The sequence below is a fragment of the Ischnura elegans genome (assembly GCF_921293095.1).
Source record: "Ischnura elegans chromosome 13 unlocalized genomic scaffold, ioIscEleg1.1 SUPER_13_unloc_2, whole genome shotgun sequence".
Lineage (NCBI taxonomy): Eukaryota > Metazoa > Arthropoda > Insecta > Odonata > Coenagrionidae > Ischnura > Ischnura elegans.
Window position 1 is genome coordinate 3732002 of NW_025791658.1, and position 72089 is coordinate 3804090.

The window sequence follows — 72089 nt, forward strand, 5'->3', positions numbered from 1 at the left end:
AATCACCTATTAAAACTGGCTAAGGTCGGAAAGTTTTCTTCGTTTGATAAGGTATTAATAAACCTTTTTTAAGCCAAGCGCTACCAGCCAGCAAGGCACTCAGCTACCCTCTAGCAGCCTGCGTCCTATCAGCGCTCAGAGCCTCGATCAAGGTCACCTCACAAGACGGGAGGGGGAACCAGAAATACGTCACACGGAGAGATTTCCTTACCCGTCGCGTTTTCGCGCACTTGAAAATTTTCACTTTTCATTCAATCGCGAAAAATAGATATCGTCATTTAAAAATCTAAAAGCGTGAAATACGTACTCCAGGAGTAATAATCTTCCGATATAGGCAATAAAAAAATAATAGGAAGCCACCCTATTCCTGACTGCGCCCCTGCCCTGTATCCACCTATAGGGTGTTTGGCGGGGGGTGACAAATCACCAACATGCAGCATGAAATAGGACCGTAACAAGCACACCGCACGGCAATAGAAATATTAAGAATACTAACAAAATATGCAGATAAGTAACGGAAGGCCATTGACACGGGGCCGAATGAGATCAAAGGTTCCTTTAGTTCCCGCCAGGTTTGAGTCGCGTCACTTATGCAGAAGAAAAAATTTGAGTAACAGAGGCGGCTTAGCCCCAAAACTCGTGTCTTTAAGACGTTTCGGCGTTTCCCAGATCAACTAAAATACCTTAGTGTAAGAGACAGAAACAGCAGACTCAACTTCCGGTCCCACCCTTTTCACGCCCCCAACCCATCACCTACACACTCCATATTTTTCCCGAGTCATGCGTTTCTGTCACTGCGAAGAGTCGAGTCTCTTTACGCTCATCTTCCATCCTCGCGTGGGAAACTGCAGAGCTGGGTGAAAGAGAAAGACGATGGCTGAGGATGAGGAAGGGGGAGGAGGGGAGGTCAGCGGAGGGGGGCCGTTGGACGACGAACGTCGCGGAGTCGGACGCGTGGCGGCAAAGAATGTAAACGAGTAGAATAATAAAATCATCTCTCCGTAGTGTATGAGTTTCCTTTCAAAAATCCCTGCCAATTGATCGGCGACACCCCTTAGAGCATCGGGGGTCTTACACATCGGGTGTTTTATTTTCCGTAAGAATTCCCGGTGGAGTCGATTTCTATCTGATATTACCTTCATCAGGGGCCAGCTAGGAATTAAGGCTGGGGAAACTAATACCGGAGTGTGGGGGGGTATGGAATACCCACCAGGATAAGCGGTAGGTGCGAGATTAATAAATTGCGGAGTTTTAATGATAAATGGTTCAAAATGGTGAGTTTTCTACATCTACATAATACCACGCAAGCCGCCTAAAAGGCTTGTGGCAGGGGGTGTTAGGACACCAGCCGTTTACAGCTAAAAAAAACAAATTGAAGTGCTCTAACGAGGTTGGGACCTACGTTTATTAAAGTCCTTTATGGTTCGGGGGAAAAACGAATTCCCATAATTATCCGTTCGGCAAAACATTTCTCTTAATTTATCGCTTCTATCGGACCTGGAAATATAGTGTGGCTCTAATATTATGTTCTCCGTGTCGCTCTTAAAGATATCCATTCTCAATTGTTCAAGCAGTCTAAGCCTAGCGCGCAGCCTCTGAGTCTCCAACGGTTCCAAGCCTAATTCACTTAACATCTGGGTAACCCTGTCTGTACGCCCGTAACAGTTTTTGACGAAACGCGCAGCCTTCCTTTGTATTTTATTCATTTTGCGGAATAAGTCTTTCTGTACGGGATCCCATACGCTCGCTGCATATTCAAGGTGCGGTCGGACGAGAGCGAAATAGCACCTTTCTTTTACTTTCTCATCCGAAAGTCTTCCCACAATACGCTTGACGAATCCTAATAGGGTAGTTTCCTTCATCAAAGAAAACGAAAGGCATTGATTGCGATTCGTTACCCACCATTAGTGTATTCATAATACACAAATTATTTGGTTTTTGAAATACCGGTTTAGACGAATGGCAAGGGTCAAATTTTATCCTCATTTGAAAAAGGCCAGATTGGCGCCCATGCGATTCCACTCCGCATGACGTCACAGGGACCTAGTTTCTACACGAGAGGATAGGAGTTATGCATCGTCTGAGGTTACCAATGCAAGCATGAGGCACAGAGCTCAGGGAAACATGTCTTAATAATCACCTATTAAAACTGGCTAATGTCGGAAAGTTTTCTTCGTTTGATAAGGTATTAATAAACCTTTTTTAAGCCAAGCGCTACCGTTCAGCAAGGTACTCAGCTATCCGCTAGCATCCTGCGACGTATCAGAGCTAAGCCTCGCCTCAAGGTCACCTAACCGGGCGGGAGGGGGAACCAGAAATACGACGTACGGAGATATTTCCCGACATTCATACTTAAGCGTCGCGTTTTCGCGCGCTTGAAAATTTTCACTTTTCATTTAATCGCGAAAAATAGATGTTGTCATTTAAAAATCTAAAAGCGCGAAATACGTACTCCAGGAGTAATAATCTTTCGATTAAGGCAATAAAAAAATAATAGGAAACCACCCTATTTCTTCAGGGCTATGCCGCAAATATGGCTTTCTGAGGGATATTTTATTGATCCTTACACTATTCCATTGGTAATAGCAATCGATTTAAGTAAAATGGATCAAACTTAAAAATTTCTCTGAGCTCGGGGGGGTTATCCCCCAAAAACCCCGCTCTCTGCGCCATTGACCTTCATGATAACGGGGCTGAACTATGGGGATTTGCAATGATTTGGAGTACAAGCCCAAAGAAGAGCGACCATAATAGGGTAGTTTCCTTCATCAAAGAAAACAAAAGGCATTGATGGCGATTCGTTACCCACCATTAGTGTATTCATAATACACAAATTATTTGGTTTTTGAAATACCGGTTTAGACGAATGGCAAGGGTCAAATTTTATCCTCATTTGAAAAAGGCCAGATTGGCGCCCATGCGATTCCACTCCACGTGACGTCACAGGGACCTAGTTTCTACACGAGAGGATAGGAGTAATGCATCGTCAGAGGCTACCAATGCATGCATGAGTCACAGAGCTCAGGGAAACATGTCTTAATAATCACCTATTAAAACTGGCTAAGGTCGGAAAGTTTTCTTCGCTTGATAAGGTATTAATAAACCTTTTTTAAGCCATGCGCTACCAGACAGGAAGGTACTCAGCTACCCGTTAGCATCCTGCGTCCTATCAGCGCTCAGAGTCTCGATCAAGGTCTCTTCACAAGGAGAGAGGGGGAACCAGAAATGCGTCGCACGGACTTTCCTACTTACGCGTCGCGTTTTTGCGCGCTTGAAATTTTTCACTTTTCATTTAATCGCGAAAAATAGATATCGTCATTTAAAAATCTAAAAGCGTGAAATACGTACTCCAGGAGTAATAATCTTTCGATTTAGGCAATAAAAAAATAATAGGAAACCACCCTATTGTATTGCTTTTAATATTAGAATTTTAAAAACGTTGTTTGACATCAATATGAATTGGGTTAAACACTATATTCCAACCACAAGAGGCTGTCTTATCTTCACTGAACCAGCGATTTCGAGTATTCGACAGTGACTGCTACTTTTCAGTAACGGTGATTCAATCACAGTTAGCGATAAATTGCTCATCACGACTCACAGCTCTATCTGCTGAGTCGCTCATTTGAACTGACTCATTCGCACAGAGCCCATCTCCCTGTAGTAGAGATGGGGCGAGTCGTTCTCTTTGCTGATTCAATCATTTTGATTCAAGTCACATGAATGATTCAATCATAGAAGAATCAAGATTCTTATCTCATGAGGGATTAACCGTTCCCCTTCAAGATTCTCGTTCTCAATTATAATGGGCCGGGTATATACGCATTAGTAATTGGTTGATTAATTGACGCTAGATTTTGTTTTTTTTTAAGTCGTTTCAATATTCTACACAGTGAATTCATTTGTATGATATAAGATGCGATGGATGCGCTTTTAAAATGTATAGGTTAATTAAAAATGAAAGTATTTGCAATTATTTAATGTATAGATTATGTTACCACAACTTTGAAGCACATTCACGCTGCTGACAGTTACAATTTTTGAGTTTTTATATTAAATATTATTTACCAGTATGACTATGGCCCCTCATTTATCGAAAACATTTCGGGAAACCCTATTTCGAGATTGAAAATATTAACACACATTGAAAATCGTATTACCGTTACTTCGAAATCAGGAACTGATATTCGATATCAGTATTGTGGCATTCCATTTATCGATCAATTCCTGGCCGTTTTCAAACATTTGAAACCAGTCGAAACCTTCAAATTCCCTCATTTGTCCCGGCACTTACTGCCTGAAGTGGAACTGATTCATGATCGACTTGCTTGCGAGAAAAGAATCACGAGTCTTATGATTCACATGGTGATTCAATCGTTTTGAACGAATCGTTCGCGAACGATCCATCACTATTATGTAGATTATCGCCAGCGAGAAATAACGAGCGGGTCATTGAGATAAGAATGAAAAGTTACGGGACATGAGGTGAGTCAGTGGCGTAGCCAAGAAATTTCATTCGGGGGGGGGGGGGGGGGGGGGGGGGGGAGGCGGGGCGAAACCAGGGGGTACTTTTGAAGAACAGAGGACTTAGTAGAGGGTTTTAAACTAATTTGAAAACTTTTCATAATCGAAAAACTTCATTTGCTTAAGAAATATTACGTAAATTTATAATTTTTCAATGTTTTATTTTCTTTTATGAAGAAAAAATAATTGTGTTTTTATATTTCGGACCCCCCGGAACCCCCATGGCTACGCCTCTGAGGTGAGTCATCTGTTTTTGGAGGATTTGATCTTTAGATTTGTGAGAGTGAGACGACGTAGAGTCTGGGAGTGGATTGGTTGCCTTGTATATAGACTCCAACTTCACTTGAATGTAAATGACAATTAATTTTTCATCACTCACGCATTCAGGATTATTCCAGTGAATTTCTATTCCACAGGCGTGCTCGTACCATATGTTCCTCTCGCCCAAAATTTCTTCTCACTTAATACTCACATCTGTGACAGCAGACCCGACGAACACTAGGATTAAAAAAAACCGCTTAGTCCAGTGTTACTGCAAAGTTATACAAAAGAGAAGGAAGGACATGAGAAAGGTTTTTTGCAGATGGTATAACAGATGATTATAGTATGAATCTTACGGTTGAAAATAATTATAGTAATAAAGTGTCACCTCTAACTACATTACCGATGACGAGGTGATTGAATACAAAATAAAACGGTAACTGAGAATGTCAATTACTGACCACATTCGTTGGATATCAAACATAGGCGGATCTAGGGTGGGGGGGGGGTACGGGGGTACGTTCCCTCCCAGGCCCTTAAAAAATATTCCAGATTTTTAATAGGACCACGTTATCATTGCGTTCGTTTTGCATTATGAAGTATCCTTGTGCCCCCACCAGAACAAAATCCTGGATCCGCCCCTTGGACCTTAAGACAATATTACATGTTAAACAGTTTAAACGAACCTTAAGTAACAAGTTTCCTCGTAGGTCTCAATAACACACACACATACTCATACGAAACTTCCGCTTACGCCAGTCACCCACTGACACCGAAGAAATGGACAAAGAATATAAAACTAGGAAAATCATGCTCACACTCACGACCCTGGCGGATTTTTTTAAAGGAATAGTGGCGTAACAAGGCATATGCTTTTAGGCGGGATGTGAGGGTCTAGGGGTAACGCAGCCCCTCGAGCAACAGGGGTCCGGGAAAATTTTTGAAAAATTACATGCCTGGAAATACATTTCACATCATTTTCACGCTTAAAATTTCACTTTGAGTAAATTCAGTTATTTTACGTCAAAACTAGACAATAATTTATGAATTTTTTTAAATTCCTCTTAGGTTTTTGGGGGGGGGGATCTATCCCCCTCATCCCCCTCTTAGTTACGCCATTGTTAGGGAACAAAGTCTCCGTAGGTATCAATCACAAACACACTTGCTCAGGTTTGCGAAGCTTTCGCTTCCGACAGTGACCCACTCACACCAAAGAAATGGACAGCGAATATAAAACTAGGAAATGCACGCTCAGACTCACGCACCTTGAGGATTTGTTCTAAAGAACAAATTTCCGCGTGGGACACACGCACTCTAACACATAGATATGGGAGTCTATCCCTTACGACAGTGACCGTCAAACAGTCGGGAGTTAGGGATGGATAGTAGTATCGCAAGTGCCAAAGAATGGATCGAATTTCGGATCATTGCCCATTGAAAAACAGCAAGTAAAAATTATTCTAAAAAATGCAGGAAATAAAAGATAGATGGAATAAAATAATGGAGAGAGGTTCAAAAAATAATAATACGGTTTTTCCCGACGATGAAAATCTATCGGAGAACACTAAAATTTTCCGAGCCGAGGTAACCAGACGCCGGTGGCGCGTCTGGTTACCTCGGCTAATAGGGGCCTGAGCAACTCAAGGTGGAAGGCGCGGTTGCGGGGCTCAGGCTACTGGTCTCGGTGGAAAGTCTGGTGGCGCGTCTGGTTGCCTCGGCTAATAGGGGCCTGAGCAACTCAAGGTGGAAGGCGCGGTTGCGGGGCTCAGGCTACTGGTTTCGGTGGAAAGTCTGGTGGTGCGTCTGGTTGCCTCGGCTAATAGGACTCATTTAATTCTATACCCCACGACTGACCAGTTCCACCGGTGGCGCGTCTGGTTGCCTCGGCTAATAGGGGCCTAACCTCCACAGTCGGATACCGTATCCACTGGGCTGTCGCCCACTTGATTAACATGGGTGTTCAAAACAGGTTATATGTATAGCGTACCTTCATTGTTTACGATTTTTAATTGCTTTTTTCTCGGAATTTTACGAGAAGTGCGTCGTCTCGCTTCGGCATATTACATTTGTACCCATAAACTACCGAATCGCAGAATTTGAGCTCGATAGTCGACGCGAAGGTCGTGTATCCCCTTGTTAGACTCTTAAAACGTCACGGCGTAAGATTTGTGGGCGCGGTATTTTTTAGCTCGCGAAACTCCCGAGACTTTTGGGAGTCATTTTTTAGTGTGTAAACTGACTTTTAAGCGGAAAAAATATATTGCGGTATTAAGTGTTTACTGTAATATATCAGCATACTGTCTGTAAAAAGTATGCAATTTCCCTATTGTACATTCGTAATTTTTTTCAAATGTGATTCTTCATGCAAGTGATCATTACACATTATATCTCGTGCGGAACCGTGATTTATTTCAATTTTCGCCACCCCTTCGAGCTACTGCTACCCTTTCAATTTATACAATTCGTGAATTGAAATTATATTTCTGTAATAATAATTATCCGTGTAAGAACTACACGGCAAGGTATTTCAAAATGTGTGCGCAAAATGAGAAATGACGTAATCCTGCGTTCGCAAGATAACTAATATATTATTGATTGTAATCAAATTAGCCTTTTTATAACTGTTTTGAAAAATTTAGTTTATATGATTCATCAAAGAAATTTTGTTACCTATCAACTTAGTCACTGCATGGCCGTATACATATTCTTGAACTCGCGCGACAACTATAAATACGCTTTAATTCCGTTTCTGACCGCATAGTTAAATTTAAAGAAATGTCAAAATATAAATTTTTTCTGCTAACAATCAACGCAGAAATGATGTAGCTTCAATAAAATGTCCTTATTCTTTTTTGGAATGGTAATTTCTAACTCGTATAGTAGGCCTCTTTACGTGTGCCTCTAGCGGTGATAATCGTAACTAGCAAACTTAAATCTAGACGAATCTTTGGTTCCATACTCTCACACTAACAAAGAGAATGAAAGCCGAGGCATAACCGTTCGACAAGCTGCGATGTTATTCTCGTTTCATTTTTAGTGGTTGTTGATTGTGAGCTATTGTATTCCACTGTTAGCATTCTAAATTCATTTAATTTTCATACATTATTGAAGTTTATGTAGTTCTTTCGTAGGATTTCGAGATTTCTCTCAGTGCTGTGTTGACGATTTCGTGGACGAGTGAATTTTATTTTATGATTGAAGAAGCCATAGCAATGAAAAAATGAGTCTTACTACAGCGATTTTCTCGAATTTGTCGGAAAAGAGTACCACAGTTCCTTTGTGCAGACTTTGTATGCAGAAGAATCACAGTAATTTCAACATATTCACTTCAAATGTGGCCAGCCAAATGACCGTGGAGGATGCCCTACATGATTTAATCGGTTTAAGAGTAAGTTGCGAGTAGCATTTTGTTTATTTTCTTTTGTCGTAATTCTTATTATATTCCGTGTTATCAACAGATTTGCCTTGACGATTCCGTAAATCCTTGACGCTTAGCGTGTTGATTGCTATTAGGTTGCTATGGGAGATGGCCTGCCCGACACCGTATGTCCACAATGTTTGAAGAAGCTCATGGAATTCTGTGATTTCAAAAAGATTTGTTTCGAATCGGACTCGGAACTGAGAACACTTTCGTCGAGAAATTACTGCAGGGTGAGTGCAATTCATTTATTCTCATTTGAATCTCGATTCATGATAAGTTTAGGAGAATGTATTGTGTCATTGTTGTGATTATGTTGAGGGGCGAAACGGAGGAAGATTCATTTATCTATGAACTCAACCTGTTATAACAGAACTTTGAAACGAGTAACTCAATACTGTAATCCACCAATCAATTGACGTCACTTGAATGGGAAAAATATGTTGCATGACTGCATAACAGCTAGTAAATCCTACATTTACTAAAAAAGCCCTTAGATTAAAAAATTGGTGGCATTATAGTTTTATCGAATCGTGCTTTCGTCCACCCCAAGGATTGTTTAGAATGTGAAATACGTTATATATACCAAGTTTGGTGAATATACGGCGGAGTTTGGTGAATCGTTAAAACTATTCATATACCGATAATTAATTGAGCTTACATTTTTTTATCAGCAATGTTAGGGGGTATGAAAGGCTCTCAACCATGGTCGACCGAACAGTGAAACAAGTCCAACATTCCGCTAATTATGTCAAGAAATCCGTGAATCCTTGGCAAGGTGTTAAGTCAAATTGCAGTTGGTGTCATAATTAGAGGTGGGAATTTCGGTTCATTTTGTGGATTAGAGGTGGGAATTTCGGTTCATTTTGTGGATTCGGTTCATGGGATTTGATTCTTGGCAATGATTCGGTTCTTTAAATCGTTCATAATGAACCGTGTGATTCTCGAATCCATAATTCCTCAAATCCTTGTAGATCTGTCGAATACTCCATTTCAAATCTTATGAGTGAATACTATCATACTAAATCTGGGTGTAGCAATAAAAATAGCAAATAGTTAACTAATATTAAAACTAAAAATCCATAAATTATCATGAAATTTTAAAAAATCGCTAAGCAACTAAATTAAACGATTGGGGATGAGTTGTAACAGTGATTTCTAAAATTATAAGACAGAAAAAAAATTAGCCTTTACGTGGTCTTGAACCCAGGACTCACATATTGGGGGATAATGACGTAGCATCTTAAAAACTCGGTTATTGAGGTACTTGAAAGTTAGTGCTTCTCAACGGAACTTATACTACAAAATCTTTCGTACCATACCTATTTCGTTTCAGAAAATAACTCGTGATGTCTCATTGTGTGCCACACTGATAGGTTACATCTTAAAAATATGAATGGAAGAACTTGTAAATGAGATTTTTTCACACTATTATAGAAACTATTGTGTACAGTGGTGTAGCCAGGAATTTCGTTCGGGGGGGGGGGGGGTCCAAAACCAGTTTAAGTTTATCACCTTGTTGTTAGAGGATTTGCAAACCAGTGGGTAAAATCTTCAGGACAAGCATCGGTCTGTTGTGGAGTACGATCATGGTATCCAATGAAGATCTAATATTAAATAGGTTTCTTGTGGTGTACCTCATGGTCATATTCTTTATGTCATTTATATTACTGACCTCTCTAACAAGCTAAGTAAAGTACAAGGGGCTATAACAATCCCTAATTCAGACGATCTAATATCTGAGCAGATAGCTAGTAAAACAAATGACTAACAAATGCTACAATCGCTCCAGCCGTGATCCACTAGGGTAGCACTGGGAGCGATAGGAGCGAAAGTGGACCACGAATCTGTAGCGTCTGAAGCGGGAGCATTGGGAGCGTGTACTGGACTACGCCCTGATAGTATTGTCATTCATTAGAAGAGTCATTCATTTTTCTGTGGTGTTCATGTTTGCGCTGAACTACTCTTTTTTCTCTATTTAGTTGTAAAGATAGGTAGATAGTCTTTATTTAAGGGCACTAGACTTATTTTATGGAATAATACCTATTACAGCTTCATTTTTTAAGGAATAAAATCGCAGTGTAGCTAATTAAATGAGCACAAATAAGCAATAACAATGGTATAAAAGTTTTAATAGCACAAGCATATCATATAAATGATGGCAATATGTTTTAAAAATAATTTTCATATATTTTTTCAGTGAAAGAGAGAAATCAATTTCTTTAATGCCATTTGCCAACCTCTTTATCCTTGAAATAGGGTTATTAAATGCGTAATTAGTATTTTAATGACTTGTATAAAACGTACTTCCTGATCAACATACCTGATGAGGTACGTGAAATAGTTAGCATTAAAATTTCAGGTGAGTTCGTATTACAATTTAATAAATTATTTAGTAGATCCAGGTCAGCCATATTCGTCCTCTCAGCAAAAGTAGGCTTAGGGTAGACAAATTATATTTACGGCATTTGTAGGGAGTAAAATACTACAAACTTTATTGATGACAATTCACATCATGAATTTTTGCTGAACTCTCTCAAAATAGTTAGATGTGTTTGAATGAAACTAAAACTTAGATGGTTAAACTGTATTCAAGATGATGGCAGACACATGAATTTTGTTAGATTTTTTTGTGGAGTAAATTATTGTTTGATCTGTGACGTGTATGAATTTTTTTTAATAGCTTCGTATACCTTTAAATGTGATTCTTGAGTGTAAATTTATCATCAACCACTGCACTTAAATCACTGGCAGTATATGTTGTCAGTTATTTATGAATGGATATGGACTGAGGATTTTGAAGGTTATCTTGGGTCATGAACTTATGATTCTGCATTTGCTTAAATTTAGTAAAAGGTCATTGTTTGTCAATCAAATATCAAGGGACTTAAAATTATCCCATAGAAGCACAGCATCTGTTTTTGAGCTAATTGTATTGTGTGTTTTTGAGTCTTCAGTGTATAAAAGGATGTATATATCATTTAGTGCTGAAGAAATATCATTAAGGAATAAAATGAAGAGGGGCGGCCCTAAATGAGAGCTTTGGGGTACTCCCGATGCTCCCATTCATTCTTTAGAATGTGCTGGCAATGAGCTTTCTATTACTTCGGTTGGTGTGTACCCATGACAGGGAAGGATTTCGAGAACCAAGAGCTTCGAATTTATTTTTTAGGACGGAATGACTGACTTTATTAATTGCTTTAGTCAAATCTGTATATCCTGAGTCTATTTGAAAATCAGATTCCCTGGCATGAAATACATGATATTTAAACACTAGTAGGTGTTTCGCCGTGGATTTCGTCATGTAAACCTTAAAAATCTCTCAAACTTGATTTTAGGCCTGCGATTGAAAGAGCAAAAGAAAAATTGATGTGTCGGTCATGATTCAAAGTCAGTCATGCGTAAATGCTGTCCATGCATTTATCTGCACAGGTATATTCTGAGCACAATAATTGGTCCGTGTGCCATGACGACACATTGACCTTGAGCCTTGCATCTGTCGCGTTTGTTAAGTTTTTAGTTAACCTGTGGCCGATGATCGTTACCCGATCAATATTTTTGCCTAAAATGTTTTTTTCTATAGACCATGAATTTGACGACATGTACACCGTGAAAACCTGGAAAAAAACGTGAATATTATATTTCAGTTTGGGTGGGAAACATGTTGTTTGTTGATTTTAATGGAGGTGGGCTGTTCATCACTTTTACTCTTTCCACAGAGTATCGAGGAGGAGAAGACAGCTGATGAAACGTCTTATGCTGAGACAAAGGAATGCATTGGAGATTCAAGTGAAGGAACTTCGCAGTTCCCATGCTCAGTTCAAAGGACTGAAATATACATTCCTTTGGAAGAATGCCAATTGCCCCAAGAGATAATGATGGTAAATTTTGTTCTCAATTGCAATAGGGTGGTTTCCTATTATTTTTTTATTGCCTTAATTGAAAGATTATTACTCCTGGAGTACGTATTTCGCGCTTTTAGATTTTTAAATGACAACATCTATTTTTCGCGATTAAATGAAAAGTAAAAAATTTTCAAGCGCGCGAAAACGCGATGCTTAAGTATGAATGCCGGGAAATATCTCCGTACGTCGTATTTCTGGTTCCCCCTCCCGCCCAGTGAGGTGACCTTGAGGCGAGGCTTAGCGCTGATACGTCGCAGGATGCTAGCGGATAGCTGAGTACCTTGCTGAATGGTAGCGCTTGGCTTAAAAATGTTTATTAATACCTTATCAAACGAAGAAAACTTTCCGACCTTAGCCAGTTTTAATAGGTGATTATTAAGACATGTTTCCCTGAGCTCTGCGCCTCATGCATGCATTGGTAACCTCAGACGATGTATAACTCCTATCCTCTCGTGTAGAAACTAGGTCCCTGTGACGTCATGCGGAGTGGAATCGCATGGGTGCCAATCTGGCCTTTTTCAAATGAGGATAAAATTTGACCCTTGCCATTCGTCTAAATCGGTATTTCAAAAACCAAATAATTTGTGTATTATGAATACACTAATGGTGGGTAACGAATCGCAATCAATGCCTTTCGTTTTCTTTGATGAAGGAAACTACCCTATTGTACCATAGCATAACTGCCTCCAAATGAATAAAAATTCTGGGTTGCATGACGGAAGTGCTTTTGCTTCCTCCACAGAATATCAAAGAAGAGATGGTGGATGATGACAATGCAGGGTCTTGTGCTGAGAATATAGAATGCATACAAGAAATGATTGAAGGAACTTCTCCAATCGCATGCTCGGCTCAAACGACTGAAATATTCAATCCCGTGCAAGACTGCCAGTTACCCAGAATCAATATTATGGTAAGTATTATTCTCATCTTCAATAATACGGTAATGTAATTGCCTTCTGTTGAACAAAATTCTGGGTTGTACTGTGGAAGTGGGTTTTTCAAGAGCTTAGTTTTGAGAGTACAAGAGTAGCTTGGTTTTCAAACATTGACGTATTTTTTAGGCCAGTGCGCCCAGTCCTTGGTTATCAACTTTTATTTCATCCTATTTGTTAATTGAAATTACATTTGGGAATGGCTCTTTTAGCACATAGGTACTGTGTAAGTAAACTCCCTTTGGAGTAATGTGAATTACAAGTTTTCGAGAAATATGGCATTTTATAATCGTTTTGTGTTCTTATTAATTATGTGTGTACGCATATTGTTGCTCGCCGCGAGCCATTAATGGCATGTGCTCTCGCAAGAGTGGTTTTTATTTATAAAGTGGAAGTTGGTCAGTATAAGCAAAGAAAAAAATTAACATTTTAGCGCACACCAACCCTTGTAGTCATTGTATCTCTGCGTTTGAAATAACACTGCTGAAATACCTAAACGCCATTATGATAAACTTTAAATGAAAAAATTAATGATAAACTTGTTGCTGTATGATCACAATGAAGACAACAAAATATACTGGCATGACAAAGACTTGAACCCTGGCCCCCAGGGTGGGAGTCGTATACCCTACCACTACCCCACCTATCCCATCTTAAGATGGATGATATTTTGGATTTATATATGGCTTGTGAAAATTACCGCATGAAAATTAATTAATTACAGCCTAACTAAGGCCCATACAACAGAACCACTACTAGTTCAGAGATGTGCTCACCATTCTGAAGGCCATAAAAAAATACGGCATTAAAAAAGGCGGAGCAAGGTACGTGGTCTCCCCTTGTTAGCCTTAACACCTCGCATTTCTATGGAGCGTTGAACCTGTACTCCTTTTCCAAAAATTCAGTGACCATAAATACATCAAACTTTGGTAAACCAATTATAAATTGTTGGAATTTTCTTTCTCCCAACCAAGATCAACTTTTCTTGAGCCTATCGAGGACAGCAAACCACTGCAACAACCAGCCAGCATGGAAATAAGGCTAACATCCCATGATTCTAGTTGCGAAGGGCGAACGTTCTGGCCGGCGTAAATACAAACGCAATGAATAAGTCTTGCAGAAAACGTCTGAAATAGGTTTATTGGTTTGACTTAGTTCTTACAAAAAAAGTTTTGGCATGATAAACGGCATGGTGCCAAAATATACCCAGCGAAAAATAAATACCGTCATCTATTTATTAAAGATTCAATGTGCTATTCGCACTACTGTTTCCAAACTTGAAGTTGACACGTAATGAATATTAATATATTATGCAATGATGAAGTCATGTACTCAAAAGAGAAGCAGGAGAAGCAGCCACATGTATATTCTGAAGATATTTTATGACAGCAAAAGATGGATATCCTCAAATTCAGTAATTTTTCTATGCAATAATAGTGGTAGAACTAAACGGCGTAGAAGCTGCCTTCTGCTACTTCATCACTCTGCCTTGTGACATCACGGCCAATATTCAACATGGACACCCGTTTTAGCGGCCTTTGAATTTTTCCACATTTCAGATGGTTATCTCGAATCAAGGATCACTATTAGGATTTAAACTGTGGTCTTACGACATTATATTATTCTGAACTCTAATTTAAAGAAATGTGTTTGGTGCATTTGAAAAACTAGTGTACTTCCCTATTCCTTTATACATTTAATCCTGCAATGGGTTTATTTGGTGGTAATACAAGAAAAACGGGTAATTTGATAAAACCCGACTATAGCCCTTAGGCATAGAGGTATTTACATTTAGAAATATCTCATTGAAAATGTAGATAAAGTAAATAGTACCATTGTGTAGGTAATCAACCGCTTGCTTCTTTTATTTATGTCTTTCGGGCATAACCAGCATAGACCTTCTCTTACATGGTAAAAGAGGCCTTGAGTGACGGGGCACAATGCACTATTAATATCGCTTTCACATTTTTTTTCTTGAAGATCCATGCTGCTTTGATGAATACTAATACAGTGGATGCATTAAACAAATGCTATAAGTGTAAAGCCCGTGTGACACTTTCCAATTTATTGGCCAATATATCGGTGCGCAATATTGGTTAAAATATTGGGCTTTAGGCATCGTACGACACGTACCAATATTTACACCAATATTGGCCATTATAGTGTTCTAATACCCCACTAGAGAACGCCACATAACACAAAAGGACAAAAGAGCATCTCAAGACGCAGATTGATTGCCAATGAGCTACAGAATGGGAGGTGGCATAATAATTGTAAATTTAATAACTATTTCGAGGGGCTGCAAAGATATTCTCGAATTGCTCGAAATTTCATTTGGGTGAGTTCCTTGAATGATGAGAGATAGGAAATATTGTGATCTCATAGGTGAGCCAAGATAACGTAGCGGCTCGTTTTGGCTGGAATATGTTCATCGAATAAACAGAGATTGTGTCATCAATTGGAACTTTCACCCGAAACTTTAGCGCTCAAATCATGAAAAATAGTTAAATAATTGTAATTTAAACAAAATATAGATGCAATCGAGGAGAATCACGACGTTTTTATTCATTAAATATCCGAAATGTTATTTCCGAATTACCCACTTTAGACAGTTGATGTTTGTGAATTTATGTTCTGTCAAAGTACATATTAATTATTTGAGCTATTCCATGGATTGCTATGCTTCTAAAGTTTTAATATATGATATTAAAATCCCGAGGTGAAATGTTTTGCAAAGAGCTTCTAGTTTTGGCCACTAGGAGTCGACAAGACTGAGTTCTGATTGGAGATTGGCCTCGAGAAAATAGAACCCGTTCTAAAATCTAGATTGCCCAAGAAATTGTCCCAATATTGTGAAACGGAGATTGGGCTAGAAATTGGTGTGTGTCAGTGGGTCCACAATCCAATATCCAATGCATTGGCCAATAAATTGGGCAGTGTCATACGGGCTTAAGTCGTAGATCACAAAAATTCTTCTTTGAAACCAATTTATATTTGTTAGTCAATGAAATCGACTTATTTTTATAAAAATCGTTCCAAATCTCCCTAGACAATCTCCTTCTTTGCTTCAGCTATGCCTTAACAGCTCAACATATTCACAATCTGCTGTCTGGTAATAAAATAGCAATTATTTTTCCAATCAAAATCTTTTCCATAATTTCCTAATTTTAAAAATTATATCATCTATTTATATTGATCCCTGAATTAATGTAAAATTCAAGTGAACAAAGCGAAGTATACAAAGCTTAACTGTAGCTTTGAGGACCATTATTTCTCACCTCCCTTAAACAACCTTATTAACCTTAGGTTTGTGATTTCAAGAAGGCTACATCTCAAGGACTAAATGCAGCATAGGAATAAACAAACATTAACTTTGGATGCAAGTAGTGCTGAAATAGGCTAAAAGATGGCACCACTTATGACTTCAAATGCATGGAGAAACTGGCATTGTCCAATGAAACCTAAAAGTTATACAGTGCAACCTCGATATAACGACACCCCACGGTGCACTAATAAACACTCGCTATAGCGAATTGTCGCTTTAGCGGAGGTGGAGCAAATAATAGCCAATATACCTGTTACGAACAGATATACAGGAACAGGAGTGGTGCGGCGACAGATAAACATCTACCCGATAAACGTAAGCATAAATCCAGACGAAAGGCGATGTTTTTTTGCATCACTAAATTTCCTTACACAAATAACGACTAACTATTCAAACAATTTATAAAAATCATGCAAAGCATTGTTTTGTCAATCATTATATTTATCGAACGACAGTTTACCACATATATTTGAGACTGAGCACTCCATTAACTTCATTTCTAACAGATCGCTAGCAATTACAGAGGTTAAGGAGTCTTGATGAAAGTCTTCCGGCGGTGAAACCCTCGCTATGGCGAGAGCCAACGCCGAAAGGGTCTCGTAAAAACGAATTTTTTAAAACGCTTATTATAGGGTCAATTGACGGTGCATCGGCTATCTCTCGTAATAGCGGGGGTGTCGCTATAGCCCGTACTCGCTTTAACAAGGTTCCACTGTACATTTCTTTCATTGAAGTCTAAGTAATTTTTATGTATTCTGTTGGTGCTGGAGTAAAGAAAGTAGTGCAGGGAGTGAAAGCATTGCATAAGGAAGTATGAGCGATGATTTATGGCGTCATTAATCTGAAACTATGTGCTCTGGTACCAGAGATGGGCAGTACCGAAAATACTTGTACATATTTGAAATACAGATTTTATCAGTCTTTTGTATTTTGTATCTAAAATACATTTGACATGTATTTTGCCCATCTCTGTCTGGTACCTTGGTTTTGATAATTCTTCCAGTTTCACCTATGTAGATGACTCCACTCTTCTGAGTCATGTGGTAGCTGCCGGAGGCTTTAAAATTCACCTTATGGCTCTGTAGTTCCTGCGGAGCCATGTGGATGTAGCAATTTTTTGGGATTGCGTGACAATTTCCCGGAAATAGTGGAAAAAATGAGAGAGCAAAAAGAGAATTGGAGTCAAGACCACTGGCATCTATCACATGCCTTGTGAATGGGAAGAAGTCTACATTGGTGAAGCTGGAGGAACAAAGTCTGCAACCCGTGCATTTGCCAGGCAAGGATGCAGCTGAGTCTAGCAAATATGGAGTCATTCCACTGCAAGTTGGACGGAAAACACCTGTAAAATCAATAAGTGTATCAACCCTTAACCGGTGACCGCTGCGTCTGAGAGACTGCTGCATTTCTAAAAATGTGAATATTTTAAAAATTAATGTTTCAAAATATCTCTTATTCTCGTTGGCTTCATATTTTTGCATACCAAGGGCATCCCACTCTGTAAATTTAACGTTCCTTTTATTACTTTCTGTAAATTTCCAATTGAATTTGATTAGTGGTCTGTGAGACTGCACGTCACCAAATTAAAAAATCAATAAAGGTAATGCTGGTGGAAATGACTAAAAAAGTTGTTAAAAACAATTCGTCGTGATTTGTCAAGCATAATAATTACAGTGAAACCTCTTTACATCGTAATGGAAGGGACCAAAATTTGGGCAATTTGATGTATGGAGGTTCACTGTAGAGAGGTTTTAGTGATAGGCACCATTTTTTCATATCCTTTGGAAATGAAAGGCACTACTGCCTTTTAACTATTCATTATATTTATGTGTTTAAACAAACATTCATGCATCAGTGAACATATATTTATTATTTAATAAATACAGGAAGCAAGCGCTATCGCATGATTTTTACCATGATTCGAGTGAAAATGATGTGACTCTCTTAATTCAACAGTCACTTAAAATGATTAGGATAGTTGGATACCTTTTTTCTTATCTACTGTTAGGTATGCTCTCATATGGAAACAAAATGGCCTTAACTTAAATGGTTAACGTGAAAATTACAGTATATTAAAGGTGTATAAGAAAAAAAAATAACCGTGAAACATTTATCGTTTAAAATGTCATAACATGTATGTAATTGCAGCTGCATTAATGGTCTCTTGTTGCCTTGGTACGGTTTGTGGAGGTAGTTTTGCCATCTCGGGGGTGTCTCCTTGGTATGATAAGTGGAGGTTTTACGATATAAAGAGGTTCACTACTAAGAGGTTTGCCTATAAATTTACATGTAAATCTGATGGGACCGTAGGGGTGGTATGAAGTATGGAGGTTTATGATGTAAAGAGGTTCACTACATAGAGGTTTTACTGTATTAATGTTTTGTTGGAAAGCGTCTTTAGTTGTACAAAGTGGATATTTGAGCACTTTATTATTATAAAATTCATTGCGTTATAATAAATGACTATTCAAGTAGTTTCTGAAGGCAAACGCAAAACAAATAAAATCCAGTTGTTATTGGAAATATCACTCATTTCATTCTCTAAATGCTAACATTTTTATTGATGTTATCAATAATTACAATAAAATAGTGGTTAATTTCTTGTACCCCAAGCAGGCAGTACACATATAACGTAATTTGTAAATTGCAACCAATTGAACCCTGAAATTTCGTGCGCCCACGGCTGGAGCGCAACATTTATTTACGGGTATCTTTCAGCAGTCAGTCTCCCCTAACTATTTGGGGGAACATCTTAGCACAGATTGTTATCGCAAGAAGAAGTGAAACAGACTAGGAAACACCAAGATTAAAACGTCGAAATGAGAGTGACGTTACGTCTACATTTGTCCGAAGCGTTTTTTTTTTGCCCCTTTTTTTTCAAGCAACCAGAAAATCCTTGGGTGCGTAGTTTCTGAATTAGTATGAAAATCTGTTGTCAAATGCCGACAAATGAAACTGATAGTGAAGGATGGAGCACAAATGATGACAGAAGTGATGTAGTCAAAGATCTCCCAGGCAAGAACAATTATTTACTGGAGAAATCGCTATATGTGGTCATAAAATGAGCCAAAGAGGAAAACTCGTATACTCTTCCATAACACTGTTACTCAGAAACCTGATTTGAAGGATTACATTACATCACTAAGTGGGGATATTCAGCCTCTAGACTATAAGTCTCAGATTTTTTATTACCAAATTTTACAATTGAATACATACGTTGGAACGGCCGAAAAAATAAAAAGTCCTAATGATTTTGAATCATCCAAAGGACACACAATGGGATCTTCATTTTGCGGATTCTCGGCAAACAAGACTGTAATATCCAATTTCCCCAAAATATATAAGGCTGTTTGCTTATTTTCATTTATGCAGTACAGGGTGAGTGTTGATATGGAGTCAGGGAAACTAGAAGTAATTGCCTTTTATTACGCAACTAGAGATAGCATAGATACTTTAGACAAAATGTACTGTAGGTACGATCCGGGAGGTCGCCCGCCAATGGCAGCATTTTTCAGAATATTAAATATTTCCTTTGTCAACTATTTTGTGCTTCAGCAGTCTGAGAAAGATAAGGAAGATATGACACGATTTGAATGCATTAAATCAAAGGCGGAGATATCGTCAGACTCCGTATGGGAAAGAGAATGTCAAATGTAAGACTCCCGAGACAGGCAGAATAAATTATTGCACAAATCTCAGTCTACCGAAGGGAGAGGCTGAAGAAGTTGAAAGGTTTGAGATGCGGGCAGTGTGTAGACTGTTCCCTCCGTACAAAAACACCTCTTTCTTATTTTTCTAATGTAAAAAGCATGAGTGCGCTTTTGTGAAAAATTGTTATTTTGATCGCCTGCAGAATGCATAGAGAAAAGGATTAAGCGGGATACATTTTTTGGCTACTTTCTACTTAGTCTTCCAACTTGAACATTTAAGGCCTTATTTTTAAATCTGGCAAAATATTTACACATGAATGTAATAATTTTAAGTCAAGTGTTTGTGGCGTCAGTTTTTGATCCTGTTTGAAATAAAAAATTTACTGACAAACTGGTTCGTGTCAGGAATGTAAAAATTTTAATGCAAGTTTGACAATATTTAAGCATTTCAAAAAAAAATTAAGCAAAGCAATAAAATTGGCGTTGCAACATTTTGTGAATTTTTCATTTATTGCGGTCTCCCAGACCGCACGTCACTGCCCACATAGCAACGAACCTCTCAGAGACGTCTCACTATGATCTCGAATGTCTCGAATATTGCAAATGTCTCAGAGATGTTATTGTGAGCCGTTCAGGAAATTAACAAAAAACTTATTTAAACGCCATCAATGCCTTCCATATATATTTTTCGGTGCAATTGCGCAGTTTTGATTATTAAAATCACGACATTTAATATGGGTTTCTTATTTTCAAAAGGTCATCCATCAAAAATTCGTCGCTAAAAATGATCGAGATAAGTAGGTCACAACTGTATAATTTGCATTTAATTATTTTTTGCCTACATTTTTAAGCATACCAGAGTACAAACTCTTATGAGACATCTCAGAGACTTATCTGAGACGTCTCATGAGACCATTTTTTTGGACATAGTGACATCTCAGAGAAGTCTCAGAGATGCCTCTGAAACTCTCAGAATGTCTCTGAGACGTAACATGTGATATTCGAGACGTCTCAGAGACGTATATGAGACGTATTTCTGCTGTGTGGGTGGTAGTGTAACAAGAATGGCAGGTCACTGTTTAAGGGTTACGGTTGGTCATAAGAATCTCAGGCGTACAAAGCTTCGACCAGCTTGAGTGGTCTCTGGAATAGGACAAGGTTCTATTATTATGGATGAGAGATGTTACATTTATTATATAGCTTATATTGAGTGACACTCAACATTCCCTTTTAGTTTAATGTGAAAGAGGAGAACGAAGAGCTCCTCAATGAGGAGAATTATCCTGCATTTAACTCACCGAACACAGCTGGGATCTCAAGTGATGCTGTAGACCCCCTGCTAGTTGATGGTGAGGTAAGTGCACTTCTACCATGCTAAGTTCATTTTTCTGTCACGAAAATTCATTCCTCTATGTAACTTTAGTGGCATCATTCAGTAGAAGGACTCATTTTTTGTCCCACAAGGTAATGTAATCTGTCCCTTTTGTTCATTACCTACATGTTTGACTTTTGCTCCTGATAAAAGAGCAAAATACATTTACTTGTTGATGAGGATGTCATAAATATCAAACTAGTGTTTGCTCTGACTTTTAAATTCTGTGTTTGGATTTGAATAACGTTCATCTGGGGAGAAAAGAGTGGGGCATAGGAGTTAATGTGAGTAAATCCCTCTTAACTGATGGGGCTGGGTCTGTGAGAACTTTACATTATTGGCACTTGAAGCAACATGCATCCTTTGCATTCACTGTACCAAGAGCTGACCAGGACAGATGTGAACAGAATAGAGTTTTGAAGCAGTGGCACTCCAGTGGCCACCAATCCCATGAGGAAATTGCATAACTTTCGCCATAACTTAACTTTTCTTCTTCCAAAATCTCCTCCTTTCAGCTGAAGCTTCTTTGGTGTGCATTATCACACTTATTGTTCCAAAATGATAATTTCATTTTCCTCTTCGTACCTCCATCTAATAATGGCCTCACCAACATTGCTTACCATAATCTGGTGGTAGCATTAAAAAAACTGTTATGCATAGGGTATTTTCCATCATCATAGAGAATGAGAAGCATTGGTTGCGATTCGTTACCCACCATTAGTGTATTCATAAATTTTTTCGTTTTAGAAATCCCAGTTTTGACGTATGGCAATGGTCAATTTGAGTTTTACATCATCTGAGATTAACAGTGCATGCATGAGGCACAGAGCTCGGGAAAACATCTCCTAATAATCACCTATTAAAACTGCCAATGGTCGGAAAGTTTCCTTTGTTTGATAAGATATTAATAGTCCTTATTTAAGCCAAGCACTATCTGCTAGCAGGGTACTCTGCTACCTGCTAGCACCCTGCATCACAGTGGCTCGCATGTCATCACCACAAGGTCACCTCACAAGATGGCAGCAGGAACCAGAATGATGCCACATGGGCTTTTCCCATCATTCATACTTAGCCACCGCATTTTCACAAGCTTGAAAATTTTCACTTTTCATTCAATCACTAAAAATAGATATTCTCATTTAAAAATCCGAAAGTGTTAAATCGCTGCCTTGGTTTGACAAGGTTCTAAGTGACCATCAGCTGGTTTTGAGAAAAACCTTGTCAAAGTTTTAAACTGCTCTATTTCTATTATTAATAGGAATTTATTTTTGATTTTTGGCACATACACTAGTGATCCACTAGATACACTAGTAATTATTACTTGAAGAAAATGTATTATTTATTTTATTTTTTACATGTTTATATGAGTAATAAAATAAGTTAAATGCAGTTAGAACCTTGTCACACCAAATATTAGTTTTTCTCCTTGCAGTTGGAACTTTGTCACTGTTCTAAATCTGTTATTATTTTACATAGAGGAATAAAAACCGGTGCAACACATAGAGAAACATAAACTTAGTTATCTTGAGTGAAAACACCAAATTTTGCAAAAATGTCAGTTAGAACCTTATCAAACCAAGGTAGCAAAATGCATTCTCCAGGAGTAATATGCTTTCAATTTAGGCAATTAAAAAATATAAAGAAACCACCCTATTTGTGTTCAGGTGATGGTGTAGGACTAAGGTGGTACTGATCATGGTTAACCCCTATCCAGGCATCTCAAATTTCTAACGTAACTGGGCAAGCAGGGCCCAATTAATCCTCCTTGTTAATTTTTTTCTTTTTGCTCAAGTGGGCCAACCTGCTAGCATAAATATTATTGTTTTTTGTCAAATAGTGCAAATTTGTACAAAGTCAATGATATCAAAATATTTTATACTGTTCATAAATGAAAGCTTTGCATGTTAATTAGTAACAAAAATTTGAAATTTAAAAAAATTGTGATTCATCCTTCATAAAATTGATATACGGAGGAAATAATTAAAATTTATAATCAATTAACGTAAGGGATTATTGAATATTATTTACTTATGAAATGAGACACTGTATAAAATCAAAATTTATTGCTTGGGGGGGAAAACAAAATTTTATCAACGAGTCCAGGATAGGATACCCCTCAAAGCTTTTTTCACTTTTGATTTGCACGTTTTACGTCACTATGTTCATTGCACACCTTTTGCTCACAGTTGTTACGTATTTGTTTTTCTTCATAATGTTTTTATTATGGGCATATATATTGTCTCATTTTTTGTCATACTATAATTTGATGAATGTATCGGTTCAGAAATTCCTTCATCAAAAAGTCCTTAGTCTGTGTTCCGAGACAAACCCAAGTTGGTTCGTCTTTCAATGTGGACCTCAACCAGAATATTGGATACACTTTGAATTAATAGTCTTCTTGAATACTGCTTACCAACATTACAATTTGGATCAGTATTCATCCACACCACATATGCTGCTACTCTACTCACATCCAAGTCACTAGTGAGAAACGCAAAAGGCGTACTATTTTTGCCTCTTTTACTCATGTGCATATTTATCAACTGGTCCAGGAAATCGACTTCGCCTTTGGTGCAGTTGTAGTGACTGATAATTTCAGGTTTAGCATTGATGTCTTCCATAATTTTATTATGATGCATGAATCATAGAACTACTGGCCAACTTTTCATCTTGGGCAATGACACAAACATACCATTTTTGGTGAAATCAAGCAATGAAGAAACGACTTTACCACTTTTTTTGGCTTGAAAATTTCCTGGAATAAACCGTTATTACTTTCCTATACTTCCAACATAACTCAGAAGGCTCTATGCAAACTTTATACCAGAGAAATTTTTGTCACTCGTTTCATTTCTGTTCGTATTTTGGAATGGTTCAGTGAGTTGCTGTACAACTCTTCGATCCAAACCAGGCAATGCTCTTTATGCCAATATCATCATCATTGGAACTCTCCTCTTCGATTGGCTGGTAATCCAAATCATCATCACTAGTTTCCTCAATGTTCAGCAGTTTTTGTGTGCCATCTTGAGGCAAAAGCTTTCGTCTAGCCATGACCTAATAATTATAAAAAAATATGTTATTTCATAGAATTTCTCAAAAACTACGAATTACTTCGTTAGTACTCATCTATTAGAACTTACCTGGATATGCGATGTCTTCGTGAAGGAAACTTGTAAATATTTGCCATCACTACGATGGCTGTGTTACTTTTACCCAAAGAGAATTGCATACTGAGGCGGTAGTTCCGTATAAAAGCCCATATTTTCGGAATCAGTTATCTGCTACATCTTGTATGCCTTCATCTACGTTGCTCAGTAGCACTTTTCAAGCACTCTAGTCTTTAGTCATACATGCCGTAGTTCATATGGGAAAGAAGGATGGAGGATGTAGAGGTGAAAGATGGTGGAAAGATGGGCGGGGAGTGCAGGAGAAGGAGAAAACAGGGAAGCATGGACTGTCATCAGTGCGTTAGGGTTTGGGAATACCGGTGGAGGATTTTTAGGAGAATGATAATGAACAGTAACGTTCAAATTCAAAGCGACATCATCTGCATGGCAGGATATATGCTTTCCTTTATCCCTAACGTCGTTGGATGGACGCTGCAAATAAAATCCGATGATCAGTGTTAGGAAACAATTGGATCGTTTCGATGATCATTCTCTAGGGGCTTCCCGGTGACTCAACCCAACTGAAGGAAAATTTCTCTTAGCCTATGCCCTTCGGCGACCCCCACCGTACAATAGCAATAAGCGAAAGAATGAAAAAACCGTCCCCATCCTTCATTTATGGATACAGACAATGATGTTTGTTCCATATTGTTCATTTCTCTCCCATCTCACTCTCCTTCACCAGGATTTTCCAACCGTAATGCATCGGTGATTCTCCAGTGGACACCCTACTCTATATTCCCTTTTCAACTTCCCCGGTATCTGCCCCCATCTTACCACCTGTGCTACCTAGAATAACATTCTGCATACATAATCTAGTCATTTAATTTACACTAATTACATTTTCCAGCCTTGATAGCTAAAATAAACTTCATGATTGAAGGTAACACAAAATGGATATATTTACTCATAAGCATCCAAGTGCAGCGTGTTGTATAACTGGTGAACACTCACCTTCTGCCATACCCCACTGAGTTAGGGGGTATTTAGATTTATATGTGAACAATCCCATATAATACTTGAAAAATGACAACATAATACCTTTTATATTAACCATATAATGATGTGCAACTGATCGCGTATGTGAAGGGTCCATCAGACCCAGCTTGTCCGGTTACGTTAGGAAAAGTTCAAATTTACCATAAACAAAAAAGAAATATTTTCTAAAATTTAAAAATATATTTTTCTTATTCCATTTGTCCGTACGAACAAAGTCACCAAAGTTCGCAGTGCTGGGACATTTTGTTCTCATGTTATAACCTGAAATAAAGGCTGTAGGGCCCATTGGACCCTCCTTGCCCGGACAAGGGTTGAGACCACGGTGAACAATTTATTGGACGATTTTCTTAAATACATATGGCTTCTCCTAGTTGTGTAATGGACCAAAACAGATGTTTACTTTGTTGACTTTGATGTGTAACTTTACAAAAAGATTTTCCTGTACCAAAATATAGCCTTTATTCTTTGAAGCACAGGAATTATTACTGTTGAATAAAAACTTTTGGGCTATGTCAATTGCTGGGATGGCCCCAACATAACCGACCGATGCTGGTTGCTTAGTCAAAGGATTCTGTCGAGTACCCACAAAAGTAATGAAGAATTATGAATTATGACCTTAAGATGATATAAAATTATGATGTAGGTTTGATAATATTATTAATGTATATCGCTTCCTTGGACAGTGGCTAGTTTTCCGTGGGGTAATGGAATTACTATCTGCTATGATAGTAATTCTACATTTGGTATGAACCATTAGAAAATTAAGTCAACGATAAAAAATGTATGTATGATTACATAAATGGCACAGTATTGCTCAATTTAGAATGAACGTTATTCGAAGGCTGTCTCATTGTTGAAAGAAATTACAAAGTGTTCATTGCTGTGTACGTGTGGAAGAAAGTTCTATGTCATAAAAAAATCGTTTATTAAAAGAATGCTGATTCTAATGTGCATTCATGATTTATTAGTTGATTCCTACTTTCAGCCTATGTTTACGGAGGATGGAAAGCCGGTTGATAATTCTAAAAAGACTGATGACTCTAGGACTGAGGCTACAGGTGAGTAAACTCTAGGTCTTGCAATTATACACGTGGAGAGGTTGTTACGACTTTTGTGAAGGATGAAGCACCTAAGTTAGTCATCCATGTGTAATTTTTTGCTTTCTTGAGTTTACATGTCGTTTGAATAGGAGAAAATCTTTTTCTTTCCTTTTGTGTAGTTATTGATTTCTTATAATACAAAATTTAATATGTTCCATTTAATTTTTATAATTTCTTTTTACATTTATATAAAGTAGAAGTTCATTCCATGTAAAATAATTTGTTCTGTTGGAGTCTATTGGTGTTTAACTAATTTGGCCATCAATATCTATCATAAATATAGCTTAAAATTGCTGAAGAAAAACCAAATTGAGGACACTTTAAAAATTTGCTAATTTGAGAGGCAAAAATTAGTGATAGGTGATTTTGTGTGGTACTTATTGTTATTTTTCTTGAAGTTTATATTTAAAAATGGCAAATAAATTTCCTTTTACATAGTACTTAAGGATACACCAATGTTTTCAATGGAAAATTTATTTTTATGAAGGGTCTAGCCAGTTAAGACGGTGAAAAGTGCCCCCCCCGATGTTTTGAAAAAAAAATACACTTGAAGTGCATCCAAAATTATGTGTTCCCAAAAGTTTCAGGCCTTAACAATGATTAATTGCTACAAAAAAATTGAAACACTATTTATATTCTTTTGACTATATCTCCAGTTTTCATTTTTGTAAAATCGTTATCTTGATTTTAAAATGTAAATACAGTTACGTTCTAGCACCCTGATTTTTTTCAAAATTTTTTGACCGAAAACTAAACTTAAACATAAGTTTGTAATATTCAGAATTAAATTAAAAAATTTAGGAAACAATAGACATACCAAAAAAAATGTATGTTGTTTTCCCTACATCAAAGTATATTCCTAATTTTTTTCGGATTTCCAAAATTAGTGGAACTGTGAAAAACACGAATAACTGCTTTCTGCCAGTTGCATCTATGTATTCCGGGAGGATATTTGAATTGATTGTTAAGAGCAATGATTGTTGATCAGTTTGTAATATTATTGGTAAAGGCTACGGATCAGTATAAACAATTCCAATCATATTTAGATTAGTCGTAATTATTGATAATAACCATACTGCTAAGCCTTAACCCTTTCGCGCCGGACCTTCGTTGAGGGAAATTCTTCCTCAATACGAGTCTCTTGAAAGTTTTCTTTACTCCACTGTACGAAGCTTTTTCGCGTCGACTGAAGGCAGTGGTTCCCTCCCTAACCCTTTTTGGACCCAACTCAGTGGGGCGCCGATCCCTTTCCTCGGCGTCCGTCCAGGACCCTAGAGGGATTAAAAGCCCTTTCCTAGGACGAGTCCGCGGTCAACTGGCTAAAATATTAGTGCAAAATATATGTAAATATTTGTTGTTCGCATCGATTTTTTACATTCAAAATGAATTTTGTGTTTCTTTTCTGAGCGTGCAGAAATTTTAAATGAAGTTCTAACGTTGATATAGACGAATTTAGTATATTTACTAGTTGGTCTATAACTCCGTTGATATTAACGCTAGAATTTTGTTTGAAACTTCCATGTGTTCAGCAAAAAAAGATGAATTCATTTATAGCAATAGATATGAAAAGTAAGCAACAAATATAGTTTTGGAAAACATACAGCAAATAACAGTAGTTGACCGCATGGAGAGGATAAGAAAGGGTCGACCTTAGCGGCCGAAGATGGGACTGGGCTCGCGCTAAGGCAGATCACGAGGGGGGACCGCGTCCGTGGGTCTATTGTGTCCGCCACGGTCACTTTTTTCGACCTGTGCCGCACAGGCGTGGCATTCGTTGCTTAGGTTAGGAAAATTAATGCCATTCGTTGTTCATGGAAAAAAATCGTCACCGCACTGGTGTGGCATTCGGCGCGAAAGGGTTAAGTTCGTCTTGTAGCTTCGAGAAATAAAATGACTGCTGTAGTTTAGTTTTCAGTCTAAAAACTTTGAAAAAAATCAGGGTGGTAGAACATAATTATTTACATTTTAAAATCAAGATAATGATTTTACAAAAATAAAATCTGGAGCTATAGTAAAAAAACTGTAATTTTTTGCTTTCTTGAGTTTACATATCGTTTGAATAGGAGAGAATCTTTTTTTTCCTTTTGTGTAGTTAATGATTTCTTATAATACAAAATTTAATACATTCCATTCAATTTTTATAATTTTTTTTACATTTATATAAAGTAGAAGTTCATTTCATGTAAAATAATTTGTTCCGTTGAAGTCTATTGGTGTTTAACTAATTCAGCCATCAATATATATCATAAATATAGCTTAAAATTGCTGAAGAAAAACAAAATGAGGTAACATTAAAAATTTGCTAATTTAAATTGCATTTTATTTTGCATTGCATTTTAAAACATGATCTTATTGGCACTTAGATTTTTCACTCATAGCATAACATCATCAGATGATGTCGGTCCTACATAGGATGCCAATATCGGGCCAACATTGGCAGAATGATGGCAATGAGGGGCCGATATGCCAATCTGAAGCCTACATTGGACCAATATTTAGCCAATATTCATGGCTACTTGGGTTGAGAGGCAAAAATTAGTGATATAGTCAAAAAACTATAAATTGTGTTTCAATTTTTTTGGAGCAATTAATCATTGTTAAGGCCTGAAACTTTTGGAAACACATAATTTTGGATGCACTTCCATTGTATATTTTTTATTTTTCAAAACATCGGGGGGGGGGGGGGCACTTTTCACCGTCTTAACTGGCTAGACCCTTCATAAAATTAAATTTTCCATTGAAAAAATTGGTGTATCCTTAAGTACTATGTAAAAGGAAATTTATTTGCCATTTTTAAATATAAACTTCAAGAAAAATAACAATATGTATAACACAAAATCACCTGTCACTAATTTTTGCCTCTCAAATTAGCGAATTTTTAAAGTGTCCTCATTTCGTTTTTCTTCAGCAATTTTAAGCTATATTTATGATAGATATTGATGCCTTTCTTTCATTTTCAGACAAAATTGTATCAATATTTAAATCATCGAAAAAGACTGACACCTTTTTTACTTGTGTAGCAACCAGCAAGAAGATAAACTGAAAGGGCTTGGTTTCTATCTATCAAATGTCTTTTAAAAATTAGATCAGTGAGTCCTAGATTTCCTGTGTGACACTGAAGGTTTTGATGGGATTTTCTTTTCTAGGGCTGTCAACTTCTGGCAAAACGCTGTTGGAAAAGGCATTAACTTCATGTATGCTGAAGGAAAGAAATGCAAGGATTGATCTTAGCAATGACTGTGTTGCTCCATCAGTCTCAGTGACACACACTCAATCCGCGACTGTAGAGTCCCGTGCGGGGGAAGGAGGGAGTGTGACGGACGAAGAATTGGAAGAAGACAGTGCTCTTCATGCTGATAAGACAAGGTCTAACTCGATTCCTGATGATGGACAAAGTAATGTAGAACACAATCCACGTTACTTTTGCAGTGCCTGCGATCAATCTTTTGCTCATAAATGCAGTCTTAAATGTCACATGCAGCGTAAACACGGAGTAATTGATTTTTATTCATGTAGAATATGCAGCGAGACTTTCACTAAGATTGCTCACCTCACTGATCATATGCATTCACACAAAGGTGTGAAAGCTTTTGCGTGCAACGAATGCACAATGTCTTTCTCGAAAAAGTACATTCTCAATCTACACACGCGCAAGCACTCCGCAGAAAAACCTTATTCGTGTAAATTATGTTCCAGAAACTATGCTCATAGGAGTAGCCTCAGGGCACACATGCTCGTACACTCGGATGTGAGACCTTTTTCGTGCAATGAATGCGCAAAGGCTTACTACACTAAGCGCGACCTTGTGGTACATTTACGGAGCCACACCGGGGAGAAACCCTATACATGCGGCAAATGCAACAAGCGTTTCTCGGGTAACAACGTCCTGAAAAAACACATGCGTACGCACGCAAAGGAGTTTGTGTGTAATCACTGTGGTGAGTGTTTCTCTAGAAAGGACAGATACTTCGTACACATGTGCTCACACGCGGAAGAGACCATTTGAATGCCAGATTCGCTGTTAATCTTTCACTACAAGTTCTCATCTCACCAACCGCCGAGTAATTCCTAAACTTTCCACCAAAGCTGTCCTTGGTTCCCTCTGCTCGCCCTGGAACACCCAGAGTGGCAATCAGCTTCATCAAATGGTGAAAGTTGGCGACTGATAAGAGTGGGATGCTGAATAAAACGCTTTCATGTTTTAATGGGTATCGAGACAACCATCTTAATGCAATTTATATGAATTATCCTGGGAATAGATGATTTTGGATGAAGGGGAAATTTTTTACGGCTGTTATTGTGAGATAGAACCACATATATTATTTAAATTTTTGATCTATCGCCAATTTCTGAACTCAGTTACGGAATAAAAAGCCTCTCGCAGCTCAGTTAATGAGGCTGGGGTCTTTTTTTTAATCATACAGGCGATATAATTGGCCCTCCTCACCATGAAAATGTTGGAGAGTGCAATTTCTCATATGTTTAATGTTTCTCATATGTGTATATGTTACCATGTTATGGTAAAGTATTGTTGGTTGTTGTTGATTAAGTTCTTGTAATGGTTGTATCTGTATGGCTTCTTAAAATCAAATAATAAGAATGTTAACGAAAAACAACAGAAAACCGTGGCATATATACCTTTTCCTACAAAAATGACATAGTTTGCTCTGAATATTGAAGTTAGTGACTTAAAAAATTTCACTTGCTATGTTTTTAGCATCTCTTAAAGTGGTTTCCTAAGTTTTTTTTCACAAATTGACTAGCGCCACTTTCGCCGTAGTTTGGAAATTTAATTTTGGTTTTTTTCTCCTGCAATATTGGTATTAAACTATCTTCAAATGGTAATGTATGCAGGAAATGTGCAATGTTTAATGCCACATGAGTTGTGCAGCTCAAACTATAAAATAAATGCATGTCCAGTACTTCAATTTATTTTCTCTCGTTAATTGACCGATCCATCTAAATATATTGTCATACAATTTATGCGGTAGCATTCTAATGGTAGTTAAGGAACATTAAATGTATAAAAGAGCTGCTGCTATGCAACTTAATACATTGCCACGCAAATCTAGTGCCACTGAATCAAAGTTCAGTTTGATCTGGTGTAACTATGAGACTGCTTTGTTCCCACGCACGAGTTGAGAAAACATGAAACAAGACACCATAACAATCAGTGAGCGAGTTGGCATAGTGGTAAAGCAGTGGATATTCACTGCATTTATGAGTGAATGAATGTGGTCGTTCCAATCTGTCCGAGGGAATATTTTTAATGATGCAAGGTGGCAGTAAGATATTTTTCTTATTCACTGTAACACGTAAACTCCACCGCTGTCTTTATAAAATTTGTATATTGGAAATTCGTTTTATTTTCGGGGGAAGTTGTTATTTATTTGTCTCGAAATCTCATTTGTGGCGGCAACCATTTTAGTTGGAAATATAATTGGATCAACTTGATTTTTTTACCATTTTTATATCTTTTCTGCCATAAGGGTTTATTTTCTAATGCGTAGGGATGACGTAATGATTGATTATCAGTCATAGTGGGAGGAAATGGGAGCATTTGGGAGGAAACTGTGCAAGCCCTCCTTGCCAGCATTGGAGATGAATCATCCTTGTCTTGTTGCTACGTAGCGGAAAGGTATAATGTATGATCAGTGCTGAGTAGTATTTCTAATTCATATTTGAAACAAGTATGTGATTTGTTTTTTGTATTTCAAATACACAACCTCAGTGTATACTTTATTTTGTGTTTCTAATAGAAAGTTTTGGTATTTTCCCACTCATAAAAGAAAAATGTATTTGTAAAATACTTTTGAAGAAGCTCTGATAACACAATATCATGATTTATTGTATATCCTTATACCTATGCTCTTGCAGCTGTTGAAAGATTTGGATAACCTGTAGTATGGTAAATTTAATTTGTTGCTACCTCTTGTGTTATGACAGTGAATATTTTGTCCCTGAAGGAGATGAGGTAAATTATTCTTTGTATGTAATAAAACAGAATAAATATGTGGATTAACGGCTGTCGATTGGGCGCTTAAATTCATCAAGCGGGTAATTAGGGGGTTGGGAACATAGTTGTGTCACGTGTTTCCGAGTCATGTGCCCATAAGTGGTTCAAAAAGCGAAAGAAACACCCCAAATATCGTTTAAATGAGTGAAATATGCGGGCAATACGCTCATTCACTGTCAACAATACTTGAGACCTTCTTGGTAACCACGGTGATCAATGCTTCGGGAAACTGTTTTGATATGAATGATTTACGCAATGTAGAAAAATATATAGTGTACGATAGATGAACTTATGAAATGTAGCCGATTTTTCTTATTTTAGCCCTTACCCTAGGATTGTATCACCTCCATTTTTGATTTTTAACGTTTGAATACAGCAGACTTAATGAAATTAAATACATCATTATTAGAAAATAAACGAACAGAGACTAATGAAATGATTATCCGAATAAATATGTCTCGAATAATGAAGTAATGTTCGGATTTCTCTGACGATGTATGTCTCTCAATGCTTAATTTTTTTTATATCTAAGGAAGGTTTATAACAACAAAACGCATTGATTACAATAAATATATTAATACGGTTATGAAACTTGAATTGGAGAAAGAACCGAAGAATGTTCAACTGTCCCCGTTGATGTTATATTCGGTAAGTAAAGCAGTTAGATATATTTCACAAAAACGTAGATTCGATATGTGTCGAATGGGAGCATAAAAAGCGAATATATTTCATTGGTGCCGCATGAACAATGCTTTAATAAACATATTCATAAAATTTTTCGGTCTAACATCAATAGTAAATAGTAATAGTTATTTTACGTTAGATGAACGAAGGCTTAGAGTGAGCTAATTTATCATCATTCATCATAATAGGAATAATTACTTCCTTCTGCAATAGAGGGACTCCACGTTACCAAAGTTTTTAGTGATAGTTGGTGCCTAAAGAGGTAAGCACCATTGCTCCTCGAGCCCGTGGTTGCATTCCTGGTCTGGAGGAATTTTTGCCCTGGGCAACAACTGTGATAGTTCACCACCCTTAACCTGGATGCGCCCTGTATTTTTCGCCGCCATATCCGCCCACCATTTTAAGTGAGAATTTGGGTAATACAATAAACGCCGAGAAATAAGCGATGAGGTAATGCCCTTGACCTCTCATTTATCAATGTGTCCGACAGCTCTCACGTTTTTCTCGTTATGCCTGTAAACAATAAACCATTAGAGTTAGACTCAAACATTAGAGTTGCATATTTTAGTTGACGTAGACTTCAAGTGTAAATGTTCTTCACGAGATTAACTCACCCATCAATTCCTAGCTGTAGGTTCAAAAAGGAAATGTATTTTCGTTCAGATTTATAGGGCCGAAAAGATTTGATAATGCCGCATGAGAATCTCAAAAGATAGTAATAGATTCCTTTGATTATACATTGTAAATAATTTTAAGAGTATAGATAATTGCATACATAATAAGATAATAATTGAAGATTCCCTGCGTTCTCTTCCCCCTACTTCCGTATCTGCACCTATATAAATGAGAGTGGTCTTTTCGGAACCATTTTACGTGAGAATCTGGGTAACTGAGAAAATATTACCAGTCCCTTAAACTCTCCTTTATCAAGGTGTTCCACTGAGCATACCTTTTCTTGTGTATAAAAAAATACCTGCATGTGTATAAAAAATGTACCTGCTAAAAAAATAAACCACTGATGTGCTGCATATTACAAAATCCCTGATGAAACACTTAGCACGTCCTGAATCTTATGCAGTCGAACCTTGCCTACGAGAGTAGGAGTGTTGCGTTTTATAAGGATGACCACTCATGGCTAGAAATTATAGGCCAATAGGGTGGTTTCAAATTATTTTTTTATTGCCTGTATCGGAAGATTATTACTCCTGGAGTCCGTATTTCACGCTTTTAGATTTTTAAATGACGATATCTATTTTTCGCGATTAAATGAAAAGTGAAAATTTTCAAGCGCGCGAAAACACGACGGGTAAGGAAATCTCTCCGTGTGACGTATTTCTGGTTCCCCCTCCCGCCTTGTTAGGTGACCTTGATCGAGGCTCTGAGCGCTGATAGGACGCAGGATGCTAGAGGGTAGCTGAGTACCTTGCTGTCTGGTAGCGCTTGGCTTAAAAAAGGTTTATTAATACCTTATCAAACGAAGAAAACTTTCCTAAATTAGCCAGTTTTAATAGGTGATTATTAAGACATGTTTCCCTGAGCTCTGCGCCTCATGCATGCATTGGTAATCTCAGACGATGTATAACTCCTATCTTCTCCTATAGAAACTAGGTCCCTGTGCCGTCACGTGGAGTGGCATCGCATGGGCGCCAATCTGGCCCTTTTCAAATGAGGATAAAAATGGACCATTGCCCTTCGTCTAAACCGGTATTTCTAAAACGAAATAATTTGTATATTATGAATACAGTAATTGTGGGTAACAAATCGCAATCAATGCCTTTCGGTTTCTTTGATGAAGGAAACTACCCTATTCGTCCATGTATTTTTCAATTAAATGGTATCCGTACCGCAAAACTACCCGTTCGACCCCTTAACGCCGTCATGCGTATCCAGTACGCTTCCTGAACTTCGTTAAGTAAAAATTTTTCTCCGTCAGATATTTTATTATAAAAGTAATTTATCGTATGGTGAGGAAATTTTGTGATGCACTTGAATTAACACTTAATTCATTTTGAGAAAGAAAGATTCCATTCGGCTAAGAAATGAAAGGAATATTTTGTGTTGCACTCATCAAAGGACAAATAATTAAAGCTATTTGCAATGAATTTAGTGCATTTACGAGTAGGAATGTTTATGAAACTTACCACTAGTTGATCAGGAATAGAAGGCTTATGGTCCTCAACCAAGCCATTAAATTTTTTGGGTTTGTTATTGCTATTGGTTAGTGTACATTATTTTGATAGGAGAAATCACCCTTGTTTGAAGTGCTGTTGTTGATTTTTTTTGGAATATCGACTTAGATTTCTACATCTCATGGTGATTCATTGATTTTTTCTATCATATTTGTGTTTGTTCATCTTTGCTGAGTTATTGATTTAGTCAGTTTTAACCGTACAGAACGCTCCCTATTATCCGGGATAATGATGAGGAGAGGAGGCACGAATAATCGAAAAACACGATTCTTTCACTTTAATATCATGTTATTTTCACAATTTACGTAAATCAAATAATATACTATTTTTACGCACATTGTCTGCTGTTTTAAAAAGCTTCCCGGACTCACTGTTCCCCGTTCTGCATTTTTCGGCAATGCGGGGGCAGCCCCGCAATTATTTTTTTAGCCCCCCCTTCGCCCCCCATATGTATCCGCCACTGCTCCGTAGGTTAGTGTTTGTCTTATAGCCTCCTCTCTTCTGCTGCAAAGTACTTGTAAAGATAACAAAAATATATACCTCTTAGATGGTTCCTATTCAAAGACGCAATTGATGAAAGAAAAATGAAATAATTATTTGATAAGAATAGAGATAGTTATAAAACTTTTAATTCACGTAACTGATTTTGGCATTAATGTCATTAATTTGAAAATTAATGACATTGATGCCAAAATTATCCAATTAAAAAAGGGAATTAGGATATCCCTCTACGACCCCTTATATTCTCTTCCAGGGCCACCTTGTATTTTAAAGTGAGAGGGTGACTCACTTGATCACTGCGGCAAATTAATTTTGGAGGTGTGTGCGGAATCCGTGAATGGGTTCAATAGGAAATGGAAACAGGTACGTGTGTGGAAGCAGCTGAATCCTGAGCTCTCCTCTTTGTGCCGATTGACATTCATGATGACAACGTTTTATTAATGTACAATGGATCCTAAAATTGAAGAGAGATGAAAATGGAAAAAAATCAAGATACGAAGCAAAATCAGTCATCTTTCAATGTTCCTAAAAAACCAGATTTCATTACGACGAAACATAATATGTCTCTTTTGCTTGAATGCCAACACCTACAGCTCGTATTCTACATGTACGTTCGTATGTACGTATTTGTATGTTCGTAATTGAGTATCATTAACCCATTTAGCTGTGGGAGTGCATGATTTTAGCCACAAATCGGGAGAAAACCAAGAAAGTTTCTCCCCTCTAGCCAGAGGCGAGTGTATTTCAGAGTAAACCCTTACAATCTAGGGCTAGCCGTTTCTCTATCTTTATAACCAACAGATGGTCCTACAATAGGGTGGTTTCCTATTATTTTTTTATTGCCTAAATCGAAAGATTATTACTCCTGGAGTACGTATTTCACGCTTTTAGATTTTTAAATGACGATATCTATTTTTCTCGATTAAATGAAAAGTGAAAAATTTCAAGCGCGCAAAAACGCGACGCGTAAGTAGGAAAGTCCGTGCGACGCATTTCTGGTTCCCCCTCCCGCATTGTGAGGTGACCTTGATCGAGGCTCTGAGCGCTGATAGGACGCAGGATGCTAGCGGGTAGCTGAGTACCTTGCTGGCTGGTAGCGCTTGGCTTTAAAAGGTTTATTAATACCTTATCAAACGAAGAAAACTTTCCGACCTTAGCCAGTTTTAATAGGTTATTATTAAGACATGTTTCCCTGAGCTCTGTGCCTCATGCATGCATTGGTAACCTCAGAAGATGTAAAACTCCCATCCTCTCGTGTAGAAACTAGGTCCCTGTGACGTCACGTGGAGTGGAATCGCATGGGCGCCAATCTGGCCTTTTTCAAATGAGGATAAAGTTTGACCCTTGCCATTCGTCTAAACTGGGATTTCTAAAACCAAATAATTTGTGTATTATGAATACACTAATGGTGGGTAACGAATCGCAATCAATGCCTATCGTTTTCTTTGATGAAGGAAACTACCCTGTTGGGCACATGCCGTGGGCGTGTTAACAGCGTGGAGCAGGGAGGAAGCATTAGGAAGTGGGATAGGAAGTGCCTTGGGGTACCCCTGCCATGGGGGTTGACTGGAGAGAGTTGAGCCGCTTTAGCGATCCATACAGGGAGGGGAACACACAACACTATGACATTTGAACGATTATATAGAAGATAAAGTACAAGATAATATAGACAATGATGAACTGGCAGCATTTGCCCCTTCATTTTACACCTTCTCGGCAAACAACATGTATAAACTCTCCTCGGGATACCGCGCGGGTAATATTTTGTAAGGGCACCGACGTTTCGGGTACCAACTCGTTACCCATTCTTACGGCTACACCAAAAAAATGTAACGTACCCGAGGAGAGTTTATACATATGTTAGTGATGTAACAGTCACATTTGAATAATTGGAGCAGAGCAGCGATGCACCACAGTACATGGAAGCCACCGAGGAGGAACTATCATCACTGCAAGGAAATAAAACTTGGATACTCTGTGAATTTTCCGAAGGAAGACAACCCATTGATGCAAGTTGAACCTCTAAGAAGAAGAAAGATATCATTTTGAATTTGTTTCCATTTTCATCTTTCACTCGTGAAGGGATACGCTTAAAGAAAAGGACTCTATTATGAAGAAACATATTTCGCTTGAATGTCAACATCAAGAGTTCGTATGTAATTGTCTGTCGCTAACCCTTTCGCCACAGGAGTAAATGATTTTGGCTAACAGCCTGTGCGGGAGACAACCAATAAATATTCTTCCCTCTAGCCTTGCTAAGGGTCTCCCTAGGAATGAACCCTTATAAATCCAGGCAAACCCTTCTTTCTCTCTTGCCAAAGGATGGGCCTACATTGAGGCACTAGTCGTAGGAAATTAACACCATTGAGCGGGAAGGAATTAATAAATAATGGGCAGTAAGATAGGAAATACCAGGAGCCACCCTGATAGGAGGGATGGCCTGGGAGAGATAACCCATATTAGCGTTCCCTAGAGCCAGGGAAAATGCACTTCAGCTCAACCCGGATATCATTAATAACTTTGGGAAACTTGTAGTAGTTAGTCGAGCAGTGGTCAAACGCTGAAGAACGTTTTCCCGCAGTCGGTATACAATACCCAGACGGCACAGAATCCTCCGTATCTAATTCGTATGCAGATAGTATCCATTGACTACCGCTCCGGCGCTTTTCGTCAATGGATACTATCTGCATACGAATTAGATATGGAGGATTCTGTGCCGTCTGGGATATATATGAGTCTTGGCTTCCCATGGGAAGAAACGCCGCGGAAACCTCAGATCAAACGGTATACAATACGTTTAAAAACGGCCCCGCAGCTTACGGGTAAATATCCATAACTGGCGATAATCTTAGCTAATATTATGATCTGTCCATTTCATGGCTGCGGGTGAGCTTTCGTGGAGCCCGGACACTCTGGGAAGGTTTCGTTGGTGGGGACAGTAGCGAGAGAGGGAAGAGAAGCGAACTTAACGTTGCCGAATATACGCAGCCGCTGAAGTTGATCACTGAAAACGTGTGAGTGATACACAGGTAATTTGGCCCTGGCGTACAGTGTACAGAAATCGAATAAAGCTGGACAAAACCTCAAAAACGATTTTTTGAGTGCGGAATTTGAAAATTTGCACAGTTGTTGTCAATATCACAGTGCATTTTTTTTACGAAAACCATTTTTCATAGGTAATTTTTTAAGCAAAGTACTCGGGCCTCAGATTCGGACAAATTTCGCGAAAATTGCCCGCGTTGATTTTTTTTCGAAATGCAGCATGTTATACCTAATTCCACACCTTCTGTAGTATTTCAATAGAAACAAAAATTTACAATATAATATGTGGTTTATTATTGTTAATTCTTGGCAACTTGACAACTCGACATCTGCAAGTCATCTTATCTCGACATCTGCATCTATGACGGCAGTCGAACGTAATTCCGCGGTAAATCATCATAATAGGGAAAACAGTGTAATGAAAACTTTACTGAGGCTTTTAGGGGATCTATGACCCCTATTATATTTACGCCACTGCTTTTATGAAGTTTAAATATTATTGAAAATGACTTTATTATTCCACACTCCAATTTTGAGAGCCGAAATGATGTAGGTAAAGTGTATTTCCAGTCATGTCGTATTTCAAAAGTTTTCCGCGGACCTCCGGTTTCCTGGGGGGTCCTCTCCCGAAGGAAATTCTCATTGCTACGCCTTTGAATTAAAGGATTCAAGGGACCCTTCGTTGAGGGCTACGAACAAAGGTGGAAAGCTCTTATCATATATTGGAAGTTATCGTGGTTGAAGCATTGGAGGATTTGGTTCATGTGTTGAGCTTGTGCCAGTGACATAGCCAGGAATTTCGTTCAGGATGGGGTCTAAAAATTTTGGGGGGAAAGGTTTTGAAAAACGAAGTACTAAGTAATGGGGTTTTCACTAATTTTAACAATAGTCATAACGGAAAGACTTCGTTGTCGAAGAAGTATTTAGTAAATTCATGATTTTTCAATATTTTGTTTTCTTTTATGAAGGAAAATGATTGTGTTTTTATACTTCGGGAGGAGGGTCCGGACCCCCCTCCCATTGGCTACGCCACTGGCTTGTACCTAAAAATAAGCGATATTATAATACTGATGGTGTGATATTATAATATCGCTTATTTGTATGCACTATACATTATGTAGATATTAGAATGGCAGCAAGGACGCCGACTTACAAAAAATATTGGGGGGCCCAAACCCCCAGGATCTTGCCCCAGGACATTTTATAATTAGTGAGTTTTAAGTTTTTTAAGCATTTTAGAAGAGTCATATGATCAACATTAGAACCTTTATAACTCTAATCTCGATATCTGGACACTCCGGGGAAAATCGACAAGCCTGACACATTTTCTCCACACACCCATAACGAATTTTTGAGGGGGCTCGGGCCCCCCTCAGGCCCCATGGAGTCGGAGCCACTAAATGGCAGGCTACCTGGTCCGCGCTTTCCGGAAGAAAGTTGGCCTTTTCCTTATAGGTATTGAGGAATAACTACCTATGTATCCGCCACTGGTATACAATTTTTTTTTCTGATTTCTTCTTAACAATCAGAAATACCAGAGTACAAATGGTGTATTTGTAATTTTTTTCAAATGTGGTTCTTTATGATAGTGATCATTATACATCATCTCTCGAGAGGAAGCTTGCTTTATTTCAATTTTCGCCGTCCCTTAGAGCTACTGCTGTCCTTAAAATTCATACAATTCGTGAATAGAAATTATATTTATATAATTCTAATGATCCGTATGAGGACTCCATAGCAGTGTATTTCAAAATGTCGATTTCTTCGAGTGCGCAAAATGAAAAATGACGTAATCCTAAGTTCCCAAGATAACTAATACATTATTGAGTGTAATCAAGTTAGCCTTTTTATGGCTGTTTTGAAAAATTTAGTTCATATGATTCATTAAAGAAATTTTGTTACCTATCCACTTAGTCAGTGCAAGGCCGTATACATAATATTGCATTCCTGCGGCAACTAGAAATGCGCTTTAATTCCGTTTCTGACCGCATAATTAAATAAAGTTTGTCAAAATAAATATTTTTCTGCTAACAATCATGGCAAAAATGATGTATCTTCAATGAAATGTCCTTATTCTTTTATGGAATGGTAATTTCTAACTCGTATAGTAGGCCTCTTTACGTGTGTCTCTAGCGGTGAAAATTGTAACTAGCAAACCTTGAATCTAGACGAATCTTTGATTCCATAGTCTCACACTAACAAAGAGAATGAAAGCCGAGGCACAACCGTTCGATAATGTGCGATGTTATTCTTGTTTTATTTTAAGTCATTGTTGTTTGTGAGAAATTGCCTTCCACTATTAGCATTATAAATTTATTTCATTTCCATATATCATTGAAGTTATTGTAGTTTCTTCTTAGGATTTCGAGATTTCTCTCAGTGCTGTGTTGACGATTTCGTGTACGAGTGAACTTGTGTTACCTTGGCCCACAGTTTTTTCCCAAACATCTGCAATGCTGCCAACATTTACGTTAAAACTCAAGTGACGGTATGAGTTTATAATATTAATCATTACTCAGTTATGCGTCCATTCATATCGCTGGTTTTTAAATATATGGCAGACCAAACATCAATACATAGTACTATATGCAGATATACCGCGAATCGTCCCTGATATACAAGTTACAGGACCTGCAATACTTAGTAATTTCTCGCCGCGAAGCTGTGACTTGACCGACGGCATTAGTTTATAATATTTATCATTACTCAGTTATGCGTCCATTCATATCGCTGGTTTTTTAATATATGGCAGAAAAAACATCAATACATAGTACTATATGCAGATATACCGCGAATCGTCCCTGATATACATGTTACAGGACCTGCAATACTTAGTAATTTCTCGCCGCGAAGCTGTGACTTGACCGACGGTATGAGTTTATAATATTTATCATTACTCAGTTATGCGTCCATTCTTCTCGCTGGTTTTTTAAATATATATGGAAGACAAGACATCAATACATAGTACTAATTACAGATATTCCGCGAATCGTCCCTGATTTACAAGTTACAGGACCTGCAATACTTAGTATTTTCTCGCCGCGAAGATGTGACTTGACCGACGATATGAGTTTATAATATTTATTATTACTCACTTATGCGTCCATTCATACCGCTTGTTTTTTAATATATGGCAGACAAAACATCAATACATAGTACTATATGCAGATATACCGCGAATCGTCCTTGATATACAAGTTACAGGACCTGCAATACTTAGTATTTTCTCGCCTCCCTCCCCCAGAGCTCCGAGAAAATTTTAATTTTAATCCATTTCACTTAATTGGATTGATATTACTAACAGAATAGTATAAGGATTAATAAAAGATTCCTCAGAAAGCCGTAAAACACACCATTTTGAACCATTTATCTTAAAATTCCGCAATTTACCGATCTCATACCTACCGCTTATCCTGGTGGGTATTCTATACCCCACACACTCCGGCATTAGTTGCACCTTAACCCCCCCCCCCCCTAGCCTTAATTCCTGTTTGCGACCCTGACCACAATAGAGGTTCTATCTTTCATGATCAGCACAATAGACGTTACATACATTGAAAATCGTATGAGCGTTACTTATAAGTCAGGAACTAATATCCGATATCAGTATTGTGGAATTCCATTTCTCGATCTATTCCTGGGCGTTTTCAAAAATTTTAAACCAGTCGAAACCTTCAAATTCCCTCATTTGTCCCGTCACTTACTTCCTGAAGAGAAACTGATTCATGATCGACTTGCCTGCGAGAAAAGAATCACGAGTCTTTTGATTCACATGGTGATTCAATCGTTTTGAACGAATCGTTCGCGAACGACCCATCACTATTATGTAGATTGCCGCATGCGAGAAATAACGAGCGGGTCATTGGGATAAAAATGAAAAGTTACGGGACAGGAGGTGACTCAGTGGCGTCGCCAGGAATTTCGTTTGGGGGGGGGGGGGGCAAAACCAGGGGGAGGGGGGCTTTTTGAAGAGCAGAGGACTTAGCAGAGGGTTTTAACCCGGCGGTAGTCGCGCCCATTTTCCGAACACAAACGGTCGCGTGGGGTGTCTCTGACACCCCAAAAGATTTTCTTTAATTTCTTTCATATAGTATATATTATTTACAAATTTCACATCTAGACGTATCATTTGTTTTTTTAGAAATGGCTATACTATATATTTAAAACCATAAATTCAACTTTTATTTTTTTAAGAAAACATTTTTGAATACCCTATTTTCCAGTAGGCAGTCCCAGTTCCTCCGGAAAAATTGCCAATTTCTTTTTTGTTTCAGCCAAATAACACAGTTGAAATGTTGAGATATAAATACACGGCATATACTTTTATAAACATCAATCACTGTATCTCATCATATTTTCAGCGTCGACATCTATTTGCCTTACGTAAATGCTAAATTATGTACTAAATTAATTTACTTATCGATATTGAATCGATTTCCCAAAATCTATTCTTGAAGAAAAATTTACTATGATATTACGGTCACTAATAACTATTGAAATACTCCTGTTACAAATTATATACAGCATTGGAAAGGTAAACTAACAATTATGTAGTCCTCAACAGAAGCTCAATTTCGCGCTATTGAAAATTTTTATTGAATGTAAGGAATGTAGAAAATAAAGCATGTAAACTATTTATTTGCTTCTAATCACTTCTCAAATTTTCAGCAAATGTGTACCATGCATTAGTTTTTAAAACAATTCACAGTATATTTTTGTTTTTATATCTGTTAGAAAAAAACACATCTTCCAGCTTTTTTCTTTTTTTCTCCTCATCTTTTTCTCAGGCTCATTTTACGCATATTCCTCTATTTTTAAAGTCTCTAGAGATCGTGTTCAATATCGATCAAATTTTACTGCATGGAAAAGTTAACAATCGAGTTTTCTGACGAAAAAACTTCTTTGCAATGAGATAATGAATTGGAATACCTAGGTATAACATATTCACTGATGTCAGCAGTGTTTGGCAAATGAAAGAAAATGGCCATGGACCATCTCCTGATGTTTCAGTTTGCATGATAGGTGCTGCCTATTTTGTCTAATATGGCTAGACCTCCTTCAGTCCAGTTATAAAAGGTCAATATTTCCGGTTTTCTTTTATTATCTGTTCGTCTTGGATTCATTGATAGAAATAGCTGCGTGAATTGTTGGCGAAAGAATTACATTCTTTGACCATTTTACGACGCAGGAAACTAGAGCTTTTTTCTTCCTAAACCAAAATAAGCTGCTATTTTCTTCTCTTTTTCATATATGACTTTCAGCGCTAAATCTCTTTTATTGTTACGCACTGTTCCCGCAACCGTCGAATTATTGCTTAGAATTTCATCTGCTTGCGGAATATTATTGAAGCAGTAGTTCCTCCCGTTTCTGTTTACAAAAGAAAACATTCGCTTTAACTCCTCTTTTGGACTGCTATCTACAAAAAATGGACCCTCTCATTGCCACCGTGAATAGATACATCTTCAAATACAATCGAATTTGCCAATGCAAAAATTTTGATGCTATATTTTGCGGGGTTGCAAGGTAAATATTGCCTATATGAACATCTTCTTTGAAAAGGAATCAATTGTTCATCAGCTTTTTCTCATGGCCCAATTCTATAACGTTGCCGTGTATTGCTAGCAAACATCTCAAATACATCTCTACTTTGTGCTAATTTGCCACTTCTCATTTTCTCTACTCTAACAGTCACGTTGTCGAAACTAAAATATAAAGGGTAAAAGAGAAATATGTTATGGCTCATGGAGGAATACCATATTTCCACTGCTAATCCATTGTGGTTCCAAAACAATAGAAAATTCTGTTACTCAGTTTTATTTGCCCTGGCTAAAAGTAAAATACTATTCAGGAACACTAAGTCTTTCCTGTCTGTTTCGCTATCTCTTTTACGAGAATAATTTTCAGCGACTTTCTCTACCTGAATATTAGTGCAATTTACAATTTTCTCTACCATTCTTTCAATGAACATCATACGAAAACAAACCATTCGTGTTTTGAATCCGATTTATTTTGCTAATAAGTCCACTCCTCGCAGAAACACTGCTACAATTTTATGTTCTTATGTTTGGTCTTGATCCCTGCGTATTACACGTTGCAACTCCATACTTCCCAACGTTCAAAAGCTCCCTTCCCTTTTACAAAAGTTCATCATCTCTGCACTGATGTTCAGTGTGTTATGCGCAGCTATATGACACCCATCTTCTTTTTCATCTGAATCAATCTTCTTCCCTCAAAGATTCATTCAAAAGACAAAGACTCTTTCTTTTACTCTAGAGGTAGCTGACATTTAGTATGAATTGAAAACGATGAATGTAAGTGTTATAAGGCCAACCTTCAATGGTAAATTCACAAAAACATGTAAATAATGATTTTTTTAAATAACTACTGCACTAACGTAATTGAACGAAGTCTTCAAAAATCATCTCTAAAAATCGCATTTTCTACAAAAGTTGACGTCAGAAACAAATAATTCCTCATCCAACTTTTCAATCCAAAGTCAAAGTATATTAGCTTTTTCCTTTTTTTTAGAAAGACTGCAGGAATCCATAGTGTACAGAATGAACGTGCTGTAAGTATTACATGATCGATTTTTCGTGGCTCACTTCGAGAAAAATCACTGTAACATTATAAGAAATTACTAACTTTCTATTTTTACATAAATTTAGACAAAAAATATACCAATAAATAAATATTTTTGATGTAAAGGTAAAAATACAACTTTCATGGCCAGTTTCAGAAAAGTAGCTATCAAATATGATGAAAACAGATGAAAAATATTCAAGGCGACTTTAAATACTAGGCGGAAAACTGTAACGAGAACGGTCGCGTGGGGTGTCTGGCGCACCCCACTCTGCAGAGCTTTGACAAAAGTAATTTTTCTTAAAAACTTGCATTTATTTTATAATAATCTTTTACATGTATCCTCAGAAAGCTTAAAAAATCAGCTAGAGGAGGTTACAGGTCATTGCAGTCAAAATTACAAGAAAAAATAGCGCTAAAGTAAGGCTGGGGTGTCTGGGACACCCCACGCGACCACTGCCGGGTACTAATTTGAAAACTTTTCATAATCGAAAAACTTCATTTGCTAAAGAAATATTACGTAAATTTATAATTTTTCAATGTTTTATTTTCTTTTATGAAGGAAAAAATAATTGTGTTTTTATATTTCGGACCCCCCGGAACCCCCATTGCTACGCCACTGAGGTGAGTCATCTGTTTTTGGAGGATTTGATCTTCAGATTTGTGAGAGTGAGACGACGTAGAGTCTGGGAGTAGATTGGTTGCCTTGTATATAGACTCCAACTTCACTTGAATGTAAATGACAATTAATTTTTCATCACTCACGCATTCAGGATTATTCCAGTGAATTTCTGCTCCACAGGCGTGCTCGTACCATATGTTCCTCTCGCCCAAAATTTCTTCTCACTAAATACTCACATCTATGACAGCAGACCCACACGAACACTAAAATTAAAACAAAAAAAACGCTTAGTTAAGTGTTACTGCAAAATTATACAAAAGAGAAGGACGTGAGAAAAGTTTTTTGAAGATGGCATACCAGATAATTATAGTATGAATCTTACAGTTGAAAATAAATTATAGTAATAAAGTGTCACCTCTAACTACATCACCGATGACGAGGTGATTGAATACAAAATAAAACGGTAACTGAGAATGTCAATTACTGACCGCATTCTAAACATAGGCGGATCTAGGGTGGGGGGGGGGACAAGGGGGTACGTTCCCTCCCAGGCCCTTAAAAAATATGCCAGATTTTTAATAGGGCCAGGTTATCATTGCGTTCGTTTTGCATTATGAAGTATCCTTGTGCCCCCAACAGAACAAAATCCTGGATACGGCCTTGCTTGTGCCCCCCTAGAAAGAAATCCTGGATCCGCCCCTGGGCTTTAACACAATATTACATGTTTAAACGAACCTTAAGTGACAAGTTTCCTCGCAGTTCTCAATAACACACACATACACTCATACGAAACTTCCGCTTACGCCAGTCACCCACTCACACCAAAGAAATGGACAAAGAATATACAATTAGGAATATCACGGTCACACTCACGACCCTCGCGGAGGACCAGTGGCCTTTTTTAAAGGAACAGTGGCGTAACTAGCAATATGCTTTGGGGGGGGGGGGGGATGAGAGGGTCTAGGGGTAACGCCGCCCCCGGCGAGCAACAGGGGTCCGGGAAAATTACTGAAAAATTACATGCCTGGAAATACATTTCACATCATTTTGACACGTAAAATGATAAAAGAAATGGACAAAGAATATAAAACTAGGAAATATACGCTCAGACCTACAAATTTCCGCGTCTAAAGAACAAATTTCCGCGTTGGACACTCGCACTCACAGAAGAAGGTTTTGTGAAGCTTACGCGTACGACAAACAGTCGGGAGTTAGGGATGGGTAGAAGGATTGGAAGTGCCAAAGAACTGATTGAATTCGCGGATCATTGCCCGGAAACACAGAAACGAAAAAGTATTATCCAAAAAAATGTACATACGACTCAGAAAGTAAAAGATAGATACAAAAAATGAGGGAGAGAGATTAAAAAAATATTAATACGGTTTTTTTCCCGACGATGAGAATCTATCGGAGAATAGCAAAGTTTGATATAATATCAGTTTTAACAGTATCACTCATTGAGGTGCTGTTGAGTTCAGTGGAGTTACTTGGAATACACTTCGGGGGGGGGGGGGGGGGGGGGGGAGATGAATGGGACTGGGAGGGTAACCCCACCCTCTACAGACAACGGGGGTTCCGGGAAAATGTTTGAAAAATGACATGCCTGGAAAAACATTTTATATCAATTTGGAACTTAGAATTTTACTAAAAGCAGATGTAGTTATTATATATCAAATCTAGACAATAGTTTAAATAATTGTTTCATTTCTCTGAAGATTTGGGGGGGGGTCTATCCCCTCATCCTTCCCATAGTTACGCCACTGGTCGAGTGAATAGCTGACTAATTCTATCGAATCATAAAATTCTAAAAATCGACCATATTTTTATGTATTATGGTAGCAATTTTCCGTCGACCGGGGCACTAAGAAATGGAATGCAGATTACGATAGCAATGAAAGCCCACAAAATAATAATAATTTACTCACTCACTAAATCACGGTCAATCACGTGAAATTCTTCCCAGCAATCTTCGCTGTTTGCAACAGGTTATCATCCTACTCTGAACTCACGTGCACGTGTTTTTCAAACGTCACAAAATTCCTCAGGCTATCCCTGTTCGTGCGCCGATGTTGTTGAAGTTAGGGACGGTGGTCCGTTGGTGTAAACACCTGCTGCACTGACAGTGTGCAAGTAGTTTTCGAAATGACACCGGAGAATGAGTCATAGTCATCTGACGGTTAACAAGACAAGAAATTCCGCCAGAGTTTGGGGGTGGGTTGGATCGATAATGGAATTTCGCGACGCCTGGTTGAATGGAGCACTGAAACCGTTTGGAGAGTCAAAAGCGGCCAACTATCGAAACTATCGAAGTTATTACGCAGCAACACAAGGAAGGTATAAGAGTTCTTTGGAAAACTAAATTATTTTAAATGAATTTATATAAAATATTACATTTAAAAATTAATTTAAATAATAAACTATTTATTTATTTGAAACTAAAAGCCTGTTTTAATATATTTACGGAAATACATCGATCTAATTTTCGTGACGTCATTGGCGTTGTCCAATCAGGTGCCTGTTCGCTCTTCGAATCTTCGGGAGCCTTGATTCGTCTCAGTTTGGTGAACGTCGTCTTCGAGTTAAGAGGTAAGTGACCCAGCCATGTTTAAGTTATCGTACCCTGTTTCTTATTTACGCCATTGCTATTTTCTGTTAGTGTTTAAGATATCAGTGTATTTGCTATGAATAATGCTGGTAATTATAGGTGAGCTGATTGCTTTTAAGAACATGTATCACCCTTAGCAAAGATCCCTCAAGATTTGAAGCAAGTGTTTTCGTGTTATCTTCGACAGTGAAGTGTGTTTACTTACATTGTTCCTGCCAAAGATGCGAGGATAGGGGGGATATTTTTCCAATCCGTGCCTTATCGTCATCGCTCATTCACTTCCACGGTCGACGATTGCTATTGTGATACGTCTAAATTGTTCATCATTGAGAACGATGCCTAGTAATCTAGTTTCAGTCATGTTGTCTTCATGTCTCACGTATCAGATTTTTCGGAAAATTGCCCTTCACGGCGATGCAGTGGTAATATTGTGGTAATTTAGCCACTAAGGTGTAATCTGTTTAATTTTATCTGTGTCGAGTGTTTGTGTTTCGTCGACGAAGTGCTTGAAGGTCATCCGTATACGTGCTTTATTGATTTCTTAAGGGTTTTGAGTACAGCCAAAATATAATGATATTTTTCTCCCATCGTTGGCTAGAGGGGATTGTTAATGTGTTTTCACTTCGTCTTAGGTCTTGCCGCGAGAAATTTTTTAGAGCATTTTCGGGATTTTTTCAACAACATAGTTGAATATTTGCAAGGCTGTGCCATATCACCACTTAATGCCTAACCTTGCAGTTACTAGTGGCATGGTATTATTCAGAGATCCTTCAAGATTTACTCCTTAATATTTCGACTTGAGAGTTTAAATACACGCCTTTACTTAGTTGAAGTTCGCAAGTGGTTGTAATTGCTGAACTTTATCGCTAATGTTCGGGGGAATCCTTGGAATTAAGCCAACCAAGACCTTTCGGATTCTTTCTTAAATTTTATCTTACCGACCGTAAGCTTACATGGCATTAGCAATCATAATGGAAGTATAATCGAATACATTAGTGTGTTAACTATCATTATTCACCAACTCCGTTTCTTGCTTAAAATTTTCCGTCATCGAAATAGAGGGATGATGTTGCCATAATATTTCAGTATTCAAATTTTATGCTTTTCGTACACACGGTTCGTGGATGATTACAGCATTATGTTAATGAGTGTCTTTCTCTGGTTGTTTTCAGTATAGCCAGTACATGTGAAATTTGTGGTGTGCCTGTTATACGAGTGATATTTATTGGAATTGCTGTGCATTGGAGAGTGGTCCTGAGGAATTAATGGTGAGTTAATTTCTATTTTCTATATTACTCAGCATTTTATTATGTTATACGCCAAATTGTTGCCATTTCTAATCCATAGTATTCACTTGAAATAGAAGATTTTTTCACGGGATTATATAATGTAGTCTGGAGGCTAACAACATTTTTTATTCTGCTTGTTCCGCCTTGAATAGAATACTTAAGAATTTCGAATTCCAGGGAAAATACCGGAAAAGCTGCGTGGAAATTTGTGCGTTTAGGTATTTCGATGCAATTCATAAGGTATAGGTAGGCGACGGGTTCTCCTTCGCATAGTTAACTTGTTTCAAAAGTGGTTTCTAAATATTGAACTACACTTGTATAATAGTTATAAATATCATCGTCTTATCTGAATATGCTTTACGAATAATCTTCAGTGTATGTTAGCACTTAGTGAATAAGTAAATTGGTTCCTTTTGTGCATTAAGATATTTATGTCCCGACGATTATGCTACCTATTATTGGTTCTACGGCTTTCGACAACATTTAAACCTAATAAAATAATCTTAATAGTTTTGTCTTGTAGAAACTGACGAAGAATCTATTGAAATGAGCTCCATTCTTTGCAACGCCAACAGCTTTTGATATTTCATTGCGTTAATATCTACAGTATGGTTTAACTTAAGGCTTCGGCTTCTAACTTAACCATTCAATTCTTTTGAATGCATTTAGATATTAATTCCGTTGAGGATTCATTATGTTTGAGAGATCCTTGCTATAGGTATTTGCAACAGGTAAACAAAATATACGGCTGTTTTTTAAGCTTGTAGTCGTTACATGGTACGATTATAGTACCTATTGTCACTTTATTGTTTTATGAACATATTCAATTTTGAATTCTTGTGTCACATACTTCCAGATTTGGTGGTTTAGCTATAAGTATTTGCGATTAATAGGTAAATAGCATACTCGGCTGTTTTTTTAAAGCTTGTAATCACTTCATAGTACGTTTATAGCACCTATTGTCGCTTTATTGTTTTATGAACATATTCAATTTTGAATTCTTGTGTCACATACTTCCAGATTTGGTGGTTTAGCTATAAGTATTTGCGATTAATAGGTAAATAGCATACTCGGCTGTTTTTTTAAAGCTTGTAATCACTTCATAGTACGTTTATAGCACCTATTGTCACTTTATTGTTTTATGAACATATTCAATTTTGAATTCTTGTGTCACATACTTCCAGATTTGGTGGTTTAGCTATAAGTATTTGCGATTAATAGGTAAATAGCATACTCGGCTGTTATTTTTAAAACTTGTAATCACTTCATAGTACGTTTATAGTGCCTATTGTCACTTAATTGCTTTCCAAAGATATTCAAATTGGAATTTATACTACACTTTCGGATTACGAGGTTTTAAAAAGCATTGCCTGCACATTTAGAAAATACAACTCCATGTTCTAAACATTTTGGTTGAATATACGATTTAATAATTGTTACTTGCTTGCTCAGACGTTTGCTTCCTGAATTTTACGGAAAAGAGAAGGTGACCATCAGAGTTATTGACGTGGTTAATTTATTTTTTTGAAAAAGCTTTATCAGTTCGAAAGACGGGTTTGTTTATGTCCTTATTGTTTCGAAAGTTTCCCTAGTTACTGCAGTCGAGTGTTCTTCGGCCGGTACCCTTTGAGCAGCGGCGACTTAAGTATATCCGTGTGGTATTCTATCCGCTGAACTCCTAACTGGAGAAGGGCATGGGAGGGGGGTACACGCTTACTACAAAGCTAAGAAGGGCGTGCTCTTTATAGCAAAACCTGGATAACCTTCACTGTTCATACATCTACACAATACCCAGCGGGCCACTTCCAGGGTGTTTGGCAGGGGGTGATCAATCACCAACATGCAGCATGCAATTGGACTCCCACATGCACACCTTACGGTCCAAAAAACGTCACGCATAGTAACAAATTATACTATCATGTGCTGTTAGTAATAATAATAAAATTAAGAAACATGCATTAAGTTTTACATAGGTTATTAGGCTACACTACAAGTCATGCAATCTATTTATGAGTTCTATCGCTGCCGTTATAATCTCTTATCGATCGTGGAAAACAAGACATTCTGAATCTGTCTGTTCTACAGTCTATCTCTCTTATTTTATTTACATGATCATATCTTCAATAGTATGTTGGCGTCCGTAACATATGGTAAGCTTCGTTAGAAAAGACACTGCTCTTGAATTTATCTAAAAGGTTTAATCTATTTTCTACGGTACGACAGAGATTCCCATCCGAGTTTATCTAAGATTTAGAATGGAAGACTATTCTATATTCCACAGACATTTCTTCAGATGTCGCAGATTTTCTTTTATGGAGATGTTGTACCTCGTACGTAATCGTTTAAGATTCGGCTTCGTGAAATGCGATATACCCATGATAAAATATAAACCACAAATGGTAATTTCAACACTTAAATTTAAAACACTACAGCCTCCAGCAGGGGTGCAGATTGGAATTAAGCCTAGAGGGGGGGGGGGGTTCAGGTGCAACTAATATCGGGGTGTCTGGGTGTATGGGATATCCACCAGGAAAAGCGGTAGGTGCGAGATTAATAAATTGTGGAATTTTAAGATAAATGGTTCAAAATGGTTAGTTTTACGGCGGAGGGATATTTTATTAATCCTTCTACTATTTTATTAGTAATACCAATCAAATTAAGTAAAATGGATTAAACTTAATAATTTCTATGAGCTCTGGGGAGCTGAGTTATTTTGGGTTTATCATCCAAAACACACTCGCTGCGCCACTGGCCTATATGGTGATTAACGGCACAGATTGGCGTATTTAGGATTCACTTCTAACTTTAAGCACCGGTTATTGAACCACGCTATGAGATTGGCAACGCGAAATATGATAGTGAGCTTAAAATATAACTTACAATTAGACTTGGGATCCTTACTATAATTACGTAGTCATTGGGTATTGGGGTTTATATTTAAGTATCAGGAATTACCATTAGTAGTTCATATTTTATCATGGATATGTTGTTCATCGTTGCTGCAACCATTATATTTATTTTTAACATCATAACTCCATTTTCAACCTTTAATTTCTACATATTTCATGTCATTGTTGCATCCACTTTCCATCGTCAATACTTATTACTATGAAGTTCTTTTTCATCGTTTGTCTTTAGACCAGAACTTTTCCTTTTTTAATATTCTATATGAAATTGTGTTGCATGAGTATGTAGCCGACTAGTGTTGCTTTCTTATTTATTTTTTTTTTGCTTAAGTTCTTTTTCCAATTGGATTTCTTGCGGTAATTCCTCAATTTTCTTTTGGTCTACCCATTTCTTGTTACTCTCCCCCTTTGGGGAACCCAACAAAGTTTCATTAATCCTGAACTTTACGAAGACACTTTTCTTTAATTGAAAGGTTTTCTTGGCTGTGGATGCCCCTCCTTGTTTTGGCCTCAGTGTAACAGTTGATATTATTCATTAGCAGTGTCGCATCCAGGATAGTGTTTTGGGGGGGTGACACAAGGGTCTGACAGGTCTTCCCATATTTGAGAATATAAACAAATGACAACAATAGGATGGTTTCCTATTATTTGCCTATTATTTATTCCTATTGCCTAAATCGAAAGATTATTACTCCTGGAGTACGTACTTCACGCTTTCAAACTTTTAAACGACGTTATCTATTTTTTGCAATTAAACAAAAAGTAAAAATTTTCAAGCGCATGAAAACGCGACGGCTAAGTATGAATGCAGGGAAAATCCCGTGTGACGTCATTCTGGTTCCGGATTCCTCCGTACGAAGCCACCTCGGTGTGACGCTATTGATGCCGCTATGATAGAGGCTGCTAGTACGTAGCGCTTGGCTTAAATAAGGATTATTAACACCCTATCAAAAGAAGGAAACTTTCCGACCTTAGGCAGTTTTAATAGATGATTATTAAGAGATGTTTCCCTGAGCTCTGTGCCGCATGCATGCATTGGTAACCTCAGACGATGTAAAACTCCTATCTACTCGTATAGCATCTAGGTCCCTGTGACGTCACGTGGAGTTCCATAGCATGGGCGCCTATCTGACCTTTTTCAAATGAGGTTAAAATTGACCATGAACATTCGTCTAAACTGGGATTTCTAAAACAAAATAATTTGTATATTATGAATACACTAATGGTGGGTTACGAATCGCGATCAATGCCTTTGGTTTTCTTTGATGAAGGAAACTACCCTATTACTGTAGAAAATATTCACTTTATTTGCCATTAAAGTGTTTAATATTAAATTTAATGATTGAGGCTCTGTAAAGCACAAGATAAAGCGACCGTAATGATAACCGTATTAAAAGTATTGTCTGTGTTTCAAGCATCTGGAGGGGGGAAAGGCCCCCCCCTTATTCCGCCTATGTTCTCTCGTATGTTTCTCAGGCATTATACCACTGCATGACGCAGACGTCATGATGTCACAATGAGACTGATTTCATTGCGTCATCTTCTTCGGATGATTTTTAAAATATTTCTCTTTTTCCTCCACTCTTCATACTTTCTTACTCGAGCGAATCACTTTCTCTTTATCATTCTTCGGTGGCACCACATTTCGAATTCTGCCACTATTGAGATTTTTGTTAACGAACCAGAGAAAATAATTTTCTATTCCCAAACCTCATTCCCTTTCTGCCAGCGAATTGACTGCCATAGAGTTGTGACTGATTGCCGACAAAAAAGAAGATATAGCTCTCGCATCGATAACCATTTAATGCTATTGAATTTCTTAGAAAAATCAACAACACAACACTACTTATCTCCGCGTAAATATAGATGTAAAAGCATTCCTTACATGAACATTAAAAAAAACATTTAATCACATCACATACCAAACCTATCACTTAAAATTTCCGCATTTGTGGTTAGCTTTTCTCTCGTTTCGGAATGTGGAAAACTTAAATGTTGTTACGTTCAATGAGGAACTTTCCTCTCGTGATTGGACTAAAATGTTTCACTCAATTTATAATAATGTTAAATTACGTTTTTAAAATTATAATATCAAATGGAAAATAAATGTGGTTGCTATTCTTTAGGTTTGTACTACAAATCGTCTTTAATCCCTATAGCTCAGCCCCGTTTTTGTGAAGGTAATTTCAGATAGAAATCGACTCCACCTCCAATCGAAGTCTTACGGACAATGCATCCTGAGGTATTTTAGTTATTCTTGGAACGCCGAAACTTGGTCAAGACGCGGGTTTTGGGGCTAAGCCGCCTCTATTACTGCATATTTTCTTCAGCATAAGTGACGCAACGCAAACCAACGCGAACTAAGGAACCTTCGGTCTCTTTCGGCCTCGTGTCAATGGCCTTCCGTTACTCATCTCCATTGAAAAACTTCATTAGAAGCATGGAGAATGAAAGAATTTACTTTGTTACGTTCACACAGGGGCGCAGATAGGAATTAAGCCTGGGGGAGGGGGGGGTTTGGTGCAACTAATACCGGTGTGTGTGGGGTATGGAATATCCACCAGGATAAGCGGTAGGTGCGAGATTAATAAATTGCGGAATTTTAAGATAAATTGTTCAAAATAGTGAGTTTTATGGCTTTCTGATGGATATCTTGTTAATCCTTACACTATTCTATTAGTAATATCAATCCAATTAAGTAAAATAATTTAAACTAAAACACTTCTCTGAGCTCTGGGGGGGGGGGTTATCCCCCATAACCCCCCTCCCCCTCGCTGCGCCACTGGGTTCACTTACATATTTGAGTAAATACGACCCGGTTTTCATAACATATACATCTCCGTAATGCCCCGCGAGCCACCTCTAGGGTGTTTGGCAGGGGGTGATCAATTAACAGCATGCGATTGGATTCCCACATGATCACCACACTAGTGATGGTAATCTGAGCGAGTGAGTCGTATCAAATGTGCGACTCAGCAGATAGAGCTGTGAGGCGAGAGAGTATTAAGGCCTGTTTACAAGACACATTAACACGTACAAGTTAATGTACAATCACTTTCAAAAGTCGGTCCACATGCTTGGCGCAGCCGTCTCCGTTATTCACCGGAGTCGACCTTCGCGTACTGCTTACACGTTCGTTGTCCGCTGGGGATCTATTTGACTTGACCGGGTTGTGCAAATGGTGCAACTTGACTACTTTAACCCTCGCCCAGAGCCCAAAGCACGCTTTCAGAGGTAGGAAGGCCTCGGGCCTCTCCCTCCCCACAGCCAAACAATTCCACCATCGATGAAAGCGGAGAGGAATTTAAGGATTTTTCCGGCGAGTAACCCATCGCGCGAAGAAGATAGAGGAACATCTGAGCCGTTCGGTAAACTTACACAGCACATACAGAAGAAATAAAATTTTTGGAGTGTTTCGAGCATTTACTCCAATACTTAAATACTTATTTCTCCTCATCGTCATGTGAAAAATACGTAAATATACACACCATTGTTAATACTGTCGTTTGCGTCACGGTTGCCATACAGGCTCGCGTTCACCCTTATCGAAGGCGAAGGAATTTCAGTCATTTTTCAATGTTTACAAGTGAAATAGCAGTTTCTCCCCAAGTATAATTTTTTTCTGATTACAAGTGGTGCCTAAATTTTGAATACCGCAACTTATTCCCATCCTATAAATAGAAAATAAGAATTTTCTATTTACAGTATTTTAATTTTTTACATGAAAAAGATACGATAGGCAATTGTTTCATGAGAGAAGGTTATTTTTATATTACATTTTCAGATGAGCAATCGGATTGGCTTGAATTGTTGTTAAGATAAACATATTTTTTCGATGAAAGTAGTAGAGATATATTTATGGGTATGAATAAATGGCAGGCTTTTAGACAGAAGTGCGTCATAGGTGTGTTGTCCTTTTCTTTTTGGGGATCACTTGAACAGTTTTTTCAGTATTTTTTTAAAGAAAAATAATGCGAGCAACATCAGCGTAGCATTATGATTGCCAGTCAACTATTTATGGTGGTCATGGAAAAACAGAGTTTACCTGCCCTTCTGAAATGAAAAAGGGAGCGTATATGATTATAATCAAATGTATCCTGATAATGTTAGATCACGTGGAAGATTTTGCGAATCACCCCGCTGGCGCCCCTCCCAAATTGAACTTTCCACTTTAATTAACAGTAACGCCCATTGGCATTAGGGCACTTGACTAACTGACTCGAGGTATAAATTACGTGAGTATATGTTCTATTTTAGTATATTATTTCTGTAAAACCAATTATATATTATAATGTTAAAAACATGCACGATATCATCTGGTGCGAATTAAGAATAGATTTTAGCAAAAAGAAACGAGAAATGGCTTCGTTTGACCTCTCAATGAAAGGGGCAAAGATAAACAGAATTTGCCTCAAAATGGTAATAAATAGGCAAACATGTCATATGAGTAGTATTACCGATAGTTTTGCAATTATCGAAAATATGTGTATGATAACTATTTAGACGTTTGAACTTTCGATGGACATGAAGTTGTGGGATAATTACTTACTGATATCTGGAATTTATTGGAAATTATTTAAGTATGTGCTCAGGTAAATATTAGTAACGACTGGATTAAACATCATATCGAAGTAAAAAATAATTTAGCACACATACGTATTTTTATTTCTCGTGTGATGAGTCACGTAGAAAGTTGTAGGATAATAAATATCCCAAAACAATGCTTAGGAATAATTAATGCGCCTATCGAAGTGTCTAAAACACTTAAAAGCATTTTGCATCAATGGCGTTTAGTAATAATGTGTTAAATGCATAATCTAGAAGGTTATTTTGTAGGCAACTTTTGGAATACTCTGTCAGACGTAAATTCCGATTTTCGTTTCTTCCTTGTATTTGCGATATTTGCATATTCGCTCCAGTCTTTTTGAGTACAAGGCAGACATCTTAACTGTAATGTGTAAGTGATATAATCTGTTTAACCGAAACATGGTTAAAACCAAATATTCCTGATAGCATGGTTGATCTTAGTGAACATTACTTGCTGAGACATGATCGGATCGGGAAAGGCGGTGGCGGGGTTGGTGCCTTCATTCATCATCGACTGAGTTCGTCGGTGCTGGCCACCTCTTCCGCGACCTATGAATGCCGACCCGAGTTCATAGTTATTGAAGTGCATGGTATAAACCTTTCTAAACTTCTTCTATTTGTTGTTTACAGACCTCCAAATGTTGGGTCCTTGACTGATATTGAAGAAGCATATACAACTTTTAGTCCAAACTATAAAAACATTGTAATTTTAGGTGACTTTAACGCCGATTTGCTACGGGACAGCTGTCATTCTTCCTTCATCAGGAATTTCATTTTTAATTATAATCTTCATTTGGCCTCAACGCAGCCCACGCATCATACAGAACATAGTCATACTCTCCTTGATCTCTGTATAGTTGATTCCCCTGAAAAACTCTCTTCATTCTCACAATTCCCTGTGCCTTTCCTCTCCGCACATGACAAAATTTTACTCTCTTATTCATTCAATTCCCCTCGTCTTCCTATACCTAAAATTCTCTATCGTGATCTTAAAAATTTCGATACAGCAAAGTTTCAGGACGATCTGCTCACCTTTGACTGGAACAACATATTTAGCTCCTCGTCCATTGATTCAAAATTAGAACTCTTTAATCAGAAATTCTTAGAGTGCATAAATTGTCATGCCCCCCTGCGAACATGCGCACCTAGACGGCCTTCAGCCCCCTGGCTGACTAGTGACATTAAGCAAAAAATGAAGGAACGTGATATTTCACGTAGAATTTTCACACGAACAAAAAGCCAGACTGCTTACACTGAGTTTATCGTCTTGCGTAATCAGGTAAAGCATCTCGTCACGGAAGCCAAGAAAAAATATTATGCAACCACCTTCTCCAATTTGACAGAACCAAACAAGGTCTGGAGGGAACTTAGAAGTCTTGGACTCGTGCAGCGACGAAGCAAGCAGCCCTTACATGAATTATCCATCGATGATCTAAACAAGCACTTCACTCCCGCCTTTACCTTCGAGGCAAATAACATTGCTGACATATTCAGTCTCTCTAACCTTGATCCACTTGTACCCTATAACGAGAGAAATTTCTTCTTCCAACACGTAACCCCACACAACCTACGTAAAACGTTATCTCTCTCTAAATCGAACTCAACTGGGGTCGATGGAATCTCAGTTAAATTTATAAAGGCCGCGTCAACTGTACTTCTACCTGTAATACTTGATATCTATAATTTTTCCTTATCGTCATCTGAATTTCCGAATGTATGGAAATATTCACTAATCACACCAATACAAAAAGTTAAAAAACCAACTTCTCCCAGTGATTATCGGCCAATCTCTATTCTGTGCTCTCTTTCTAAATGCTTAGAAAGAATTGTTTTTCAGCAGGTAACGAATTATCTGGACCAATGCAACTTGCATGATCCATATCAATCTGGATTTCGGAAAAACTTCTCTACGCAAACAGCGCTACTAAAATTAACGGATGATATACGTCAAGGAATTGATAAACGGATGGTTACAATTCTGGTACTATTTGATTTCACCAATGCTTTTGGTCTTGTTAATCACGCCAAACTTCTCCACAAGTTGAAAAACCTTAATTTTTCCTGTTCCTCACTTAACTGGTTTTACTCCTATCTAAAAGATCGTCAACAGGCAGTCAAGGACGCGAATGGGAATACATCGCAATGGACTACTGTCCATTGCGGGGTCCCCCAAGGGTCAGTTCTTGGTCCTCTCCTATTTTCCCTGTATGTCCTTGATCTGCCCAGGTGTATTCTAAACTGTAAATATCTCTTATATGCCGACGACCTACAGATTTATTTTCACTGTCATTTGTATGAGCTCAATGATGCAATTTCCAAAGTAAATCAGGACGTTCAGGCCATCACTTCATGGGCTGCAGACAATAACTTTGTGCTTAACCCTAGGAAAACAAAATCTATGTTATTTGGTACCTCAAAACTACTCAAACATGTCGACTTTGATGTTCTGCCCAAGATTTTTGTTGGTGATGCCGAAATATCATATGCAAACTCCGTTAAAAATCTTGGAGTCTTATTGATGCCTAATTTGTCTTGGCAAAACCATGTTAAAGCCATCAGCAATAAGATCAACATGATCTTGTTTCAGCTAAAAATTCATAAAAACCTTATGCCCTCTCATACACGCAAGCAACTTGTATCCTCGTTAATATTCCCCCATATTGATTACTGTTGCCTTGTATATAATGACCTAACCGAAAAGATTAACACCCTGATTCAACGGCAATTAAATATGTGTGTTAGGTTCATTTATGATCTTAAAAAAGATGAACATATATCCCCTTATTTCTCTAAATTAGAATGGCTTAAAGCAAAAACAAGGAGGCAATACATGCTTGCCTCTTTTTTATACAAACTTTTTAATTGCAAACAGCCAGAATACATTATGCAATTTTTTCAGAGTAAAGAGAAATATCGCAATGTTGTAACTAGATTATCAGCTGATTTTTTAATTGTTCCTCAACATCGAACCACTGCATTTGATAATTCATTTTCAGTTGTTGGGTCAAGGCTATGGAATGGTATTCCTGAACCAATCAAAACCGCAAAATCACTGATGTCTTTTAAAAATCTAATGTTCACTAAAATGCTATTACAAGAAAAAATGTAATTGTACCAATATGCCACTATATTCTGTTACAATTTATTTTCTATTTTTTTGCATGTATCTTATTCTTCTGTGCACTGAGCTCTAATATGAATGTAAGCCCTTGTATGTTCTTAGTGGACCATAAAGGTCCAAGAACAATAAATATTTCTTTATTCTTTATTCTTAACTATCTATCTCAGAATACTATCAGGGTGACAATCGCGTGACTGAGAACTAATGCTTTGCCATGTGTACTACTGGCACTGGGAGTTAGGGAAGTGGCGAAAAATTTAGGAATAGAGAAGAATGCCTCCGTAAGACTTTCGCGGTCGCTGACAGTAAATCAAACTGGCCCATTCAAGGCACAGAAGGCATAGGCAATACCCGAAGTTCAGCGGAAAACGTAGTTGCTCGCGCTGGCCCTCGGGACCGACTTTTGAAAGTGACTTTACGTTTGCTTAACGGAACATGTACGAATGCATGAACCAAATTAGAACAGGTTCTATTTTCCGTTCATGCATTCGCACAAGTTGGGTGGTTTACACGGTACATTTTCGTGTTCGTTCACGCGTTCATACATTCAGACATAAACCCGTACGTGTTAATGTATCGTGTAACCAGGCCTTTACAGTAGATTACGTTTAATGGCTTTAATGGTTACTTGGGGCAGCCGCTTAATTGGGGCAGATCCTGAAGAACAGAACCCAATAGAGGAATATCCCAGAGCATTCTCCGCTTGATTGGGACAGCATGCCGCTTTATTGGGCCATGAGTCGGTGACATAGACTCTATACTCGCGACTAAATTAAAATTTTTTCTTTTCAGAATACTATTTTTTTATATTTTCCTCCTTTGATTAACTCTTATATTTCACAAATGTTCCTATTCTTGCCCTATTTTGAAAGCTCTTGTTGTTATACTCTCCGCAAGAGGATAGAACTTTTCTTTAATAGGACTTAGTAAAAGACACTCATTCAGCATCGCCCGAGGATGTGAAAACATTTTCAATAAAAATGTTATAATTCTTAAAAATTATAATAAATGAACTAAGCTCGCTCATTTGTTAATCAAATTAATAGTTTATAAAACTTATGTTGCAATAGAAACATTCTTTAGTCTTCTTTCTACCATTTCAAAGTTTTTTATGCCCATACACAGGATAGTTCGTCTAATTGGTGCAAGGTGCTCAAGTGACTCCCTCCCCTCCGCAAATGACTCTGTGTGTTTGAGTCGTGAGCGGTATATGTCGGACTGCAGGCGCACTATGGATGGGCAGAGTCGATCATTTTAGAGATGCAATCGTTTTGACTTGAGTTACATAAATGATTCTATCAATTGGTTCAATCATTATGATCGAAAAGACTCAAATGAATCAAGTTTGGAGACTCAATCAATGGATGTAATCAATCACTTCGAGTAATCGAATAAATACTGCCGCATCTGCGAAGAGCATTGCTAACGTTGATTGGTATCCATATCATAGTTTCGTATACTATTGTGAATGTGATTTCCAAATAACAGATAGTCAGCATACTCTGATATACATAATTTTACACGAAGGAAATTTTATAATATATAGTAAGCGCATGTTGATGTTATTATCTCAGTCTGTAATGCTTCATTGCTTTTCCGGAGAAATTGTGGCAGAAAGTTTACGATGGATCACAGTTGTTTTTTGAGCATTTCTGACAGGCATTTATGTTTAATAATCAAAAGAACCTAGTCATCATAATATTTTCCTTTTACGTGTAGTGGTGTAATTAATACTAATAGCTTCCTGGGGGGGGGGGGGTGTTCCCCCAAAACCCCCCTTCGCTGCTCCACTGGCCTATATTGTTATTTACGGTACAGATTGGCGTATTTAGGATTCACTTCTAACTTGAAGCACCGGTTATTGAACCACGCGTTGATATTGGCTAACGAAATATGATGAGGGATGTTGAATTAAAACTTTTGGGCTATGTCGCCGCGTCAGATTTTGGGTGGCCCCAACGTTTCCCGACCGATGCTGGTCGCTTTCTCAAGAAAACCTTATTTTTCCTTGAAAAATCTTTTACAGCTATTGTAAAAAAATTGTATTACTAACCCTTTATAATCCAATGTTTCTTCTAAGCAACATCAAAAATGCATAAACTTTCAGCTCTATTCATGAGATATCAAAACTACCTACTATTTTTAGTGTAAAAGTTAATGACGAATTATTAAACTGCCACGAGAATTATGATTTAGTGTAAAATTTTCAAGTTTTCAAATTGAAAAATCATCAAATTCGATTTCTCCCTGAACCAGCTCTGGGTTAGACAGGGTTAATGATTTAATAACAGGTTTTATAAAGGCAAAGGAAATTGAAAGATTGAATTGAGCCAAGGAATGAAAATATGTTATAGGAATGAAAAGGCGTCCATTGTTTTTCGGGCCTGATCAATTGTTTGATATTTACATTATTTATTGTTACAGAAATTGATTTAGTTGATTAAAATAACTAGGTCACGTGCCGAAAATTAGAAACAAATTTACAACGAAGCTCGACAATCAACAATCCTCTTTAGTCAAAATCCTAATCCTAAGATTGAAGAATGATCGTAGGCTTTCCCGGCGTGTAGAATTGTGGAGGGTTACACGGGATTTCCACCGGGTCAGGTTCTCCAACTCCATCTCGCCCGACGTTTCGATGGGCGTGTCGTCCATCGAAATCGACGATTGTTTTCATCAGGCCATTATGTCTCATAATATTTGGCCAACTAAGTTGTCCCGTCTTCTACTTAAGGTTATTAGAAGGCTTTTCTTTTCTCCCACTCTTTTTAGCACTTCCTCGTAACTTACACTATCAACACATTTTATCTTCATCACGTTTCGAAAGCTTCCACTCTTGACTCATCTGCTACTGTAAACGAAGTTACTAGCATGAAGTGGCAATAACGATTTGGCGTATGACTGTAATGAATTGATTAATTGAAATAGTGATTTATTTGATTTTAAATGAACAAATAGAGTTAATAATTGAATTAAATGTTTTATTTTTTTTATATATTTCAGGGTGGATTAAGGAAAATATTCATCGAGAGTGAGAAGGAAGTGTTATAAAAGCTGACGCAAAGAAGGAAGCACAATATTAATCTCGTACCAACTTATAAGGAAGGCGTGTTTGGTGAAGTTGGACCTCCTATCATAATATGGGTGTGCAGCGATGTGCAGGACGCTGTGCTTCGCTGAGGTGATTTTTTTTCATATAATTCAGTTATTTCTGCAATGCCGTGAATAATATGTTTTCCTCCACAGGGTTCTATCAAAGAAAGGCTCATGAGCATGGTATATATATATATAGGTATGGGTATGAAGGTAACTTAAGGTCTGTCTTAGATAAGTGTGTTGTGTGTTAAAGAATGGACCTAATCTCATGAGATGAGAGTTATAATAACGAACGAAGTGGTATAGACTCGTGAATAATTGGGTCTTGGTATGAGATCTCTTGTGAACGTTCACATAATTCATTGGTATAGTAAGCATTAATGCTAAATTTCAAAAGTCGACAAAACACTAAAGGTACCTAACGAAGAGTTGTAGACTCATGAATAATTGGGTCTTGGTATGAGATTTATGGTGAATCATTGGTATAACAAGCAAAAATGCTAAATTAAAAAAAGTCGACAAAAAAGCAAAGGTACTTAAAGGTATAGCGGCAAAATTTCCCAAAAAATATAAAAATTTAGCCGGCATAGGATACTAGAAAATGCATGCATAAAGGTACAATATAATATTTCAATAACGGTTTCTTTGTATTCGCAATGTTTTATGATAATTGTTTATTCCAATATTGTTTTTTATGTGTATGTTCACTAATGCACCTATTACAGGATGATATGTTGAGAATAAAATAAAAAATCAGAGCTCGAAGAAAGAAGATGAAGAGCGATATGCGTGCGAACTTAGCGATTTTTCCGACGCGTGGCGTATTTGAGCGAAAATTACGTTTTAAGCGTACGAACGACGAATTGATTCGTGTGTTCTCCAAATTTAGGAGAAGAAGAAAGAAGACAACAGGACGAGAGGACCACGCGAGGAGTTTGGGCTTCTGTGTTAGTTATAGTTTTTTTTGTGTCGAACCGAGGTTTCGCATGCGCTGTATACCATTGCAGTACACGGGAATTTAACTGTGTTACTTGGACGGAAAAGTGGTAATTTCCTCCAGGAGCCACAGTGACTTCCCGTGTATCGTAATGGAGCGTATGCAATTCCTTGGGGGAAGGGTAATTTATTTTCCTTGTATGTACTCTCTCCCTCTCTCCCCAGGGTCTAGGTCATCAGAACTTCACGTGAAGAGGACCCCAGCTTCAAAACTAGGTTAGCTTTTGGGCCATTATGGCTATGATTCAATGCGTCGAGTAAGGCTAGGTCTTTTAGCTTGCGTTAATTTTAGTTTTTTTTTTGTGTCGAACCGAGGTTTGGCATGCGCTGTATACCATTGCAGTACACAGGGATTTAACTGTGTTACTTGGATGGAAAAGTGGTAATTTCCTCCAGGTGCCACAGTGACTTCCCGTGTATTGTAATGGGGTGTATGCGATTCCTTGGGGGAAGGGTCATTTATTTTCCTTGCATGTACTAACCCGCTCTTTCCCTAGGCTCAAGACATCGTCGTGGACGAAGATTGAAGAAATCTTGAGAGCAAGAATATCAGACAAAGAACTAAGGACCGTGTCGCCTGTAAAATTCCCCCGGTGCTGCCACTGCAATCGGTAAGAATAAAGTTTTGAAATATTTTTCATTGTTGCCGTTTTTGCCTTCTTTTTTTATGTTTTATCTATAATTCAGTGTCAGTATGATACAATAACGTTTGTTTTATCCATCGCAATGAATTTCTTCCATTTGCTTATTTCTCCCGATGTTTTCTATGCATCACATTTTCGATATTTTTCTTCTTGAAATCAACAACTAAGTTATGATATGAATTTTATATTACACTTATGCTCAACATGATCTCATAGTAACTAATTCTAGTTTCATAGTATTCGCCGATAAGTTCTTTGGCTATTAATTGAATTTTAACTATCTCCTTATGCGTCTATTATTCATTCGAGGTATTTAATCTGCAATTCAAAATAATTGCTTCGTTTTTACTTTTTTGCACCAGTGTAACAATTATCTATTTCTTTCTATTCTTAAAAATAAATCGTGAATCATTCGGATGGTATGTGAAAAGTGTTTAGCCTTGCCTCATGCAGATATTATAATTTAATGCAATCATTCCTTATTCATTGTTTTTAATGTTTCTGAAATTCGAAGGACTTAATTAATCAGCAGTATAATTAATTTTAATGCGTGATTTTTTGTCGTGACTTTTTGATAACTTCAATGCTTTCCCTATAGAATTTCCATTTAAGTCTTTATTTCGGAATAGAACTATTTTATTCTTTACCTTATTTTATTATAATTTTTATGTATTTTCAAAACCATCAATGCATATTGTATCTATTGAAATGTTTTCATTTATGTTTTAAGGATGTAAATGAGAAATTCAACTCTATTTACTTCTCATATTTTTCATAAATTGAAAGGTGATTTTTTCTTAAATATCAAATCGAAAGAAAACTAAAAAAATTCATAGTAAAAAAAATACTTTTCATGTTTCTTGCCAGTTGTAGAGCTTCCCTCCAAACTATCGTTTTATAAGTAAAACCCTTTGTTTATTTAGATTTTAATTTGGATTTATTTGTTTTCGAAAAATGAGTTAAATTTATACAGCACTTCATTTACAACCCCATAAAGCACGTATGAGTTACGTTCAGGTTAGAGATCACAATTTTTTCTGTAACTTGGTGAATTAATTTGAAGAAATTCCCTTGTTTTCTTATTAAAATTAGATTACCTATGCTTCCCTATCGAATATTCATAATCACCTTTTCAACTTTTCGTGCAAAGATAAGACATGCGCTTCTTGTGCCAATAATATTGAATTCGCGTACGGCTGTGTATGAGGTCACTTATATGGAGTATATGTATTTCCACGAGGAAAATTCAATATCTGTATCATTTATCTTTCTTCAGTCGCCAGTCATCTCGGAGGTTGAGGACATACAGCTTGCAGAAAAATAAGGAGAATCCGGATTGTGACGGTGTACTGACCACGCCAAAAGGTAAGACAACATTTAATTACGTATTTATTTTCTGTTGGTCCTTTCATTATTCTTTAAATGTGTTCGAATAGTGAGGTTTCCTATTGTTATTTTATTGCCTAAATAGAAAGATTATTACTACAGGCGTACCTATTTCACGCTTTTAGATTTTTAAATGGCGATATCTATTTTCGCGATTAATTTGAAAAGTGAAAATTTTCAATCTCGGGAAAACGCAAAGTATGAATGCTTGGAAAAGCCCGTGTGACGTCATACTGGTTTCGGCTGCCGCCGTGTGAGGTCACCTTGGGGCGAGGCTCTGATAGCTGATAGGACGCAGGATGCTAGCAGATAGCAGAGTACCCTGCTAGCAGGTGTGGCTTGGCTTAAGTTAGGATTATTAATACCCTAACAAACGAAGGAAACTTTCCGACCTTGGGCAATTTTAATAGGTGATTATTAAGAGATGTTTCCCTGAGCTCTGTGCCTCATGCATTTATTGGTAATCTCAGACGATGTAAAACTCCTATCTACTCGTACAGCATTTAGGTCCCTGTGATGTCACGTGGAGTGGCATCGCACGGGCGCCAATCTGGCCTTTTTCAAATGAGGTTAAAATTGACCGGCTGGTGAAGATATAAAGCATGATACAAGTACTTCATCCTTGCGGCAGAAAGAAAAAAAAAACACTAGGGAGATCTTAACGTATGACCTGCATATCTGCAGCTCAGTATACTAACCATTCCACCACGGCAATTGATGAGTGATAGGGGCGTAGTTACCAGTTTAAAATCCAATTATGTAGATAAACTTGGCTGACATGTGCATGAAAAGCTGAAATCATTCAAAGTCACACAATGTAACATTAATGAATTTTAATTTACGGTCTGATAACCCGATGAATACAATATGCTTATATTAGATATTCCTTCCGGCATTTTCATATTATTCTACGTCGCTATTCTTGTGAAATGATGTGTTTTTCTTACGACCGTCGTTTCGCCATCAGTTCTTAAATGTGAATGATTTTCAAATTATGGCCGTATGATGTTATTTCTACTCATATAATTATAGAAGTGCAAAAAAGGAAAAATTATTCTTATACATACATCCATTAATAAATACTCCAAAACGATGGAATTAAAAAAACATTTACGTAGGTGCTGAAAGATTGGCATCCATTTTGTCATTGCTCTGGATGTTTGTCGGCCTGGCCGTAAGAAACCCGCAATAATCTTAATTGATAAATACCTTCCTTATTTCTTCCTTTCCCCTTCTCTCAATGTCTTATAATGGACTACTTTGGCTACAATTGGAAAACGTTTTCCGTGCTACGATTAGCATGAGAATATATTAAAAATCTCTGTATGGAGCTCTTTTTTTGGGGTGGAGTTACCATGGACCCTGGAGACACCCTCAAAACCGAATCTCAACAATAAACCACGGTCAATTATAACGTTACCAGCGTTTTTTTTCAACAAAACATTGTATTCGATTTTCAAAAAATTTACTCTTACAAAAAATTAATAATATTTTTTACGGATTGTGGAATTTTAAACGGGATTTTTAGCATAAAAAACAACCAAGTTGGTGAACAAAAGGCAAAGAGGTTATTGATCCGGAAGTCCGTTATTTTTTTCAGCTGAAATTTCGTTTGGGAATTGCTTATGCACGGAACAAACCGAAGAATTAACTTCAACGCACAAAAAATTGTAGCATGCAACCAAATATGTCACTGCAAATATCATTGGCAATAAAACCAATTCATAACGGATTCCTGGGGTTAGGGTGCCCTGAAGAAATTAGGATTCGTCAAGCGTATTGTGGGAAGATTTTCGGATGAGAAAGTGAAAGAAAGGTGCTATTTCGTACTCGTCCGACCGAACCTTGAATATGCAGCGAGAGTATGGGATCCGGTTCAGAAAGTCTTAATCCACGAACTGAACAAAATACAAAGGAAGGCTGCGCGTTTCGACAAAAACTGCTACGGGCGTACAGACAGAGTTACCCAGATGTTAAGCGAATTAGGCTGGGAGCCGCTGGAGACTCGGAGGCTGCGCGATAGGCTAAGATTGCTTGGACAATTGAGAATAGATATCTTTAAGAGCGACACGGAGAACATATTATTAGAGCCACGTCATATTTCCGGGTCCGATAGAAGCGATAAATTAAGAGACATATTTTACCGAACGGATAGATATGTTAGATAGATACGTTTTTCCCCGAACCATAAATAACATTAATGAACGCTAGTCCCAACTTCGTTAGAGAACTTCATTTTTTGTGTATATGGCTGGTGTCCTAACACCCCCTGCCACACGTCTTTTAGGCGGCTTGCGGGGTATTATGTAGACGTAGATGATCGTAAATGAGTGGGAGGGTCGGGTATAATTACCGATGAGTGGCGCTGATGTCTCGAAAAACTGGGTGTCAGGAATATGCATCCAACAATAGGCTGGTTTCCTATTATTTTTTAACTGCCAAAATCGAAAATTACTCCTGGACTACGTATTCTTCACGATTTCAGATTTTTAAACGACGAAATTTATTTTTCGCGATTAAATGAATAGTGAAAATTTTGAAGCGCGCGAAAACGCGACGGCCAAGTATGAATGCTGGGAAAAGCCCGTGTGACGTCTGGCTGCTGCTGTGTGAGGCCACCTGGGTGCGGGGCAATGAGCGCCGATACGTAGGTAGCGCTTGACTTAAATAAGGATAGTTATTACCCTATCAAACGAAGCAAACTTTCCGACCATAGGAAGATTTAATGGGTGATTATTAAGAAATGTTTCCCTGAGCTCTGTGCCTCATGCATTTTTTGGTAATCTCAGACGATGTAAAACTCCTATCTACTCGTATGGAAACTAGGTCGCTGTGACCTCACGTGGAGTGGCATCGCATGGGCGCCTATCTGACCTTTTTCAAATGAGGTTAAAATTGACCGTTAGCATTCGTCTAAACTGGAATTTCTGAAACCAAATAATTTGTTTATTATGAATACACTAATGGTGGGTAACGAATCGCTATCGATGCCTTTCTTTTTCTTTGATGAAGGAAACTACCCTATTCCCAAAAAATGGGTTAGTAATGGCTCGAAACTCGTTTGAAATATCTACAAAGTTGACGCCACTCGGGTTGTTATATAGTATTGCATTGTGTGGAACATACGAGGGTGTTGCTTACTTTTGAATGGCTTCAGTGTCGCCAATCTTCTGGATGGAGTCCATTAAAATGCGATCACTCCTCGTAAAATTGTTGTTCGTAGGACCTCGATCAAAATACGCACTTGATCGTTCCGATGTTTTGCGCACCATTAGTGTATTTATTTACCTCTGAGCTTCCGAATCGGCAAAGTAAAAAATGTACTGCGACTGGTCAAATGTTCTAGAAGAACCTAATCCCGTGACGTCTCTTTTTCGAGGGTCAGGATTATCTCTCAGGGGTGGAGGAAGGGTTCGGGAAAGGGTCATGCTCCAGCAAAAATTACTCCGTCCATGGATTTCGTGTAATTTGCAGGATAGGGTACGCGAGGTCTTTGGAGGCTCAGTGACGCGCGCGAAACATACATGCTTGGACAGTTGTTTTCTAGAATAAAATATGTGTGGAACAATATCGGGATAAACTTTCCGGTTGACAATATCGGCTCACAGGGGCATAACTATGGGGGGCGTTAAGGGGATAGATCCCCCCGACAGGGGCGCAGCTAGGAATTAAGCCTGGGGGAGGTTTAGGTGCAACTAATACCGGGGTATGCGGTGGTATGGAATATTTGTCCACTTTGTCCATTACGAAAAATATATATTTCGTTAAAGTCTGAAAAATCTTCTGGGATGGAAAAATGCTCAAAGCCCACATGCCAGACTCACCATGGGTGCAGCTAGGAATTAAGGCTGGGGGGGGGGGGGGGGTTTAGGTGCAACTAATTCCGGGGTGTGTGGGGTTATGGAATACCTACCAGGATAAACGTTAGGTGCGAGATTAATAAATTTCGGAATTCTAAGGGCCCGTTTTATAATGTCTAGTTAAGTTTTTTCGGAGCATAAAAATTAGAGTTAACAATATCTTCCACTTGAAGTCACCTGCTAAACTAACCTTTATCCTGGACTACTTTTCACTGCATTAACTTTAAAATACCTTTAAGTTAAGGTTACGACAGTATCATGTTCTAGTTAACGCTAACTAGACATTATAAAACCGGCCCTAAAGATGAATGGTTCAAAATGTTGAGTTTTTCGGCTTTTTAAGGGATATTTTATTAATACTCACACTATTCTATTAGTAATATCAACCCAATTAGGTAAAATGGATTAAACTTCAATATATATCTGAGCTCTGGGGGGGGGGGGGGGGGGTTAACCCCCAAAACGCTCTGCGCTACTGCCCCCCAAAGTGTCAGAGAAATTTACAAAGAATATTTAAAAATATTGTCTAGTTATGGCATGTAATAACTGCATCTGCTTAAAGTTAGATCTTTAGCGCCGAAATTATGTAAAAATGTATTTCCAGGCGTGTCATTTTTCAGAAAATATCCTTTCATCCCCTTCTCACCCATCCCCCGTCGCCACCCCCGTCCACCCTGCACCCCCAAAGCGTATTCCTAGTTACGCCCCTATCGGGTCGAAGTTCATGCTAAAGACATTTAAGGCGAGAAATGTCAGTTTTTTTGGCATCCAGAATACAATTTCTACTCATGAAGGCGATCACGTGTAGTCCATTTTTAATATTTTTAAATAATAACTGATCTTTTAATATTGAATAATAATATTACTTAATATATGTGATAGTAATATTAAAGTGAGTAATTTAAAAATTCCATGTTCCGATATTTGGACATTGAGTGAGTTACTCAGCTACAGTGGCGCCGACTCCATGGGGCCTGAGGGGTCCCGAGCCCCCTCAAAAAATCGTTATGGGCGTGAGGAAAAATGTGTCAGGCTTGTCGATTTTCCCCGGAGTTTCCATTTATCGAGTGCTTAAAAATGCTTAAAAAACTTCAAACTCGCTAATTATAAAATTTCCCGGGGCAAGATCTCCGGTTTGGGCCCCTCCAATATTTTTTGTAAGTCGGCATCCCTGTTCGGCTACCAAACTGCAGTTTGATACGTAAAAAAATAAAAATGAAATGCCTCCTTTGTTTCGCGCGATGCAATTTCATACACCGACCTGCGTTTCGTCAACTATATTTGCATTTTAAGCGAGGACCGAGGGATAGCTA

At 37.7% G+C, this 72089-nt stretch overlaps 1 protein-coding gene across 5 annotated transcripts; it reads left to right on the forward strand.

Moving 5' to 3' along the window:
• The first annotated feature begins 7748 nt into the window (after nucleotides 1–7748).
• Nucleotides 7749–32668, forward strand: LOC124172660 (zinc finger protein 875-like). Of its 5 annotated transcripts, none has more exons than XM_046552112.1 (8): nucleotides 7749–7834; nucleotides 7906–8173; nucleotides 8299–8436; nucleotides 11923–12084; nucleotides 12851–13018; nucleotides 21250–21369; nucleotides 26539–26611; nucleotides 29800–32668. In XM_046552112.1, exons 2-8 carry the CDS (start codon nucleotides 8006–8008, stop codon nucleotides 30657–30659), a joined length of 1689 nt encoding a protein of 562 aa, XP_046408068.1. In that variant the 5' UTR covers nucleotides 7749–7834; nucleotides 7906–8005; the 3' UTR covers nucleotides 30660–32668. The 5 variants fall into 5 exon arrangements, with proteins under 5 accessions (XP_046408068.1, XP_046408072.1, XP_046408067.1 ...); XM_046552113.1 differs by having other exon boundaries at nucleotides 7759–7834; nucleotides 7917–8173; XM_046552116.1 differs by having other exon boundaries at nucleotides 7755–8173; nucleotides 8244–8436.
• Nucleotides 32669–72089: the final 39421 nt, after the last annotated feature.

Coding starts and splice junctions, on each gene's coding strand:
- LOC124172660 (XM_046552112.1), top strand. CDS start 8,006: ATGAGTCTTACTACAGCGATTTTCTCGAATTTGTCGGAAAAGAGTACC. Junction 8,174..8,298: donor ATGATTTAATCGGTTTAAGA/GTAAGTTGCGAG, acceptor GATTGCTATTAG/GTTGCTATGGGAGATGGCCT. Junction 8,437..11,922: donor CGTCGAGAAATTACTGCAGG/GTGAGTGCAATT, acceptor CTCTTTCCACAG/AGTATCGAGGAGGAGAAGAC.